This window comes from Ascaphus truei, unplaced genomic scaffold (genome assembly GCF_040206685.1).
Source record: "Ascaphus truei isolate aAscTru1 unplaced genomic scaffold, aAscTru1.hap1 HAP1_SCAFFOLD_1398, whole genome shotgun sequence".
Taxonomy (NCBI): Eukaryota; Metazoa; Chordata; class Amphibia; order Anura; family Ascaphidae; genus Ascaphus; species Ascaphus truei.
In genome coordinates this window covers 20,001-88,508 of record NW_027454278.1, presented here as the reverse complement: position 1 = coordinate 88,508, position 68,508 = coordinate 20,001, and the positions used below count along the sequence as shown (strand labels likewise).

The 68,508-nt window shown below is 48.2% G+C and overlaps 2 protein-coding genes across 2 annotated transcripts in view; one reads left to right on the top strand and one right to left on the bottom strand.

Moving 5' to 3' along the window:
- Positions 1–23,310: 23,310 nt before the first annotated feature.
- On the top strand, positions 23,311–61,738 carry LOC142475808 (mitogen-activated protein kinase 15-like; the record flags this gene model as incomplete). The annotated part of the gene is made up of 6 exons (XM_075581542.1): positions 23,311–23,481; positions 27,605–27,710; positions 29,953–30,304; positions 40,750–40,868; positions 41,151–41,315; positions 60,754–61,738. Coding segments are annotated over 6 exons (1,117 nt in total), but the record flags the coding sequence as incomplete, so codon positions are not given.
- Positions 61,739–67,972: 6,234 nt separating this feature from the next.
- The window catches only part of LOC142475809 (protein HGH1 homolog), a 19,148-nt gene continuing 18,612 nt past the window's right edge, over positions 67,973–68,508 (bottom strand). The window contains exon 3 of the mRNA XM_075581543.1: positions 67,973–68,205. Coding sequence (XP_075437658.1) covers positions 68,020–68,205 — 186 coding nt within the window. The 3' untranslated portion in view covers positions 67,973–68,019. The remainder of the gene's footprint in view (positions 68,206–68,508) is intronic.

Below are 68,508 nucleotides of genomic sequence, written 5' to 3'. Positions count from 1 at the left end.
TAATGTACGCGAGTGCTAAATGTAATATACATATATATATATAAGTATAATGTACGCGAGTGCTAAATATAATATACATATATATATATAAGTATAATGTACGCGAGTGCTAAATGTAATATACATATATATATATAAGTATAATGTACGCGAGTGCTAAATATAATATACATATATATATATAAGTATAATGTACGCGAGTGCTAAATATAATATATACAATATATATATAAGTATAATGTACGCGAGTGCTAAATATAATATACATATATATATAAGTATAATGTACGCGAGTGCTAAATATAATATACATATATATATATAAGTATAATGTACGCGAGTGCTAAATATAATATACATATATATATATAAGTATAATGTACGCGAGTGCTAAATGTAATATACATATATATATAAGTATAATGTACGCGAGTGCTAAATGTAATATACATATATATATATAAGTATAATGTACGCGAGTGCTAAATGTAATATACATATATATATATAAGTATAATGTACGCGAGTGCTAAATGTAATATACATATATATATATAAGTATAATGTACGCGAGTGCTAAATATAATATACATATATATATATAAGTATAATGTACGCGAGTGCTAAATGTAATATACATATATATATATATAAGTATAATGTACGCGAGTGCTAAATATAATATACATATATATATATAAGTATAATGTACGCGAGTGCTAAATATAATATACATATATATATATAAGTATAATGTACGCGAGTGCTAAATATAATATACATATATATATAAGTATAATGTACGCGAGTGCTAAATATAATATACATATATATATAAGTATAATGTACGCGAGTGCTAAATATAATATACATATATATATAAGTATAATGTACGCGAGTGCTAAATGTAATATACATATATATATAAGTATAATGTACGCGAGTGCTAAATGTAATATACATATATATATATAAGTATAATGTACGCGAGTGCTAAATGTAATATACATATATATATAAGTATAATGTACGCGAGTGCTAAATGTAATATACATATATATATATATATAAGTATAATGTACGCGAGTGCTAAATGTAATATACATATATATATATAAGTATAATGTACGCGAGTGCTAAATGTAATATACATATATATATATAAGTATAATGTACGCGAGTGCTAAATATAATATACATATATATATAAGTATAATGTACGCGAGTGCTAAATATAATATACATATATATATAAGTATAATGTACGCGAGTGCTAAATATAATATACATATATATATATAAGTATAATGTACGCGAGTGCTAAATATAATATACATATATATATATAAGTATAATGTACGCGAGTGCTAAATATAATATACATATATATATATAAGTATAATGTACGCGAGTGCTAAATATAATATACATATATATATATAAGTATAATGTACGCGAGTGCTAAATATAATATACATATATATATATAAGTATAATGTACGCGAGTGCTAAATATAATATACATATATATATAAGTATAATGTACGCGAGTGCTAAATATAATATACATATATATATAAGTATAATGTACGCGAGTGCTAAATATAATATACATATATATATATATATAAGTATAATGTACGCGAGTGCTAAATATAATATACATATATATATAAGTATAATGTACGCGAGTGCTAAATATAATATACATATATATATAAGTATAATGTACGCGAGTGCTAAATGTAATATACATATATATTATATAAGTATAATGTACGCGAGTGCTAAATGTAATATACATATATATATAAGTATAATGTACGCGAGTGCTAAATGTAATATACATATATATATATTAAGTATAATGTACGCGAGTGCTAAATATAATATACATATATATATATAAGTATAATGTACGCGAGTGCTAAATATAATATACATATATATATATATAAGTATAATGTACGCGAGTGCTAAATATAATATACATATATATATATATAAGTATAATGTACGCGAGTGCTAAATGTAATATACATATATATATAAGTATAATGTACGCGAGTGCTAAATGTAATATACATATATATATAAGTATAATGTACGCGAGTGCTAAATGTAATATACATATATATATAAGTATAATGTACGCGAGTGCTAAATGTAATATACATATATATATAAGTATAATGTACGCGAGTGCTAAATGTAATATACATATATATATAAGTATAATGTACGCGAGTGCTAAATGTAATATACATATATATATAAGTATAATGTACGCGAGTGCTAAATGTAATATACATATATATATAAGTATAATGTACGCGAGTGCTAAATGTAATATACATATATATATAAGTATAATGTACGCGAGTGCTAAATGTAATATACATATATATATAAGTATAATGTACGCGAGTGCTAAATGTAATATACATATATATATATAAGTATAATGTACGCGAGTGCTAAATATAATATACATATATATATATAAGTATAATGTACGCGAGTGCTAAATATAATATACATATATATATAAGTATAATGTACGCGAGTGCTAAATATAATATACATATATATATAAGTATAATGTACGCGAGTGCTAAATATAATATACATATATATATAAGTATAATGTACGCGAGTGCTAAATATAATATACATATATATATATATATAAGTATAATGTACGCGAGTGCTAAATGTAATATACATATATATATAAGTATAATGTACGCGAGTGCTAAATGTAATATACATATATATATAAGTATAATGTACGCGAGTGCTAAATGTAATATACATATATATATATAAGTATAATGTACGCGAGTGCTAAATGTAATATACATATATATATAAGTATAATGTACGCGAGTGCTAAATGTAATATACATATATATATATATAAGTATAATGTACGCGAGTGCTAAATATAATATACATATATATATATAAGTATAATGTACGCGAGTGCTAAATGTAATATACATATATATATATATAAGTATAATGTACGCGAGTGCTAAATGTAATATACATATATATATATAAGTATAATGTACGCGAGTGCTAAATGTAATATACATATATATATAAGTATAATGTACGCGAGTGCTAAATGTAATATACATATATATATAAGTATAATGTACGCGAGTGCTAAATGTAATATACATATATATATATAAGTATAATGTACGCGAGTGCTAAATGTAATATACATATATATATAAGTATAATGTACGCGAGTGCTAAATATAATATACATATATATATAAGTATAATGTACGCGAGTGCTAAATATAATATACATATATATATAAGTATAATGTACGCGAGTGCTAAATATAATATACATATATATATATAAGTATAATGTACGCGAGTGCTAAATATAATATACATATATATATATAAGTATAATGTACGCGAGTGCTAAATATAATATACATATATATATAAGTATAATGTACGCGAGTGCTAAATGTAATATACATATATATATAAGTATAATGTACGCGAGTGCTAAATGTAATATACATATATATATAAGTATAATGTACGCGAGTGCTAAATGTAATATACATATATATATATAAGTATAATGTACGCGAGTGCTAAATGTAATATACATATATATATAAGTATAATGTACGCGAGTGCTAAATGTAATATACATATATATATATAAGTATAATGTACGCGAGTGCTAAATATAATATACATATATATATATAAGTATAATGTACGCGAGTGCTAAATATAATATACATATATATATATAAGTATAATGTACGCGAGTGCTAAATATAATATACATATATATATATATATATAAGTATAATGTACGCGAGTGCTAAATATAATATACATATATATATATAAGTATAATGTACGCGAGTGCTAAATGTAATATACATATATATATAAGTATAATGTACGCGAGTGCTAAATGTAATATACATATATATATATAAGTATAATGTACGCGAGTGCTAAATATAATATACATATATATATAAGTATAATGTACGCGAGTGCTAAATATAATATACATATATATATATATATATAAGTATAATGTACGCGAGTGCTAAATGTAATATACATATATATATATAAGTATAATGTACGCGAGTGCTAAATATAATATACATATATATATATAAGTATAATGTACGCGAGTGCTAAATGTAATATACATATATATATATATAAGTATAATGTACGCGAGTGCTAAATGTAATATACATATATATATATAAGTATAATGTACGCGAGTGCTAAATATAATATACATATATATATAAGTATAATGTACGCGAGTGCTAAATATAATATACATATATATATAAGTATAATGTACGCGAGTGCTAAATATAATATACATATATATATAAGTATAATGTACGCGAGTGCTAAATATAATATACATATATATATAAGTATAATGTACGCGAGTGCCACACAACGGGGAATTTAAACAATCCCAATACTAATACAAAGAAATAAACGTGATATGTAAGTGAAACACAGACACAGACAGTGCTGCTGCTCGTGGTAAGTAATGGTGATATGTAAGTGAAACACAGACCGTGCTGCTGCTCGTGGTAAGTAATGGTGATATGTAAGTGAGACACAGACACAGACCATGCTGCTGCTCGTGGTAAGTAATGGTGATATGTAAGTGAAACACAGACCGTGCTGCTCCTCGTGGTAAGTAATGGTGATATGTAAGTGAAACACAGACCGTGCTGCTGCTCGTGGTAAGTAATGGTGATATGTAAGTGAAACACAGACCGTGCTGCTGCTCGTGGTAAGTAATGGTGATATGTAAGTGAAACACAGACCGTGCTGCTGCTCGTGGTAAGTAATGGTGATATGTAAGTGAAACACAGACCGTGCTGCTGCTCCTCGTGGTAAGTAATGGTGATATGTAAGTGAAACACAGACCGTGCTGCTGCTCGTGGTAAGTAATGGTGATATGTACTGTAAGTGAAACACAGACCGTGCTGCTGCTCGTGGTAAGTAATGGTGATATGTAAGTGAAACACAGACACAGACAGTGCTGCTGCTCGTGGTAAGTAATGGTGATATGTAAGTGAAACACAGACCGTGCTGCTGCTCGTGGTAAGTAAAGGTGATATGTAAGTGAAACACAGACACAGACAGTGCTGCTGCTCGTGGTAAGTAATGGTGATATGTAAGTGAAACACAGACCGTGCTGCTGCTCGTGGTAAGTAATGGTGATATGTAAGTGAAACACAGACCGTGCTGCTGCTCCTCGTGGTAAGTAATGGTGATATGTAAGTGAAACACAGACAGTGCTGCTGCTCGTGGTAAGTAATGGTGATATGTAAGTGAAACACAGACCGTGCTGCTGCTCGTGGTAAGTAATGGTGATATGTAAGTGAAACACAGACCGTGCTGCTGCTCGTGGTAAGTAATGGTGATATGTAAGTGAAACACAGACCGTGCTGCTGCTCGTGGTAAGTAATGGTGATATGTAAGTGAAACACAGACCGTGCTGCTGCTCGTGGTAAGTAATGGTGATATGTAAGTGAAACACAGACCGTGCTGCTGCTCGTGGTAAGTAATGGTGATATGTACAGTAAGTGAAACACAGACCGTGCTGCTGCTCGTGGTAAGTAATGGTGATATGTAAGTGAAACACAGACCGTGCTGCTGCTCGTGGTAAGTAATGGTGATATGTAAGTGAAACACAGACCGTGCTGCTGCTCGTGGTAAGTAATGGTGATATGTAAGTGAAACACAGACCGTGCTGCTGCTCGTGGTAAGTAATGGTGATATGTAAGTGAAACACAGACACAGACCGTACTGCTGCTCGTGGTAAGTAATGGTGATATGTAAGTGAAACACAGACCGTGCTGCTGCTCATGGTAAGTAATGGTGATATGTAAGTGAAACACAGACCGTGCTGCTGCTCGTGGTAAGTAATGGTGATATGTAAGTGAAACACAGACAGTGCTGCTGCTCGTGGTAAGTAATGGTGATATGTAAGTGAAACACAGACCGTGCTGCTGCTCGTGGTAAATAATGGTGATATGTAAGTGAAACACAGACCGTGCTGCTGCTCGTGGTAAGTAATGGTGATATGTAAGTGAAACACAGACCGTGCTGCTGCTCGTGGTAAGTAATGGTGATATGTAAGTGAAACACAGACCGTGCTGCTGCTCGTGGTAAGTAATGGTGATATGTAAGTGAAACACAGACCGTGCTGCTGCTCGTGGTAAGTAATGGTGATATGTAAGTGAAACACAGACCGTGCTGCTGCTCGTGGTAAGTAATGGTGATATGTAAGTGAAACACAGACCGTGCTGCTGCTCGTGGTAAGTAATGGTGATATGTAAGTGAAACACAGACACAGACCGTACTGCTGCTCGTGGTAAGTAATGGTGATATGTAAGTGAAACACAGACCGTGCTGCTGCTCGTGGTAAGTAATGGTGATATGTAAGTGAAACACAGACAGTGCTGCTGCTCGTGGTAAGTAATGGTGATATGTAAGTGAAACACAGACCGTGCTGCTGCTCGTGGTAAATAATGGTGATATGTAAGTGAAACACAGACCGTGCTGCTGCTCGTGGTAAGTAATGGTGATATGTAAGTGAAACACAGACCGTGCTGCTGCTCGTGGTAAGTAATGGTGATATGTAAGTGAAACACAGACCGTGCTGCTGCTCGTGGTAAGTAATGGTGATATGTAAGTGAAACACAGACCGTGCTGCTGCTCGTGGTAAGTAATGGTGATATGTAAGTGAAACACAGACCGTGCTGCTGCTCCTCGTGGTAAGTAATGGTGATATGTAAGTGAAACACAGACCGTGCTGCTGCTCGTGGTAAGTAATGGTGATATGTAAGTGAAACACAGACCGTGCTGCTGCTCGTGGTAAGTAATGGTGATATGTAAGTGAAACACAGACACAGACAGTGCTGCTGCTCGTGGTAAGTAATGGTGATATGTAAGTGAAACACAGACCGTGCTGCTGCTCGTGGTAAGTAATGGTGATATGTAAGTGAAACACAGACCGTGCTGCTGCTCGTGGTAAGTAATGGTGATATGTAAGTGAAACACAGACAGTGCTGCTGCTCGTGGTAAGTAATGGTGATATGTAAGTGAAACACAGACCGTGCTGCTGCTCGTGGTAAGTAATTTTGATATGTAAGTGAAACACAGACCGTGCTGCTGCTCGTGGTAAGTAATGGTGATATGTAAGTGAAACACAGACAGTGCTGCTGCTCGTGGTAAGTAATGGTGATATGTAAGTGAAACACAGACAGTGCTGCTGCTCGTGGTAAGTAATGGTGATATGTAAGTGAAACACAGACACAGACCGTGCTGCTGCTCGTGGTAAGTAATGGTGATATGTAAGTGAAACACAGACCGTGCTGCTGCTCGTGGTAAGTAATGGTGATATGTAAGTGAAACACAGACACAGACCGTGCTGCTGCTGCTCGTGGTAAGTAATGGTGATATGTAAGTGAAACACAGACCGTGCTGCTGCTCGTGGTAAGTAATGGTGATATGTAAGTGAAACACAGACAGTGCTGCTGCTCGTGGTAAGTAATGGTGATATGTAAGTGAAACACAGACACAGACCGTGCTGCTGCTCGTGGTAAGTAATGGTGATATGTAAGTGAAACACAGACCGTGCTGCTGCTCGTGGTAAGTAATGGTGATATGTAAGTGAAACACAGACACAGACAGTGCTGCTGCTCGTGGTAAGTAATGGTGATATGTAAGTGAAACACAGACCGTGCTGCTGCTCGTGGTAAGTAATGGTGATATGTAAGTGAAACACAGACCGTGCTGCTGCTCCTCGTGGTAAGTAATGGTGATATGTAAGTGAAACACAGACCGTGCTGCTGCTCGTGGTAAGTAATGGTGATATGTAAGTGAAACACAGACCGTGCTGCTGCTCGTGGTAAGTAATGGTGATATGTAAGTGAAACACAGACACAGACAGTGCTGCTGCTCGTGGTAAGTAATGGTGATATGTAAGTGAAACACAGACCGTGCTGCTGCTCGTGGTAAGTAATGGTGATTTGTAAGTGAAACACAGACAGTGCTGCTGCTCGTGGTAAGTAATGGTGATATGTAAGTGAAACACAGACCGTGCTGCTGCTCGTGGTAAGTAATGGTGATATGTAAGTGAAACACAGACCGTGCTGCTGCTCGTGGTAAGTAATGGTGATATGTAAGTGAAACACAGACCGTGCTGCTGCTCCTCGTGGTAAGTAATGGTGATATGTAAGTGAAACACAGACCGTACTGCTGCTCGTGGTAAGTAATGGTGATATGTAAGTGAAACACAGACAGTGCTGCTGCTCGTGGTAAGTAATGGTGATATGTAAGCGAAACACAGACAGTGCTGCTGCTCGTGGTAAGTAATGGTGATATGTAAGTGAAACACAGACCGTGCTGCTGCTCGTGGTAAGTAATGGTGACATGTAAGTGAAACACAGACCGTGCTGCTGCTCGTGGTAAGTAATGGTGATATGTAAGTGAAACACAGACCGTGCTGCTGCTCCTCGTGGTAAGTAATGGTGATATGTAAGTGAAATACAGACACAGACCGTGCTGCTGCTCGTGGTAAGTAATGGTGATATGTAAGTGAAACACAGACAGTGCTGCTGCTCGTGGTAAGTAATGGTGATATGTAAGTGAAACACAGACCGTGCTGCTGCTCGTGGTAAGTAATGGTGATATGTAAGTGAAACACAGACCGTGCTGCTGCTCGTGGTAAGTAATGGTGATATGTAAGTGAAACACAGACCGTGCTGCTGCTCGTGGTAAGTAATGGTGATATGTAAGTGAAACACAGACCGTGCTGCTGCTCGTGGTAAGTAATGGTGATATGTAAGTGAAACACAGACCGTGCTGCTGCTCGTGGTAAGTAATGGTGATATGTAAGTGAAACACAGACAGTGCTGCTGCTCGTGGTAAGTAATGGTGATATATAAGTGAAACACAGACCGTGCTGCTGCTCGTGGTAAGTAATGGTGATATATAAGTGAAACACAGACACAGACCGTGCTGCTGCTGCTCGTGGTAAGTAATGGTGATATGTAAGTGAAACACAGACCGTGCTGCTGCTCGTGGTAAGTAATGGTGATATGTAAGTGAAACACAGACCGTGCTGCTGCTCGTGGTAAGTAATGGTGATATGTAAGTGAAACACAGACCGTGCTGCTGCTCGTGGTAAGTAATGGTGATATGTAAGTGAAACACAGACCGTGCTGCTGCTCGTGGTAAGTAATGGTGATATGTAAGTGAAACACAGAACGTGCTGCTGCTCGTGGTAAGTAATGGTGATATGTAAGTGAAACACAGACCGTGCTGCTGCTCGTGGTAAGTAATGGTGATATGTAAGTGAAACACAGACCGTGCTGCTGCTCGTGGTAAGTAATGGTGATATGTAAATGAAACACAGACCGTGCTGCTGCTCGTGGTAAGTAATGGTGATATGTAAGTGAAACACAGACCGTGCTGCTGCTCGTGGTAAGTAATGGTGATATGTAAGTGAAACACAGACAGTGCTGCTGCTCGTGGTAAGTAATGGTGATATGTAAGTGAAACACAGACCGTGCTGCTGCTCGTGGTAAGTAATGGTGATATGTAAGTGAAACACAGACCGTGCTGCTGCTCCTCGTGGTAAGTAATGGTGATATGTAAGTGAAACACAGACCGTGCTGCTGCTCGTGGTAAGTAATGGTGATATGTAAGTGAAACACAGACCGTGCTGCTGCTCGTGGTAAGTAATGGTGATATGTAAGTGAAACACAGACACAGACCGTGCTGCTGCTCGTGGTAAGTAATGGTGATATGTAAGTGAAACACAGACCGTGCTGCTGCTCGTGGTAAGTAATGGTGATATGTAAGTGAAACAGACCGTGCTGCTGCTCGTGGTAAGTAATGGTGATATGTAAGTGAAACACAGACCGTGCTGCTGCTCGTGGTAAGTAATGGTGATATGTAAGTGAAACACAGACCGTGCTGCTGCTCCTCGTGGTAAGTAATGGTGATATGTAAGTGAAACACAGACCGTGCTGCTGCTCGTGGTAAGTAATGGTGATATGTAAGTGAAACACAGACCGTGCTGCTCCTCGTGGTAAGTAATGGTGATATGTAAGTGAAACACAGACCGTGCTGCTCCTCGTGGTAAGTAATGGTGATATGTAAGTGAAACACAGACCGTGCTGCTGCTCCTCGTGGTAAATAATGGTGATATGTAAGTGAAACACAGACAGTGCTGCTGCTCGTGGTAAGTAATGGTGATATGTAAGTGAAACACAGACCGTGCTGCTGCTCGTGGTAAGTAATGGTGATATGTAAGTGAAACACAGACCGTGCTGCTGCTCCTCGTGGTAAATAATGGTGATATGTAAGTGAAACACAGACCGTGCTGCTGCTCGTGGTAAGTAATGGTGATATGTAAGTGAAACACAGACCGTGCTGCTGCTCCTCGTGGTAAATAATGGTGATATGTAAGTGAAACACAGACAGTGCTGCTGCTCGTGGTAAGTAATGGTGATATGTAAGTGAAACACAGACCGTGCTGCTGCTCGTGGTAAGTAATGGTGATATGTAAGTGAAACACAGACCATGCTGCTGCTCGTGGTAAGTAATGGTGATATGTAAGTGAAACACAGACCGTGCTGCTGCTCGTGGTAAGTAATGGTGATATGTAAGTGAGACACAGACACAGACCGTGCTGCTGCTCGTGGTAAGTAATGGTGATATGTAAGTGAAACACAGACAGTGCTGCTGCTCGTGGTAAGTAATGGTGATATGTAAGTGAAACACAGACACAGACCGTGCTGCTGCTCGTGGTAAGTAATGGTGATATGTAAGTGAAACACAGACCGTGCTGCTGCTCGTGGTAAGTAATGGTGATATGTAAGTGAAACACAGACCGTGCTGCTGCTCGTGGTAAGTAATGGTGATATGTAAGTGAAACACAGACCGTGCTGCTGCTCGTGGTAAGTAATGGTGATATGTAAGTGAAACACAGACCGTGCTGCTGCTCCTCGTGGTAAGTAATGGTGATACCTGCGGGAGATATCACAAGCTGTCAGGTGTCTCACGGAGCAAGTCTCTCATAAACTTACATGTAACAGAACTGCAACTAAAACCCAGTACCTGGCGCTTAAACAATCTGCACAGGAGACGCAAAGTCCATAGGGTAATTACAGTCCTTAGGGTAATTACAGTCCTTAGGGTAATTACAGTCCTTAGGGTAATTACAGTCCTTAGGGTAATTACAGTCCTTAGGGTAATTACAGTCCATAGGGTAATTACAGTCCTTAGGGTAATTACAGTCCTTAGGGTAATTACAGTCCTTAGGGTAATTACAGTCCTTAGGGTAATTACAGTCCATAGGGTAATTACAGTCCATAGGGTAATTACAGTCCATAGGGTAATTACAGTCCTTAGGGTAATTACAGTCCAGAGGGTAATTACAGTCCTTAGGGTAATTACAGTCCTTAGGGTAATTACAGTCCTTAGGGTAATTACAGTCCTTAGGGTAATTACAGTCCATAGGGTAATTACAGTCCTTAGGGTAATTACAGTCCATAGGGTAATTACAGTCCTTAGGGTAATTACAGTCCATAGGGTAATTACAGTCCTTAGGGTAATTACAGTCCTTAGGGTAATTACAGTCCTTAGGGTAATTACAGTCCTTAGGGTAATTACAGTCCTTAGGGTAATTACAGTCCTTAGGGTAATTACAGTCCTTAGGGTAATTACAGTCTTTAGGGTAATTACAGTCCATAGGGTAATTACAGTCCTTGGGGTTTTTTGGGAGTTAGGGGAGTTACATGGTACACAGATTATAATGAGATGTATCACATTCTGCGTCTCTGCCCCAGCTTGCACCTTGGGGAGAGTCAGTAGGAGGAGTTGGGGGGGGAGTTACATGGGGCACAGATTATAATGAGATGTATCACATTCTGCGTCTCTGCCCCAGCATGCACCTTGGGGAGAGTCAGTAGGAGGAGTTGGGGGAGTTACATGGGGCACAGATTATAATGAGATGTATCACATTCTGCGTCTCTGCCCCAGCATGCACCTTGGGGAGAGTCAGTAGGAGGAGTTGGGGGGAGTTACATGGTGCACAGATTATAATGAGATGTATCACATTCTGCGTCTCTGTCCCAGCTTGCACCTTGGGGAGAGTCAGTAGGAGGAGTTGGGGGAGTTACATGGGGCACAGATTATAATGAGATGTATCACATTCTGCATCTCTGTCCCAGCATGCACCTTGGGGAGAGTCAGTAGGAGGAGTTGGGAGGAGTTACATGGGGCACAGATTATAATGAGATGTATCACATTCTGCGTCTCTGCCCCAGCTTGCACATTGGGGAGAGTCAGTAGGAGGAGTTGGGGGAGTTACATGGGGCACAGATTATAATGAGATGTATCACATTCTGCGTCTCTGTCCCAGCATGCACCTTGGGGAGAGTCAGTAGGAGGAGTTGGGGAGGAGTTACATGGTGCACAGATTATAATGAGATGTATCACATTCTGCGTCTGTCCCAGCATGCACCTTGGGGGGAGTCAGTAGGAGGAGTTGGGGGAGTTACATGGTGCACAGATTATAATGAGATGTATCACATTCTGCGTCTCTGCCCCAGCTTGCACCTTGGGGAGAGTCAGTAGGAGGAGTTGGGGAGGAGTTACATGGTGCACAGATTATAATGAGATGTATCACATTCTGAAACTCTGCCCCAGCTTGCACCTTGGGGAGAGTCAGTAGGAAGAGTTGGGGGAGTTACATGGTGCACAGATTATAATGAGATGTATCACATTCTGCGTCTCTGTCCCAGCATGCACCTTGGGGGGAGTCAGTAGGAGGAGTTGGGAGGAGTTACATGATGCACAGATTATAATGAGATGTATCACATTCTGCGTCTCTGTCCCAACTTGCACCTTGGGGAGAGTCAGTAGGAGGAGTTGGGGGGAGTTACATGGTGCACAGATTATAATGAGATGTATCACATTCTGCGTCTCTGCCCCCAGCTTGCACCTTGGGGAGAGTCAGTAGGAGGAGTTACATGGTGCACAGATTATAATGAGATGTATCACATTCTGCGTCTCTGCCCCAGCTTGCACCTTGGGGAGAGTCAGTAGGAGGAGTTGGGGGAGTTACATGGTGCACAGATTATAATGAGATGTATCACATTCTGCGTCTCTTCCCCAGCTTGCACCTTGGGGAGAATCAGTAGGAGGAGTTGGGGGGAGTTACATGGTGCACAGATTATAATGAGATGTATCACATTCTGCGTCTCTGTCCCAGCTTGCACCTTGGGGAGAGTCAGTAGGAGGAGTTGGGGGGAGTTACATGGGGCACAGATTATAATGAGATGTATCACATTCTGCGTCTCTGTCCCAGCTTGCACCTTGGGGGGAGTCAGTAGGAGGAGTTGGGGAGGAGTTACATGGGGCACAGATTATAATGAGATGTATCACATTCTGCGTCTCTGTCCCAGCATGCACCTTGGGGAGAGTCAGTAGGAGGAGTTGGGGGAGTTACATGGTGCACAGATTATAATGAGATGTATCACATTCTGCGTCTCTGTCCCAGCTTGCACCTTGGGGAGAGTCAGTAGGAGGAGTTGGGGGGGAGTTACATGGTGCACAGATTATAATGAGATGTATCACATTCTGCGTCTCTGTCCCAGCATGCACCTTGGGGAGAGTCAGTAGGAGGAGTTGGGGAGTTACATGGTGCACAGATTATAATGAGATGTATCACAGTCTGCGTCTGTCCCAGCATGCACCGTGGTGAGAGTCAGTAGGAGGAGTTGGGGGGAGTTACATGGTGCACAGATTATAATGAGATGTATCACATTCTGCGTCTCTGTCCCAGCATGCACCTTGGGGAGAGTCAGAAGGAGGAGTTGGGGGGAGTTACATGTGGCACAGATTATAATGAGATGTATCACATTCTGCGTCTCTGTCCCAGCATGCACCTTGGGGAGAGTCAGTAGGAGGAGTTGGGGGAGGAGTTACATGGTGCACAGATTATAATGAGATGTATCACATTCTGCGTCTCTGTCCCAGCATGCACCTTGGGGAGAGTCAGTAGGAGGAGTTGGGGAGTTACATGGTGCACAGATTATAATGAGATGTATCACAGTCTGCGTCTGTCCCAGCATGCACCGTGGGGAGAGTCAGTAGGAGGAGTTGGGGGGAGTTACATGGGGCACAGATTATGAGATGTATCACATTCTGCGTCTCTGTCCCAGCATGCACCTTGGGGGGAGTCAGTAGGAGGAGTTGGGAGGAGTTACATGATGCACAGATTATAATGAGATGTATCACATTCTGCGTCTCTGTCCCAACTTGCACCTTGGGGAGAGTCAGTAGGAGGAGTTACATGGTGCACAGATTAGAATGAGATGTATCACATTCTGCGTCTCTGCCCCAGCTTGCACCTTGGGGAGAGTCAGTAGGAGGAGTTGGGGAGGAGTTACATGGGGCACAGATTATAATGAGATGTATCACATTCTGCGTCTCTGCCCCAGCTTGCACCTTGGGGAGAGTCAGTAGGAGGAGTTACATGGTGCACAGATTATAATGAGATGTATCACATTCTGCGTCTCTGTCCCAGCTTGCACCTTGGGGGGAGTCAGTAGGAGGAGTTGGGGAGTTACATGGTGCACAGATTATAATGAGATGTATCACATTCTGCGTCTCTGCCCCAGCTTGCACCTTGGGGAGAGTCAGTAGGAGGAGTTACATGGTGCACAGATTATAATGAGATGTATCACATTCTGCGTCTCTGCCCCAGCTTGCACCTTGGGGAGAATCAGTAGGAGGAGTTGGGGGGAGTTACATGGTGCACAGATTATAATGAGATGTATCACATTCTGCGTCTCTGTCCCAGCTTGCACCTTGGGGGGAGTCAGTAGGAGGAGTTGGGGGGAGTTACATGGGGCACAGATTATAATGAGAGGTATCACATTCTGCGTCTCTTCCCCAGCTTGCACCTTGGGGAGAGTCAGTAGGAGGAGTTGGGGGGAGTTACATGGTGCACAGATTATAATGAGATGTATCACATTCTGCGTCTCTGTCCCAGCTTGCACCTTGGGGAGAATCAGTAGGAGGAGTTGGGGGGAGTTACATGGTGCACAGATTATAATGAGATGTATCACATTCTGCGTCTCTGTCCCAGCTTGCACCTTGGGGGGAGTCAGTAGGAGGAGTTTGGGGGGAGTTACATGGGGCACAGATTATAATGAGATGTATCACATTCTGCGTCTCTGTCCCAGCTTGCACCTTGGGGGGAGTCAGTAGGAGGAGTTGGGGGGAGTTACATGGGGCACAGATTATAATGAGATGTATCACATTCTGAAACTCTGTCCCAGCTTGCACCTTGGGGAGAGTCAGTAGGAGGAGTTGGGGGGGAGTTACATGGTGCACAGATTATAATGAGATGTATCACATTCTGCGTCTCTGTCCCAGCATGCACCTTGGGGGGAGTCAGTAGGAGGAGTTGGGGGGAGTTACATGGTGCACAGATTATAATGAGATGTATCACATTCTGCGTCTCTGTCCCAGCTTGCACCTTGGGGAGAGTCAGTAGGAGGAGTTGGGGGAGTTACATGGTGCACAGATTATAATGAGATGTATCACATTCTGCGTCTCTGTCCTAGCTTGCACCTTGGGGGGAGTCAGTAGGAGGAGTTGGGGAGTTACATGGTGCACAGATTATAATGAGATGTATCACATTCTGCGTCTCTGTCCCAGCATGCACCTTGGGGGGAGTCAGTAGGAGGAGTTGGGGGGAGTTACATGGTGCACAGATTATATTGAGATGTATCACATTCTGCGTCTCTGTCCTAGCTTGCACCTTGGGGAGAGTCAGTAGGAGGAGTTGGGGGAGTTACATGGTGCACAGATTATAATGAGATGTATCACATTCTGTGTCTCTGCCCCAGCATGCACCTTGGGGAGAGTCAGTAGGAGGAGTTGGGGAGGAGTTACATGGGGCACAAATTATAATGAGATGTATCACATTCTGCGTCTCTGTCCCAGCTTGCACCTTGGGGAGAGTCAGTAGGAGGAGTTGGGAGGAGTTACATGGTGCACGGATTATAATGAGATGTATCACATTCTGCGTCTCTGCCCCAGCTTGCACCTTGGGGAGAGTCAGTAGGAGGAGTTGGGGAGGAGTTACATGGTGCACAGATTATAATGAGATGTATCACATTCTGAAACTCTGCCCCAGCTTGCACCTTGGGGAGAGTCAGTAGGAGGAGTTGGGGGGAGTTACATGGTGCACAGATTATAATGAGATGTATCACATTCTGCGTCTCTGCCCCCAGCTTGCACCTTGGGGAGAGTCAGTATGAGGAGTTGGGGGGAGTTACATGGTGCACAGATTATAATGAGATGTATCACATTCTGCGTCTCTTCCCCAGCTTGCACCTTGGGGAGAGTCAGTATGAGGAGTTGGGGGGAGTTACATGGTGCACAGATTATAATGAGATGTATCACATTCTGCGTCTCTGTCCCAGCTTGCACCTTGGGGGGAGTCAGTAGGAGGAGTTGGGGGAGTTACATGGTGCACAGATTATAATGAGATGTATCACATTCTGCGTCTCTGTCCCAGCTTGCACCTTGGGGAGAGTCAGTAGGAGGAGTTGGGGGGAGTTACATGGTGCGCAGATTATAATGAGATGTATCACATTCTGCGTCTCTGCCCCAGCTTGCACCTTGGGGAGAATCAGTAGGAGGAGTTGGGGAGGAGTTACATGGGGCACAGATTATAATGAGATGTATCACATTCTGCGTCTCTGTCCCAGCTTGCACCTTGGGGAGAGTCAGTAGGAGGAGTTGGGGGGAGTTACATGGTGCACGGATTATAATGAGATGTATCACATTCTGCGTCTCTGCCCCAGCTTGCACCTTGGGGAGAGTCAGTAGGAGGAGTTGGGGAGGAGTTACATGGTGCACAGATTATAATGAGATGTATCACATTCTGCGTCTCTGTCCCAGCTTGCACCTTGGGGGGAGTCAGTAGGAGGAGTTGGGGGAGTTACATGGTGCACAGATTATAATGAGATGTATCACATTCTGCGTCTCTGTCCCAGCTTGCACCTTGGGGGGAGTCAGTAGGAGGAGTTGGGGGGAGTTACATGGGGCACAGATTATAATGAGATGTATCACATTCTGTGTCTCTGTCCCAGCTTGCACCTTGGGGGGAGTCAGTAGGAGGAGTTGGGGTAGTTACATGGTGCACAGATTATAATGAGATGTATCACATTCTGCGTCTCTGTCCCAGCTTGCACCTTGGGGAGAGTCAGTAGGAGGAGTTGGGGGAGTTACATGGTGCACAGATTATAATGAGATGTATCACATTCTGCGTCTCTGCCCCAGCATGCACCTTGGGGAGAGTCAGTAGGAGGAGTTGGGGGAGTTACATGGTGCACAGATTATGATGAGATGTATCACATTCTGCGTCTCTGTCCCAGCATGCACCTTGGGGGGAGTCAGTAGGAGGAGTTGTATTGTATTGTATGTCTTTATTTATATAGCTGTGATACAAACAAAATTATCAATAGTGGCGCTCTAGAATAACCAAATAAAATACAACCTGCCTAAACCCCCAACATACTACATGTGATAAACAGTGTGATCAACAGTGTAATACAAAATATAAAAGTGATACCAATACAAACAAATATGGATGCCGCTATAACCCAGTGGAGGATCCTTCTCACGATCCCATGTAGATAGAAGTGGTGTAAGTCATCGGGAAGCGCAAGCCATGGAAAACAGAAAAAAAGTCTGATGGTGCAGTACACGTGATAATTCGTGAGTTAATATATTAATAAAGGTCTGTGTGCAAAATACTCACAAACATATAGTGAGTGCTGTTCACAAAAAGGTATCTTTAAATCTCAGCCCACCAAGGATGATTAACACCAGGAGCTTCTGGAGACCTTATATATAAAAAGAAACGTACATAGTGCAGACTGGAAGGACAATTTATAAAAGCAGGTAAGTGGTAAGGGATACACTCACATGGTAGTAGATTTAAAAAAGCATTTAGATCCTGCGATCTGGATCTCGGCAAACGAAGCGTGTGCTCTCTGCCTCCCCTGTATATCGGCGTGCGTGTCACCGGTGCGTCTCACCGGATCCGGAAACCGGAACTGACGTCATCAGCCTGCAGGGGCTCCACTCGCTTAGGAATCTCTCTGGTCTGGTCTGGTCAGCGTCACTCTACGCGTTTCTCCGCATTCGGTTTCTTCAGGAGTGATTTGCTGACTGGTTCTAGTGGACTTATATACGCTGTGCTACAGACCCATTGGTTTATACTAATTAGATAATCGGGTGCTGGCTATAACATAGGTATATCAATTAAGAGATAATACGTATAATTAAATTCATAGTCACACATCAAGACATATGTGTGACTCCAAAAATGCAGAAGTTTATTAATACATGCAACAATATTAAAAAATATATATATATAATAAAAATATATATATAATAAAAACGTTTAATAAACACAACAAGAAATATACTAATACATTTGACTGACTAATTGTTCATCAAGATTGCTGAGGTACAAGAGGCATTCTAATAGGGAGATATAAAAGCAAAATTAGAATGGATTACATGACAGGATTACAAAAAAGGTTTAATGTCAAAATCAAGATTCAATCCTAATGGGGCAATGGTTTTCAATTCATACATCCAAAAGGATTCTCTTTTTATCAAAGATAAGTCTCTATTACCCCCTCTCCAGTGAGGCATCACCTGTTCTATAGCCTTAAAAGTAAAACTGGCGGGGTTAGAATTATGGGCTATTAAAAAATGATTGGAAACACTGTGAGTTGTGAGTTTCCTTTTTATATTACTGAGATGCTCTAATATGCGTGTTCTAAGCGGGCGAGTGGTCTTCCCAATATATTGTAGACCACATTCGCATTCTGCCAGGTAAATTACAAAGGTTGATCGACAGTTTAGGTGTTGTTTTATATTATACATTTTACCTGTTATATTTGATTTAAAACTTTGAACCACCTTAGAACTATGCTGACATGCAGTGCACATTTTACACTCATAAAAGCCTTTAGGGGGATCTAACCACGTTGGGCATCTCTTTGCAGTGTTTTTTAGAGCGCTTGGGGATAGATAGCTTTTGATGTTTCTTGCTCTTTTGTAAACCATCTTTACTCTATCGGGTAGATACTCCCCCAGAATAGGGTCGTTTTTTAAAACTGACCAATGTGCATTCAAAATAGTGTTAATTTTGCCAGCATCTTTATTATACTGCGTAATAAAGGGTACTTGTAGAGTATCGTTCTCAATATGTTTCTTAGGGGTTGGGATAAGCATAGATTCCCTGGTAGTATCATTAGCTTTAGCCAATGCTTGTCTAACAACTTCTTCTTTGTAATGTCTCTCTGCGAACTTCCTAGAAAGTACTTCTGATTGTTCTTCAAATATGTGGTTATCAGTACAGTTACGTTTTAACCTACGGTACTGTCCATACGGGATATTAGTTATCCACTTATTAAGGTGGCAACTAGATTGTAGTATGTAGTTGTTGGCATCTACATTTTTAAAATAATTTTTGGTTTTAATTAACCCGCCTTCTGAATATATAGTGAGATCTAGGAAGTTGACAGTAGAGCTGCTAATAGTGGATGTGAACTTCAAATTTAGTTCATTCATATCCAGATATTCCAAAAACATATTTAGATCTCCCAGGGTGCCTTTCCAGACGAATATAATGTCGTCTATATATCTCCGCCATGTGACCAAATTCGCGTCCAGTCCAGGCCAAGACCATATATATTGGTCCTCCCACATGGCCATCAAAAGATTAGCATAACTGGGCGCGAATTTGGTCCCCATGGCGGTCCCACAGAGTTGCAGATAATAGACATCACTGAACCAAAAGAAATTTTTACTCAAAATGAACTTTATACACTCCACAAGAAAGTCAATTTGTATTTCAGGGAATTTGTCTTCTTTTTCTAAAAAGTGTCTAACGGCTCTGCAACCATCATCATGTCTTATTGATGTGTATAGAGCCGTGACATCTGTGGTGACTAAGATGTAGGTGTCCTGCCACTGGATCTCTCTCAACATAAGGATGACGTCACTTGTGTCTTTCAGATAGGATTTTTGTTTTTTAACAATTCCCTGTAGGTAACTGTCTACGAACTCAGATAGATTGGCCGTTAATGACCCAATCCCAGAAATTATTGGGCGTCCTGGGGGATGTGTAAGATCTTTATGTATCTTTGGTAAGAAATAGAAGACGGGGAATATTGGATCCTCCACATTTAGGAATTGAAATTCATGTTCTTCCAATACTCCCCGTCTTCTTCCATCCTCCAGGAGAGTCTGTAATTCTTTTTTATACAAGGTGGAGGGGTTGGATGATAAGCATGCACCTTGGGGAGAGTCAGTAGGAGGAGTTGGGGGGAGTTACATGGGGCACAGATTATGATGAGATGTATCACATTCTGCGTCTCTGTCCCAGCATGCACCTTGGGGGGAGTCAGTAGGAGGAGTTGTATTGTATTGTATGTCTTTATTTATATAGCGCCATTAATGTACACTGGCGACACGTTTTATTGAAGCACGGCTAGCACCGCAAGCCGGGGGATGCCCCGGCGTGCTAGCCGCACTCCCTCAGCGTGATGCGCGGTCACGCGTCATCGGGTGCCTGCGCCCCCTGCACGCGCGTCCAGGGCTCCCCGAGGGAGCCCTGGTGTCCCGCGATGTGGGGGACGGCGGCAGGGGGTTCCGGGGGACCCGGCGGACCCGGCAGCGGGAGAGAGAAAGCCCCGATCGGAGGGCGCTCCTCCGCTGCTTCGGCGTGCGCCCGGCACCCTCCGGCGCGCGCCAGGTTACTGCTGCGGCCGAGAACGGGCAAATGCTCGAATAAACTCGGCCGCAGCAGTAAATAGCGCGTCACAGTAGTAATACATGTGGTAATCATATAAATAACAGATAATATAAATAACAGAGCATGGGAAGAAGTGCTTTAGACATATAAGTAACATTTCGGAAGAGGAGTCCCTGCCCCGAGGAGCTTACAGTCTAATTGGTAGGTAGGGAGACCGTACAGAGACAGTAGGAGGGAGTTCTGGTAAGTGCGTCTGCAGGGGGCCAGGCTTTATGTATCGTGTTCAGAATATCCACAGTGCTATTCATATGCTTCATTAAGCAAGTGTGTCTTAAGGTGGGTCTTAAAGGTGGATAGAGAGGGTGCTAGTCGGGTACTGAGGGGAAGGGCATTCCAGAGGTGAGGGGCAGTCAGTGATAAGGGTTTAAGGCGGGAGAGGGCTTTAGATACAAAGGGGGTAGAAAGAAGACATCCTTGAGAAGAACGCAAGAGTCGGGATGGTGCATAGCGAGAAATTAGGGCTGAGATGTAAGGAGGGGCAGAGGAGTGTAAAGCTTTAAAAGTGAGGAGAAGAATGGAGTGTGAGATGCGGGATTTGATCGGAAGCCAGGAGAGGGATTTCATGAGGGGAGATGCTGAGACAGATCTAGGAAAGAGTAGAGTGATTCTGGCAGCAGCGTTTAGGATAGATTGTAGGGGAGACAGGTGAGAGGCAGGAAGGCCGGACAGCAGGAGGTTACAGTAATCAAGACGGGAGAGAATGAGGGCCTGAGTCAGAGTTTTAGCAGTCGAGCAACAGAGGAAAGGGCGTATCTTTGTTATATTGCGGAGGAAAAAGCGACAAGTTTTAGAAATGTTTTGAATGTGAGGGGCGAATGTGAGAGAGGAGTCGAGTGTGACCCCTAGGCAGCGTGCTTGGGCTACTGGGTGAATGATCGTAGTTCCAACAGTAATGTGGAAGGAGGTAGTAGGGCCAGGTTTGGGAGGAAGTATGAGGAGCTCTGTTTTAGCCATGTTGAGTTTAAGGCGTCGGAGGGCCATCCAGGATGATATAGCAGAGAGGCATTCAGAAACTTTGGTTTGTACGGCAGGTGTAAGGTCAGGTGTTGAAAAGTATATTTGTGTGTCGTCGGCATAGAGGTGATAATTAAACCCAAAAGATGTTATTAGGTCACCTAGAGAGAGTGTGTACAGAGAAAAGAGAAGAGGTCCCAGGACAGAGCCCTGGGGTACCCCCACAGAGAGATCAATAGAGGAGGAGGAGGTGTTAGCAGAAGAGACACTGAAAGTACGATGGGAGAGGTAGGAGGAGATCCAGGATAGAGCTTTGTTCCGAATACCAAGAGTATGGAGAATGTGGAGGAGAAGAGGGTGGTCCACGGTGTCAAATGCTGCAGAGAGGTCGAGTAATATGAGCAGAGTGTAATGACCTCTGTCTTTGGCAGCATGGAGGTCGTCAGTTATTTTAGTGAGGGCTGTTTCGGTGGAGTGAGCAGTGCGGAAGCCAGATTGTACAGGGTCTAGGAGAGAATAGGTGTTGAGAAAATGGAGCAAGCGAGAGAATACAAGACGTTCAAGGAGTTTAGAGGCAAAAGGCAGGAGGGAGACAGGTCGATAGTTAGAAAGACAGGTAGGGTCAAGCTTGCTGTTTTTGAGTAATGGTATGACTGTTGCATGTTTGAAGGAGGATGGAAAGGTTCCAGAGCAGAGGGAGGAGTTAAAAATGTGTGTGAGCGTAGGGAATATAGTAGGAGCTAGAGGTTTTAGGAGATGGGAGGGAATGGGGTCAAGAGGGCAAGTGGTAGAGGGAGAAGAGGCGATCAACAGCGACACATCCTCCTCTGAGACAGCGAAAAAAGAGTCAAGGAAGGCAGGAGGAGAGTTAGGAAGAGGTGTAGGATGGGGGGAAGGAACAGAGGGGATGTTCTGCCGTATGGATTCCACCTTTTCCTTGGGGGGAGTTACATGGTGCATAGATTATAATGAGATGTATCACATTCTGCGTCTCTGCCCCAGCATGCACCTTGGGGAGTCAGTAGGAGGAGTTGGGGAGAGTTACATGGTGCATAGATTATAATGAGATGTATCACATTCTGCGTCTCTGCCCCAGCTTGCACCTTGGGGAGTCAGTAGGAGGAGTTGGGGAGAGTTACATGGTGCACAGATTATAATGAGATGTATCACATTCTGCGTCTGTCCCAGCATGCACCTTGGGGAGTCAGTAGGAGGAGTTGGGGGGAGTTACATGGGGCACAGATTATAATCAGATGTATCACAGTCTGCGTCTCTGTCCCAGCATGCACCTTGGGGAGAGTCAGTAGGAGGAGTTGAGGGGGGAATGGGGGGGAGTTACATGGTGCACAGATTATGCAATGTATGGGTATATAAAGCGGGTATAATACATGCGTGTGTCCCCTCACCAGGCAGAGACTGTCTTTGGACGACCTCCTCCCTCCCGGCTCTCCCGCAGACGCACGCGACTTACTTAAGAAACTTCTCATCTTCAATCCAGACAAGAGACTGACAGCGGAGGAGGCCTTGCAGCACCCCTATGTGAAGAGGTAACCTAACCCCTGTACTGCAGCACCCCTATGTGAAGAGGTAACCTAACCTCTGTACTGCAGCACCCCTATGTGAAGAGGTAACCTAACCCCTGTACTGCAGCACCCCTATGTGAAGAGGTAACCTAACCCCTGTTCTGCAGCACCGCTTTCTGAGTTGATGGACAGGACGGGCGACAGTGAGAGCGGCCTCTTACTGTGACCCCCGGTAATAATGGGGAGGGGAGGGGCGGCCTCTCACTGTGACCCCCTGTAATAACGGGGTGGGGAGGGGAGGGGTGGCCTCTCACTGTGACCCCCTGTAATAACGGGGAGGGGAGGGGCGGCTTCTCACTGTGACTCCCTGTAATAACGAGGTGGGGAGGGGCGGCCTCTCACTGTGACTCCCTGTAATAACGGGGAGGGGAGGGGCGGCTTCTCACTGTGACTCCCTGTAATAACGGGGTGGGGAGGGGCGGCCTCTCACTGTGACCCCCTGTAATAATGGGGAGGGGAGGGGCGGCCTCTCACTGTGACTCCCTGTAATAACGGGGAGGGGAGGGGCGGCCTCTCACTGTGACTCCCTGTAATAACGAGGTGGGGAGGGGCGGCCTCTCACTGTGACTCCCTGTAATAACGGGGAGGGGCGGCCTCTCACTGTGACTCCCTGTAATAACGGGGTGGGGAGGGGCGGCCTCTCACTGTGACCCCCTGTAATAACGGGAAGGGGAGGGGCCTCTCACTGTGACTCCCTGTAATAACGGGGAGGGGAGGGGCGGCCTCTCACTGTGACTCTCTGTAATAACGAGGTGGGGAGGGGCGGCCTCTCACTGTGACTCCCTGTAATAACGAGGTGGGGAGAGGCGTCCTCTCACTGTGACTCCCTGTAATAACGGGGAGGGGAGGGGCAGCCTCTCACTGTGACTCCCTGTAATAACGGGAAGGGGAGGGGCCTCTCACTGTGACTCCCTGTAATAACGGGGAGGGGAGGGGCGGCCTCTCACTGTGACTCCCTGTAATAACGGGGAGGGGCAGCCTCTCACTGTGACTCCCTGTAATAACGGGGTGGGGAGGGGCGGCCTCTCACTGTGACTCCCTGTAATAACGGGGAGGGGAGGGGCGGCCTCTCACTGCGACTCCCTGTAATAACGGGGTGAGGAGGGGCGGCCTCTCACTGTGACTCCCTGTAATAACGGGGAGGGGCAGCCTCTCACTGTGACTCCCTGTAATAACGGGGAGGGGCGGCCTCTCACTGTGACTCCCTGTAATAACGAGGTTGGGAGGGGCGGCCTCTCTGTGACTCCCTGTAATAACGGGGAGGGGCGGCCTCTCACTGTGACTCCCTGTAATAACGAGGTGGGGAGGGGCGGCCTCTCACTGTGACTCCCTGTAATAACGGGGAGGGGAGGGGCGGCCTCTCACTGTGACTCCCGGTAATAACGAGATGGGGAGGGGCGGCCTCTCACTGTGACTCTCTGTAATAACGAGGTGGGGAGGGGCGGCCTCTCACTGTGACTCCCTGTAATAACGGGGAGGGGCGGCCTCTCACTGTGACTCTCTGTAATAACGAGGTTGGGAGGGGCGGCCTCTCTGTGACTCCCTGTAATAACGGGGAGGGGAGAGGCGGCCTCTCACTGTGACTCTCTGTAATAACGAGGTGGGGAGGGGCGGCCTCTCACTGTGACTCCCTGTAATAACGGGGAGGGGAGAGGCGGCCTCTCACTGTGACTCTCTGTAATAACGAGGTGGGGAGGGGCGGCCTCTCACTGTGACTCTCTGTAATAACGAGGTGGGGAGGGGCGGCCTCTCTGTGACTCCCTGTAATAACGGGGCGGCCTCTCACTGCGACTCTCTGTAATAACGAGGTGGGGAGGGGCGGCCTCTCACTGTGACTCCCTGTAATAACGAGGTGGGGAGGGGCGGCCTCTCACTGTGACTCCCTGTAATAACGGGGTGGGGAGGGGCGGCCTCTCACTGTGACCCCCTGTAATAACGGGAAGGGGAGGGGCCTCTCACTGTGACTCCCTGTAATAACGGGGAGGGGAGGGGCGGCCTCTCACTGTGACTCTCTGTAATAACGAGGTGGGGAGGGGCGGCCTCTCACTGTGACTCCCTGTAATAACGAGGTGGGGAGGGGCGGCCTCTCACTGTGACTCTCTGTAATAACGAGGTGGGGAGGGGCGGCCTCTCACTGTGACTCCCTGTAATAACGAGGTTGGGAGGGGCGGCCTCTCTGTGACTCCCTGTAATAACGGGGAGGGGAGGGGCGGCCTCTCACTGTGACTCCCTGTAATAACGGGGAGGGGAGAGGCGGCCTCTCACTGTGACTCTCTGTAATAACGAGGTGGGGAGGGGCGGCCTCTCTGTTACTCCCTGTAATAATGGGGCGGCCTCTCACTGTGACTCCCTGTAATAACGGGGCGGCCTCTCACTGTGACTCCCTGTAATAACGGGGCGGCCTCTCACTGCGACTCTATGTAATAACGAGGTGGGGAGGGGCGGCCTCTCACTGTGACTCCCTGTAATAACGAGGTGGGGAGGGGCGGCCTCTCACTGTGACTCTCTGTAATAACGAGGTGGGGAGGGGCGGCCTCTCACTGTGACTCCCTGTAATAACGGGGAGGGGCGGCCTCTCACTGTGACTCTCTGTAATAACGAGGTTGGGAGGGGCGGCCTCTCTGTGACTCCCTGTAATAACGGGGAGGGGAGGGGCGGCCTCTCACTGTGACTCCCTGTAATAACGGGGAGGGGAGAGGCGGCCTCTCACTGTGACTCTCTGTAATAACGAGGTGGGGAGGGGCGGCCTCTCTGTTACTCCCTGTAATAACGGGGAGGGGAGGGGAGGGGCGGCCTCTCACTGTGACTCCCTGTAATAACGGGGAGGGGAGAGGCGGCCTCTCACTGTGACTCTCTGTAATAACGAGGTGGGGAGGGGCGGCCTCTCACTGTGACTCTCTGTAATAACGAGGTGGGGAGGGGCGGCCTCTCTGTGACTCCCTGTAATAACGGGGCGGCCTCTCACTGCGACTCTCTGTAATAACGAGGTGGGGAGGGGCGGCCTCTCACTGTGACTCCCTGTAATAACGAGGTGGGGAGGGGCGGCCTCTCACTGTGACTCCCTGTAATAACGGGGTGGGGAGGGGCGGCCTCTCACTGTGACCCCCTGTAATAACGGGAAGGGGAGGGGCCTCTCACTGTGACTCCCTGTAATAACGGGGAGGGGAGGGGCGGCCTCTCACTGTGACTCTCTGTAATAACGAGGTGGGGAGGGGCGGCCTCTCACTGTGACTCCCTGTAATAACGAGGTGGGGAGGGGCGGCCTCTCACTGTGACTCTCTGTAATAACGAGGTGGGGAGGGGCGGCCTCTCACTGTGACTCCCTGTAATAACGAGGTTGGGAGGGGCGGCCTCTCTGTGACTCCCTGTAATAACGGGGAGGGGAGGGGCGGCCTCTCACTGTGACTCCCTGTAATAACGGGGAGGGGAGAGGCGGCCTCTCACTGTGACTCTCTGTAATAACGAGGTGGGGAGGGGCGGCCTCTCTGTTACTCCCTGTAATAATGGGGCGGCCTCTCACTGTGACTCCCTGTAATAACGGGGCGGCCTCTCACTGTGACTCCCTGTAATAACGGGGCGGCCTCTCACTGCGACTCTATGTAATAACGAGGTGGGGAGGGGCGGCCTCTCACTGTGACTCCCTGTAATAACGAGGTGGGGAGGGGCGGCCTCTCACTGTGACTCTCTGTAATAACGAGGTGGGGAGGGGCGGCCTCTCACTGTGACTCCCTGTAATAACGGGGAGGGGCGGCCTCTCACTGTGACTCTCTGTAATAACGAGGTTGGGAGGGGCGGCCTCTCTGTGACTCCCTGTAATAACGGGGAGGGGAGGGGCGGCCTCTCACTGTGACTCCCTGTAATAACGGGGAGGGGAGAGGCGGCCTCTCACTGTGACTCTCTGTAATAACGAGGTGGGGAGGGGCGGCCTCTCTGTTACTCCCTGTAATAACGGGGCGGCCTCTCACTGTGACTCCCTGTAATAACGGGGCGGCCTCTCACTGTGACTCCCTGTAATAACGGGGCGGCCTCTCACTGTGACTCCCTGTAATAACGGGGCGGCCTCTCACTGCGACTCTGTCTCACTCAGATTCCACTCCCCAGCGCGGGAGACGGCGCTGGATTATGATGTCATTCTTCCTGTGGATGATGACATACAACTGTCTGTGGCTGAATATCGGAACAAACTGTACGAGGTAAGAAAACGACAGGACGCACGCGTCATGCATACACGCACGCTACACGCACACACTACACGCACATCAGAAACGCCCACACGGTACACGTGATGCATCACGTACACGCTGCATATCACACAAACATTCCTACTATACACTGTAACCAGGCGTTGCACACTGACAGTCCTTACACTCCCGCACACTTATCCCCACAGTATACAGCTGTATAACACAGGCGTTACACACTGACAGTCCTTACACTCCCCCACACTTATCCCCACAGTATACAGCTGTATAACACAGGCGTTACACACTGACAGTCCTTACACTCCCCCACACTTATCCCCACAGTATACAGCTGTATAACACAGGCGTTACACACTGACAGTCCTTACACTCCCCCACACTTATCCCCACAGTATACAGCTGTATAACACAGGCGTTACACACTGACAGTCCTTACACTCCCCCACACTTATCCCCACAGTATACAGCTGTATAACACAGGCGTTGCACACTGACAGTCCTTACACTCCCACACACTTATCCCCACAGTATACAGCTGTATAACACAGGCGTTACACACTGACAGTCCTTACACTCCCCCACACTTATCCCCACAGTATACAGCTGTGTAACACAGGCGTTGCACACTGACAGTCCTTACACTCCCCCACACTTATCCCCACAGTATACAGCTGTATAACACAGGCGTTGCACAATGACAGTCCTTACACTCCCACACACTTATCCCCACAGTATACAGCTGTATAACACAGGCGTTACACACTGACAGTCCTTACACTCCCCCACACTTATCCCCACAGTATACAGCTGTATAACACAGGCGTTGCACACTGACAGTCCTTACACTCCCACACACTTATCCCCACAGTATACAGCTGTATAACACAGGCGTTACACACTGACAGTCCTTACACTCCCCCACACTTATCCCCACAGTATACAGCTGTGTAACACAGGCGTTGCACACTGACAGTCCTTACACTCCCCCACACTTATCCCCACAGTATACAGCTGTATAACACAGGCGTTGCACACTGACAGTCCTTACACTCCCACACACTTATCCCCACAGTATACAGCTGTATAAAACAGGCGTTACACACTGACAGTCCTTACACTCCCGCACACTTATCCCCACAGTATACAGCTGTATAAAACAGGCGTTACACACTGACAGTCCTTACACTCCCCCACACTTATCCCCACAGTATACAGCTGTATAACACAGGCGTTGCACACTGACAGTCCTTACACTCCCGCACACTTATCCCCACAGTATACAGCTTAGTCATTTCTCTGAGCCGTTTCTGCCGCCGCCGGCAAAGCCTATGGCGCGACCCGCTCTTCTCGGTTCGACCCTTATCGGGGGTCCAGGATTCGGGGACCCGGTTGTGGTCGAGTGCGGGGAAGCCTAGGAACTAGGGGCAAAAATAATTTTATTCCTAGGGGCCCTAGAACTGTTTATTCCCACGCCACTTGACGTTGACCTTGACTTGTAAGTGATCAAAGCTCTCCTATTGAAAATGTATCCGCTTTGCGGTTTGCGGTCTGGACGGCAGCCAACTCGTTCTTCGAAAGTTACCTCGAGGAATCTCCATTGAAGTCAATGGGCCCATTGACTTTCAATGGGAAACCGGCGCTCTCCCTCTCGGACGCCACCTGCTGGTCACTACAGGAACCAGGACTAAAACAACAAGATTCTCCATTGGAATGCATTGAGCCCTAATGGCGGCCAATGGGGACCTGCAAAATGGTGCCTGAAAAGGCAGGAAAGAAAAGAGCTATAATCATTAAAGGACTATTAACCCTTGTGCTCCCGGATGGATTCCAGTGTGTGTGTGATGCAGACACTGATTAAACCAGACATTACAATGGAACAGGGGAACAGGGGAAAATACATTTACAGGTTACAACAAGGGATAACTCACTGTTCTGGGTCTTAGCCCAGTTAACCCTTTGACTCCCGGGTGAGGTCAGGGGATGGCCAAATGTGGTGTAACCCCTGTAATCCCGGGCCACCCCCTTTCTCCCTCTACATCCCCACATTATACAGCTGTATAACACAGGCGTTACACACTGACAGTCCTTATCCCCACAGTATACAGCTGTACAAGTGTGAGTGTAAGTGTGCAGGGAGTGTAAGGACAATCAGTGTGTAGCGCTTGTGTTATACAGCTGTATACTGTGGGGATAATACAGGCGTTACACTCTCGCCTTCTTCTGTTCCCCACAGATGATTCTTGAGAGAAAGATGAACATTCGAAGACAGAAACGAGAAGCTCAAAAAGAAAGTGTCAGCTCTGTGCCCAAACACGATACAGATCCGCCTGCGAGACATCCAGAGACTTCCACAGATCCGCCTGTAACCAGGACGCCAGCGAGACAGCCAGAGACTTCCACAGATCCGCCTGTAACCAGGACGCCAGCGAGACAGCCAGAGACTTCCAGCCATACTGGACCCCATGTAAACTCCACAACAGCCACTGGTGTCCTAACCCACGGTGCTCCCACAGGACAACTGGCAGAGCAGACCCCACAAAGCAGAGCGCCCTCTTATAACCCCATAACGCACGGCGTGCCGCAGGGTGAGTGTAACGCAGGGACATCCCATGATGCACGGCGTGCCGCAGGGTGTGTGTGTAACGCAGGGACATCCCATGATGCACGGCGTGCCGCAGGGTGAGTGTGTAACGCAGGGACATCCCATGATGCACGGCGTGCCGCAGGGTGTGTGTGTAACGCAGGGACATCCCATGATGCACGGCGTGCCGCAGGGTGTGTGTGTGTAACGCAGAGACATCCCATGATGCACGGCGTGCCGCAGGGTGAGTGTGTAACGCAGAGACATCCCATGATGCACGGCGTGCCGCAGGGTGTGTGTGTAACGCAGGGACATCCCATGATGCACGGCGTGCCGCAGGGTGTGTGTGTAACGCAGGGACATCCCATGATGCACGGCGTGCCGCAGGGTGTGAGTGTAACGCAGGGACATCCCATGATGCACGGCGTGCCGCAGGGTGTGTGTGTAACGCAGGGACATCCCATGATGCACGGCGTGCCGCAGGGTGAGTGTGTAACGCAGGGACATCCCATGATGCACGGCGTGCCGCAGGGTGTGTGTGTAACGCAGGGACATCCCATGATGCACGGCGTGCCGCAGGGTGTGTGTAACGCAGGGACATCCCATGATGCACGGCGTGCCGCAGGGTGTGTGTGTAACGCAGGGACATCCCATGATGCACGGCGTGCCGCAGGGTGTGTGTGTAACGCAGGGACATCCCATGATGCACGGCGTGCCGCAGGGTGAGTGTGTAACGCAGGGACATCCCATGATGCACGGCGTGCCGCAGGGTGTGTGTAACGCAGGGACATCCCATGATGCACGGCGTGCCGCAGGGTGTGTGTGTAACGCAGGGACATCCCATGATGCACGGCGTGCCGCAGGGTGTGTGTGTAACGCAGGGACATCCCATGATGCACGGCGTGCCGCAGGGTGTGTGTGTAACGCAGGGACATCCCATGATGCACGGCGTGCCGCAGGGTGTGTGTGTGTAACGCGGGGACATCCCATGATGCACGGCGTGCCGCAGGGTGTGTGTGTAACGCAGGGACATCCCATGATGCACGGCGTGCCGCAGGGTGTGTGTGTAACGCAGGGACATCCCATGATGCACGGCGTGCCGCAGGATGTGTGTGTAACGCAGGGACATCCCATGATGCACGGCGTGCCGCAGGGTGTGTGTGTAACGCAGAGACATCCCATGATGCACGGCGTGCCGCAGGGTGTGTGTGTAACGCAGGGACATCCCATGATGCACGGCGTGCCGCAGGGTGAGTGTGTAACGCAGGGACATCCCATGATGCACGGCGTGCCGCAGGGTGAGTGTGTAACGCAGGGACATCCCATGATGCACGGCGTGCCGCAGGGTGTGTGTGTAACGCAGGGACATCCCATGATGCACGGGCGTGCCGCAGGGTGTGTGTGTAACGCAGGGACATCCCATGATGCACGGCGTGCCGCAGGGTGAGTGTGTAACGCAGGGACATCCCATGATGCACGGCGTGCCGCAGGGTGAGTGTGTAACGCAGGGACATCCCATGATGCACGGCGTGCCGCAGGGTGTGTGTGTAACGCAGGGACATCCCATGATGCACGGCGTGCCGCAGGGTGAGTGTGTAACGCAGGGACATCCCATGATGCACGGCGTGCCGCAGGGTGTGTGTAACGCAGGGACATCCCATGATGCACGGCGTGCCGCAGGGTGTGTGTGTAACGCAGGGACATCCCATGATGCACGGCGTGCCGCAGGGTGTGTGTGTAACGCAGGGACATCCCATGATGCACGGCGTGCCGCAGGGTGTGTGTGTAACGCAGGGACATCCCATGATGCACGGCGTGCCGCAGGGTGTGTGTGTAACGCAGGGACATCCCATGATGCACGGCGTGCCGCAGGGTGTGTGTGTGTAACGCGGGGACATCCCATGATGCACGGCGTGCCGCAGGATGTGTGTGTAACGCAGGGACATCCCATGATGCACGGCGTGCCGCAGGGTGTGTGTGTAACGCAGAGACATCCCATGATGCACGGCGTGCCGCAGGGTGTGTGTGTAACGCAGGGACATCCCATGATGCACGGCGTGCCGCAGGGTGAGTGTGTAACGCAGGGACATCCCATGATGCACGGCGTGCCGCAGGGTGAGTGTGTAACGCAGGGACATCCCATGATGCACGGCGTGCCGCAGGGTGTGTGTGTAACGCAGGGACATCCCATGATGCACGGCGTGCCGCAGGGTGTGTGTGTAACGCAGGGACATCCCATGATGCACGGCGTGCCGCAGGGTGAGTGTGTAACGCAGGGACATCCCATGATGCACGGCGTGCCGCAGGGTGAGTGTGTAACGCAGGGACATCCCATGATGCACGGCGTGCCGCAGGGTGTGTGTGTAACGCAGGGACATCCCATGATGCACGGCGTGCCGCAGGGTGAGTGTGTAACGCAGGGACATCCCATGATGCACGGCGTGCCGCAGGGTGTGTGTAACGCAGGGACATCCCATGATGCACGGCGTGCCGCAGGGTGTGTGTGTAACGCAGGGACATCCCATGATGCACGGCGTGCCGCAGGGTGTGTGTGTAACGCAGGGACATCCCATGATGCACGGCGTGCCGCAGGGTGTGTGTGTAACGCAGGGACATCCCATGATGCACGGCGTGCCGCAGGGTGTGTGTGTGTAACGCAGGGGACATCCCATGATGCACGGCGTGCCGCAGGGTGTGTGTGTAACGCAGGGACATCCCATGATGCACGGCGTGCCGCAGGGTGTGTGTGTAACGCAGGGACATCCCATGATGCACGGCGTGCCGCAGGGTGTGTGTGTAACGCAGGGACATCCCATGATGCACGGCGTGCCGCAGGGTGAGTGTGTAACGCAGGGACATCCCATGATGCACGGCGTGCCGCAGGGTGAGTGTGTAACGCAGGGACATCCCATGATGCACGGCGTGCCGCAGGGTGTGTGTGTAACGCAGGGACATCCCATGATGCACGGCGTGCCGCAGGGTGTGTGTGTAACGCAGGGACATCCCATGATGCACGGCGTGCCGCAGGGTGAGTGTGTAACGCAGGGACATCCCATGATGCACGGCGTGCCGCAGGGTGAGTGTGTAACGCAGGGACATCCCATGATGCACGGCGTGCCGCAGGGTGTGTGTGTAACGCAGGGACATCCCATGATGCACGGCGTGCCGCAGGGTGTGTGTAACACAGAGACATCCCATGATGCACGGCGTGCCGCAGGGTGTGTGTGTAACGCAGGGACATCCCATGATGCACGGCGTGCCGCAGGGTGTGTGTGTAACGCAGGGACATCCCATGATGCACGGCGTGCCGCAGGGTGTGTGTGTAACGCAGGGACATCCCATGATGCACGGCGTGCCGCAGGGTGTGTGTGTAACGCAGGGACATCCCATGATGCACGGCGTGCCGCAGGGTGTGTGTGTAACGCAGGGACATCCCATGATGCACGGCGTGCCGCAGGGTGTGTGTGTAACGCAGGGACATCCCATGATGCACGGCGTGCCGCAGGGTGTGTGTGTAACGCAGGGACATCCCATGATGCACGGCGTGCCGCAGGGTGTGTGTGTAACGCAGGGACATCCCATGATGCACGGCGTGCCGCAGGGTGTGTGTGTAACGCAGGGACATCCCATGATGCACGGCGTGCCGCAGGGTGTGTGTGTAACACAGGGACATCCCATGATGCACGGCGTGCCGCAGGGTGAGTGTGTAACGCAGGGACATCCCATGATGCACTGCGTGCCGCAGGGTGTGTGTGTAACGCAGGGACATCCCATGATGCACGGCGTGCCGCAGGGTGTGTGTGTAACGCAGGGACATCCCATGATGCACGGCGTGCCGCAGGGTGAGTGTGTAACGCAGGGACATCCCATGATGCACGGCGTGCCGCAGGGTGAGTGTGTAACGCAGGGACATCCCATGATGCACGGCGTGCCGCAGGGTGAGTGTGTAACGCAGGGACATCCCATGATGCACGGCGTGCCGCAGGGTGTGTGTAACGCAGGGACATCCCATGATGCACGGCGTGCCGCAGGGTGTGTGTAACGCAGGGACATCCCATGATGCACGGCGTGCCGCAGGGTGAGTGTGTAACGCAGGGACATCCCATGATGCACGGCGTGCCGCAGGGTGTGTGTGTAACGCAGGGACATCCCATGATGCACGGCGTGCCGCAGGGTGTGTGTGTAACAAAGGGACATCCCATGATGCACGGCGTGCCGCAGGGTGTGTGTGTAACGCAGGGACATCCCATGATGCACGGCGTGCCGCAGGGTGTGTGTAACGCAGGGACATCCCATCATGCACGGCGTGCCGCAGGGTGTGTGTGTAACGCAGGGACATCCCATGATGCACGGCGTGCCGCAGGGTGAGTGTGTAACGCAGGGACATCCCATGATGCACGGCGTGCCGCAGGGTGTGTGTGTAACGCAGGGACATCCCATGATGCACGGCGTGCCGCAGGGTGAGTGTAACGCAGGGACATCCCATGATGCACGGCGTGCCGCAGGGTGAGTGTAACGCAGGGACATCCCATGATGCACGGCGTGCCGCAGGGTGTGTGTGTAACGCAGGGACATCCCATGATGCACGGCGTGCCGCAGGGTGTGTGTGTAACGCAGGGACATCCCATGATGCACGGCGTGCCGCAGGGTGTGTGTAACGCAGGGACATCCCATGATGCACGGCGTGCCGCAGGGTGTGTGTGTAATGCAGGGACATCCCATGATGCACGGCGTGCCGCAGTGTGTGTGTGTAACGCAGGGACATCCCATGATGCACGGCGTGCCGCAGGGTGTGTGTGTAACGCAGGGACATCCCATGATGCACGGCGTGCCGCAGGGTGTGTGTGTAACGCAGGGACATCCCATGATGCACGGCGTGCCGCAGGGTGTGTGTGTAACGCAGGGACATCCCATGATGCACGGCGTGCCGCAGGGTGTGTGTAACGCAGGGACATCCCATGATGCACGGCGTGCCGCAGGGTGTGTGTGTAACGCAGGGACATCCCATGATGCACGGCGTGCCGCAGGGTGTGTGTAACGCAGGGACATCCCATGATGCACGGCGTGCCGCAGAGTGTGTGTGTGTAACGCAGGGACATCCCATGATGCACGGCGTGCCGCAGGGTGTGTGTGTAACGCAGGGACATCCCATGATGCACGGCGTGCCGCAGGGTGTGTGTGTAACGCAGAGACATCCCATGATGCACGGCGTGCCGCAGGGTGTGTGTGTAACGCAGGGACATCCCATGATGCACGGCGTGCCGCAGGGTGTGTGTGTAACGCAGGGACATCCCATGATGCACGGCGTGCCGCAGGGTGTGTGTAACGCAGGGACATCCCATGATGCACGGCGTGCCGCAGGGTGTGTGTGTAACGCAGGGACATCCCATGATGCACGGCGTGCCGCAGAGTGTGTGTGTGTAACGCAGGGACATCCCATGATGCACGGCGTGCCGCAGGGTGTGTGTGTAACGCAGGGACATCCCATGATGCACGGCGTGCCGCAGGGTGTGTGTGTAACGCAGGGACATCCCATGATGCACGGCGTGCCGCAGAGTGTGTGTAACGCAGGGACATCCCATGATGCACGGCGTGCCGCAGGGTGTGTGTGTAACGCAGGGACATCCCATGATGCACGGCGTGCCGCAGGGTGTGTGTGTAACGCAGGGACATCCCATGATGCACGGCGTGCCGCAGGGTGTGTGTGTAACGCAGGGACATCCCATGATGCACGGCGTGCCGCAGGGTGTGTGTGTAACGCAGGGACATCCCATGATGCACGGCGTGCCGCAGGGTGTGTGTTAACGCAGGGACATCCCATGATGCACGGCGTGCCGCAGGGTGTGTGTGTAACGCAGGGACATCCCATGATGCACGGCGTGCCGCAGGGTGTGTGTAACGCAGGGACATCCCATGATGCACGGCGTGCCGCAGGGTGAGTGTGTAACGCAGGGACATCCCATGATGCACGGCGTGCCGCAGGGTGTGAGTGTAACGCAGGGACATCCCATGATGCACGGCGTGCCGCAGGGTGTGTGTGTAACGCAGGGACATCCCATGATGCACGGCGTGCCGCAGGGTGAGTGTGTAACGCAGGGACATCCCATGATGCACGGCGTGCCGCAGGGTGTGTGTGTAACGCAGGGACATCCCATGATGCACGGCGTGCCGCAGGGTGTGAGTGTAACGCAGGGACATCCCATGATGCACGGCGTGCCGCAGGGTGTGAGTGTAACGCAGGGACATCCCATGATGCACGGCGTGCCGCAGGGTGTGTGTGTAACGCAGGGACATCCCATGATGCACGGCGTGCCGCAGGGTGTGAGTGTAACGCAGGGACATCCCATGATGCACGGCGTGCCGCAGGGTGTGAGTGTAACGCAGGGACATCCCATGATGCACGGCGTGCCGCAGGGTGTGTGTGTAACGCAGGGACATCCCATGATGCACGGCGTGCCGCAGGGTGTGTGTGTAACACAGGGACATCCCATGATGCACGGCGTGCCGCAGGGTGTGTGTGTGTAACGCAGAGACATCCCATGATGCACGGCGTGCCGCAGGGTGAGTGTGTAACACAGGGACATCCCATGATGCACGGCGTGCCGCAGGGTGTGAGTGTAACGCAGGGACATCCCATGATGCACGGCGTGCCGCAGGGTGTGTGTGTAACGCAGGGACATCCCATGATGCACGGCGTGCCGCAGGGTGTGTGTGTAACGCAGGGACATCCCATGATACACGGCGTGCCGCAGGGTGTGTGTGTAACGCAGGGACATCCCATGATGCACGGCGTGCCGCAGGGTGTGTGTAACGCAGGGACATCCCATGATGCACGGCGTGCCGCAGGGTGTGTGTAACGCAGGGACATCCCATGATGCACGGCGTGCCGCAGGGTGTGTGTGTAACGCAGGGACATCCCATGATGCACGGCGTGCCGCAGGGTGTGTGTAACGCAGGGACATCCCATGATGCACGGCGTGCCGCAGGGTGTGTGTGTAACGCAGGGACATCCCATGATGCACGGCGTGCCGCAGGGTGTGTGTGTAACGCAGGGACATCCCATGATGCACGGCGTGCCGCAGGGTGTGTGTAACGCAGGGACATCCCATGATGCACGGCGTGCCGCAGGGTGTGTGTGTAACGCAGAGACATCCCATGATGCACGGCGTGCCGCAGGGTGTGTGTGTAACGCAGGGACATCCCATGATGCACGGCGTGCCGCAGGGTGTGTGTGTAACGCAGGGACATCCCATGATGCACGGCGTGCCGCAGGGTGTGTGTGTAACGCAGGGACATCCCATGATGCACGGCGTGCCGCAGGGTGTGTGTGTAACGCAGGGACATCCCATGATGCACGGCGTGCCGCAGGGTGTGTGTAACGCAGGGACATCCCATGATGCACGGCGTGCCGCAGGGTGTGTGTGTAACGCAGAGACATCCCATGATGCACGGCGTGCCGCAGGGTGTGTGTGTAACGCAGGGACATCCCATGATGCACGGCGTGCCGCAGTGTGTGTATGTAACGCAGGGACATCCCATGATGCACGGCGTGCCGCAGGGTGTGTGTAACGCAGGGACATCCCATGATGCACGGCGTGCCGCAGGGTGTGTGTGTAATGCAGGGACATCCCATGATGCACGGCGTGCCGCAGGGTGTGTGTGTAACGCAGGGACATCCCATGATGCACGGCGTGCCGCAGGGTGTGTGTGTAATGCAGGGACATCCCATGATGCACGGCGTGCCGCAGGGTGTGTGTGTAACGCAGGGACATCCCATGATGCACGGCGTGCCGCAGGGTGTGTGTGTAACGCAGGGACATCCCATGATGCACGGCGTGCCGCAGGGTGAGTGTGTAACGCAGGGACATCCCATGATGCACGGCGTGCCGCAGGGTGTGTGTAACGCAGGGACATCCCATGATGCACGGCGTGCCGCAGGGTGAGTGTAACGCAGGGACATCCCATGATGCACGGCGTGCCGCAGGGTGTGTGTGTAACGCAGGGACATCCCATGATGCACGGCGTGCCGCAGGGTGTGTGTGTAACGCAGGGACATCCCATGATGCACGGCGTGCCGCAGGGTGTGTGTGTAACGCAGGGACATCCCATGATGCACGGCGTGCCGCAGGGTGTGTGTGTGTAACGCAGGGACATCCCATGATGCACGGCGTGCCGCAGGGTGAGTGTGTGTAACGCAGGGACATCCCATGATGCACGGCGTGCCGCAGGGTGTGTGTGTAATGCAGGGACATCCCATGATGCACGGCGTGCCGCAGGGTGTGTGTAACGCAGGGACATCCCATGATGCACGGCGTGCCGCAGGGTGTGTGTGTAACGCAGGGACATCCCATGATGCACGGCGTGCCGCAGGGTGTGTGTAACGCAGGGACATCCCATGATGCACGGCGTGCCGCAGGGTGTGTGTGTGTAACGCAGGGACATCCCATGATGCACGGCGTGCCGCAGGGTGTGTGTAACGCAGGGACATCCCATGATGCACGGCGTGTCGCAGGGTGTGTGTGTAACGCAGGGACATCCCATGATGCACGGCGTGCCGCAGGGTGTGTGTGTAACGCAGAGACATCCCATGATGCACGGCGTGCCGCAGGGTGTGTGTGTAACGCAGGGACATCCCATGATGCACGGCGTGCCGCAGGGTGTGTGTGTAACGCAGGGACATCCCATGATGCACGGCGTGCCGCAGGGTGAGTGTGTAACGCAGGGACATCCCATGATGCACGGCGTGCCGCAGGGTGTGTGTGTAACGCAGGGACATCCCATGATGCACGGCGTGCCGCAGGGTGTGAGTGTAACGCAGGGACATCCCATGATGCACGGCGTGCCGCAGGGTGTGAGTGTAACGCAGGGACATCCCATGATGCACGGCGTGCCGCAGAGTGTGTGTGTGTAACGCAGGGACATCCCATGATGCACGGCGTGCCGCAGGGTGTGTGTGTAACGCAGGGACATCCCATGATGCACGGCGTGCCGCAGGGTGTGTGTAACGCAGGGACATCCCATGATGCACGGCGTGCCGCAGGGTGTGTGTAACGCAGGGACATCCCATGATGCACGGCGTGCCGCAGGGTGTGTGTGTAACGCAGGGACATCCCATGATGCACGGCGTGCCGCAGGGTGTGTGTGTAACGCAGGGACATCCCATGATGCACGGCGTGCCGCAGGGTGTGTGTGTGTAACGCAGGGACATCCCATGATGCACGGCGTGCCGCAGGGTGTGTGTGTAACGCAGGGACATCCCATGATGCACGGCGTTCCGCAGGGTGTGTGTGTAACGCAGGGACATCCCATGATGCACGGCGTGCCGCAGGGTGTGTGTGTGTAACGCAGGGACATCCCATGATGCACGGCGTGCCGCAGGGTGTGAGTGTAACGCAGGGACATTCCATGATGCACGGCGTGCCGCAGGGTGTGTGTGTAACGCAGGGACATCCCATGATGCACGGCGTGCCGCAGGGTGTGTGTGTAACGCAGGGACATCCCATGATGCACGGCGTGCCGCAGGGTGTGTGTAACGCAGGGACATCCCATGATGCACGGCGTGCCGCAGGGTGTGTGTGTAACGCAGGGACATCCCATGATGCACGGCGTGCCGCAGGGTGTGTGTGTAACGCAGGGACATCCCATGATGCACGGCGTGCCGCAGGGTGTGTGTGTAACGCAGGGACATCCCATGATGCACTGCGTGCCGCAGGGTGTGTGTGTAACGCAGGGACATCCCATGATGCACGGCGTGCCGCAGGGTGTGTGTAACGCAGGGACATCCCATGATGCAAGGCGTGCCGCAGGGTGTGTGTAACGCAGGGACATCCCATGATGCACGGCGTGCCGCAGGGTGTGTGTGTAACGCAGGGACATCCCATGATGCACGGCGTGCCGCAGGGTGTGTGTGTAACGCAGGGACATCCCATGATGCACGGCGTGCCGCAGGGTGTGTGTGTAACGCAGGGACATCCCATGATGCACGGCGTGCCGCAGGGTGTGTGTGTAACACAGGGACATCCCATGATGCACGGCGTGCCGCAGGGTGTGTGTGTAACGCAGGGACATCCCATGATGCACGGCGTGCCGCAGGGTGTGTGTGTAACGCAGGGACATCCCATGATGCACGGCGTGCCGCAGGGTGTGTGTGTAACGCAGGGACATCCCATGATGCACGGCGTGCCGCAGGGTGTGTGTGTAACGCAGGGACATCCCATGATGCACGGCGTGCCGCAGGGTGTGTGTGTAACGCAGGGACATCCCATGATGCACGGCGTGCCGCAGGGTGTGTGTGTGTAACGCAGGGACATCCCATGATGCACGGCGTGCCGCAGGGTGTGTGTGTAACGCAGAGACATCCCATGATGCACGGCGTGCCGCAGGGTGAGTGTGTAACGCAGGGACATCCCATGATGCACGGCGTGCCTTGTCTTTGTGTCTCACCTGTAGGGGGATCGGGGGATGGAAGGGGGGTACAGAATAGCCTGGGGCCCCCCCAGAACAGAAAGCCGGGACGTCAAAACGGCCAAGAGCAGGCGGCCCCTGCACAGCGTATCACCGCACAAGAGGTGAGTACGATGGGGGGGGGGGAGGGGGAGACTCGCCCGAGGCACCGGGGGGGAGGGGAGGGGAGACTCGCCCGAGGCACTGGGAGAGGGGGAGGAGGGAGACTCGCCCGATGCACTGGGAGAGGGGGAGACTCGCCCGAGGCACCGGGGGAGGGGGAGGAGGGAGACTCGCCCGAGGCACTGGGAGATGTGGGGGGGGGGGCTGTATATATACTACCTGTATATAACACACAGTCGCGTCAGACGCATTTATATTGGTGATTGATGATTCTCCTTTCTCAGGCAAGGAAGGGCTGGGAGCCCCGCGGCAGGTCTGCCCCAATTACCAGGGCCCGCTCCTTCTCCCTCGCCCAGCAAGCGCGAGCCGCTGCTCCTAATAATGCCCTGACACGGAAGGACGCGGCGAGCACGGGAGCAGTGAGTGTGGCTGCCGTCAGTGCCCGGCTGGTGAGTTATACTAATAACCGGACAGTTAAATACACACTACGGCACTAACCGTATACTAATAACCGGACAGTCACACACACACTGCGGCACTAACCTTATACTAATAACCGGACAGTCACACACACTGCGGCACTAACCTTATACTAATAACCGGACAGTCACACACACACACACTGCGGCACTAACCGTATACTAATAACCGGACAGTCACACACACACACACTGCGGCACTAACCGTATACTAATAACCGGACAGTCACACACACACTGCGGCACTAACCGTATACTAATAACCGGACAGTCACACACACTGCGGCACTAACCTTATACTAATAACCGGACAGTCACACACACACTGCGGCACTAACCTTATACTAATAACCGGACAGTCACACACACACTGCGGCACTAACCTTATACTAATAACCGGACAGTCACACACACTGCGGCACTAACCTTATACTAATAACCGGACAGTCACACACACTGCGGCACTAACCTTATACTAATAACCGGACAGTCACACACACACTGCGGCACTAACCTTATACTAATAACCGGACAGTCACACACACACTGCGGCACTAACCTTATACTACTAACCGGACAGTCACACACACTGCGGCACTAACCTTATACTAATAACCGGACCGTCACACACACACTGCGGCACTAACCTTATACTAATAACCGGACAGTCACACACACTGCGGCACTAACCTTATACTAATAACCGGACAGTCACACACACACTGCGGCACTAACCTTATACTAATAACCGGACAGTCACACACATACACTGCGGCACTAACCTTATACTAATAACCGGACAGTCACACACACACTGCGGCACTAACCTTATACTAATAACCGGACAGTCACACACATACACTGCGGCACTAACCGTATACTAATAACCGGACAGTCACACACACACTGCGGCACTAACCTTATACTAATAACCGGACAGTCACACACACTGCGGCACTAACCGTATACTAATAACCGGACAGTCACACACACACTGCGGCACTAACCGTATACTAATAACCGGACAGTCACACACACACTGCGGCACTAACCTTATACTAATAACCGGACAGTCACACACACTGCGGCACTAACCTTATACTAATAACCGGACAGTCACATACACTGCGGCACTAACCTTATACTAATAACCGGACAGTCACACACACACTGCGGCACTAACCTTATACTAATAACCGGACAGTCACACACACTGCGGCACTAACCTTATACTAATAACCGGACAGTCACATACACTGCGGCACTAACCTTATACTAATAACCGGACAGTCACACACACACTGCGGCACTAACCTTATACTAATAACCGGACAGTCACACACACACTGCGGCACTAACCTTATACTAATAACCGGACAGTCACACACACTGCGGCACTAACCTTATACTAATAACCGGACAGTCACATACACTGCGGCACTAACCTTATACTAATAACCGGACAGTCACACACACACTGCGGCACTAACCTTATACTAATAACCGGACAGTCACACACATACACTGCGGCACTAACCGTATACTAATAACCGGACAGTCACACACACACTGCGGCACTAACCTTATACTAATAACCGGACAGTCACACACACTGCGGCACTAACCGTATACTAATAACCGGACAGTCACACACACTGCGGCACTAACCTTATACTAATAACCGGACAGTTAAATACACACTACGGCACTAACCGTATACTAATAACCGGACAGTCACACACACACACTGCGGCACTAACCGTATACTAATAACCGGACAGTCACACACACTGCGGCACTAACCTTATACTAATAACCGGACAGTCACACACACACACTGCGGCACTAACCTTATACTAATAACCGGACAGTCACACACACACTGCGGCACTAACCGTATACTAATAACCGGACAGTCACACACACTGCGGCACTAACCTTATACTAATAACCGGACAGTCACACACACACACTGCGGCACTAACCTTATACTAATAACCGGACAGTCACACACACACTGCGGCACTAACCTTATACTAATAACCGGACAGTCACACACACACACACTGCGGCACTAACCTTATACTAATAACCGGACAGTCACACACACACTGCGGCACTAACCTTATACTAATAACCGGACAGTCTCACACACACTGCGGCACTAACCTTATACTAATAACCGGACAGTCACACACACACTGCGGCACTAACCTTATACTAATAACCGGACAGTCACACACACACTGCGGCACTAACCTTATACTAATAACCGCACAGTCACACACACACTGCGGCACTAACCTTATACTAATAACCGGACAGTCACACACACTGCGGCACTAACCTTATACTAATAACCGGACAGTCACACACACACTGCGGCACTAACCTTATACTAATAACCGGACAGTCACACACACTGCGGCACTAACCTTATACTAATAACCGGACAGTCACATACACTGCGGCACTAACCTTATACTAATAACCGGACAGTCACACACACACTGCGGCACTAACCTTATACTAATAACCGGACAGTCACACACACTGCGGCACTAACCTTATACTAATAACCGGACAGTCACACACACTGCGGCACTAACCGTGTACTAATAACCGGACAGTCACACACACACACACACTGCGGCACTAACCTTATACTAATAACCGGACAGTCACACACACACTGCGGCACTAACCTTATACTAATAACCGGACAGTCACACACACACTGCGGCACTAACCTTATACTAATAACCGGATAGTCACATACACTGCGGCACTAACCTTATACTAATAACCGGACAGTCACACACACACACTGCGGCACTAACCTTATACTAATAACCGGACAGTCACACACACACTGCGGCACTAACCTTATACTAATAACCGGACAGTCACACACACACTGCGGCACTAACCTTATACTAATAACCGCACAGTCACACACACTGCGGCACTAACCTTATACTAATAACCGCACAGTCACACACACTGCGGCACTAACCTTATACTAATAACCGGACAGTCACACACACACTGCGGCACTATCCTTATACTAATAACCGGACAGTCACATACACTGCGGCACTAACCTTATACTAATAACCGGACAGTCACACACACACTGCGGCACTAACCTTATACTAATAACCGGACAGTCACACACACACACTGCAGCACTAACCTTATACTAATAACCGGACAGTCACACACACTGCGGCACTAACCTTATACTAATAACCGGACAGTCACACACACACACTGCGGCACTAACCTTATACTAATAACCGGACAGTCACACACACTGCGGCACTAACCTTATACTAATAACCGGACAGTCACACACACTGCAGCACTAACCTTATACTACTAACCGGACAGTCACACACACACTGCGGCACTAACCTTATACTAATAACCGGACAGTCACACACACTGCGGCACTAACCTTATACTAATAACCGGACAGTCACACACACTGTGGCACTAACCTTATACTAATAACCGGACAGTCACATACACACTGCGGCACTAACCTTATACTAATAACCGGACAGTCACACACACACTGCGGCACTAACCTTATACTAATAACCGGACAGTCACACACACACTGCGGCACTAACCTTATACTAATAACCGGACAGTCACACACACACTGCGGCACTAACCTTATACTAATAACCGGACAGTCACACACACTGCGGCACTAACCTTATACTAATAACCGGACAGTCACACACACACTGCGGCACTAACCGTATACTAATAACCGGACAGTCACACACACACTGCGGCACTAACCTTATACTAATAACCGGACAGTCACACACACTGCGGCACTAACCTTTTACTAATAACCGGACAGTCACACACACTGCTGCACTAACCTTATACTAATAACCGGACAGTCACACACACACTGCGGCACTAACCTTATACTAATAACCGGACAGTCACATACACTGCGGCACTAACCTTATACTAATAACCGGACAGTCACACACACTGCGGCACTAACCTTATTCTAATAACCGGACAGTCACATACACACTGCGGCACTAACCTTATACTAATAACCGGACAGTCACACACACACTGCGGCACTAACCTTATACTAATAACCGGACAGTCACATACACTGCGGCACTAACCTTATACTAATAACCGGACAGTCACACACACACACACACTGCGGCACTAACCTTATACTAATAACCGGACAGTCACACACACACTGCGGCACTAACCTTATACTAATAACCGGACAGTCACACACACTGCGGCACTAACCTTATACTAATAACCGGACAGTCACACACTGCGGCACTAACCTTATACTAATAACCGGACAGTCACACACACTGCGGCACTAACCTTATACTAATAACCGGACAGTCACACACACTGCGGCACTAACCTTATACTAATAACCGGACAGTCACACACACTGCGGCACTAACCTTATACTAATAACCGGACAGTCACACACACACTGCGGCACTAACCTTATACTAATAACCGGACAGTCACACACACACTGCGGCACTAACCTTATACTAATAACCGGACAGTCACACACACTGCGGCACTAACCTTATACTAATAACCGGACAGTCACACACACACTGCGGCACTAACCTTATACTAATAACCGGACAGTCACACACACTGCGGCACTAACCGTATACTAATAACCGGACAGTCACACACACACTGCGGCACTAACCTTATACTAATAACCGGACAGTCACACACACACTGCGGCACTAACCTTATACTAATAACCGGACAGTCACACACACACTGCGGCACTAACCTTATACTAATAACCGGACAGTCACACACACACTGCGGCACTAACCTTATACTAATAACCGGACAGTCACATACACTGCGGCACTAACCGTATACTAATAACCGGACAGTCACACACACTGCGGCACTAACCTTATACTAATAACCGGACAGTCACACACACTGCGGCACTAACCTTATACTAATAACCGGACAGTCACACACACACTGCGGCACTAACCTTATACTAATAACCGGACATTCACACACACACTGCGGCACTAACCTTATACTAATAACCGGACAGTCACACGCACTGCGGCACTAACCTTATACTAATAACCGGACAGTCACACACACTGCGGCACTAACCTTATACTAATAACCGGACAGTCACACACACACACACTGCGGCACTAACCTTATACTAATAACCGGACAGTCACATACACACTGCAGCACTAACCTTATACTAATAACCGGACAGTCACACACACTGCGGCACTAACCTTATACTAATAACCGGACAGTTACACACACACACTGCGGCACTAACCTTATACTAATAACCGGACAGTCACACACACTGCGGCACTAACCTTATACTAATAACCGGACAGTCACATACACTGCGGCACTAACCGTATACTAATAACCGGACAGTCACACACACACTGCGGTACTAACCTTATACTAATAACCGGACAGTCACACACACACTGCGGCACTAACCTTATACTAATAACCGGACAGTCACCCACACACTGCGGCACTAACCTTATACTAATAACCGGACAGTCACACACACTGCGGCACTAACCTTATACTAATAACCGGACAGTCACACACACTGCGGCACTAACCTTATACTAATAACCGGACAGTCACACACACTGCGGCACTAACCTTATACTAATAACCGGACAGTCACACACACACTGCGGCACTAACCTTATACTAATAACCGGACAGTCACACACACTGCGGCACTAACCTTATACTAATAACCGGACAGTCACATACACTGCGGCACTAACCTTATACTAATAACCGGACAGTCACACACACTGCGGCACTAACCTTATACTAATAACCGGACAGTCACACACACACTGCGGCACTAACCTTATACTAATAACCGGACAGTTACACACACACTGCGGCACTAACCTTATACTAATAACCGGACAGTCACACACACACTGCGGCACTAACCTTATACTAATAACCGGACAGTCACACACACACTGCGGCACTAACCTTATACTAATAACCGCACAGTCACACACACTGCGGCACTAACCTTATACTAATAACCGCACAGTCACACACACTGCGGCACTAACCTTATACTAATAACCGGACAGTCACACACACACTGCGGCACTAACCTTATACTAATAACCGGACAGTCACATACACTGCGGCACTAACCTTATACTAATAACCGGACAGTCACACACACACTGCGGCACTAACCTTATACTAATAACCGGACAGTCACACACACACTGCAGCACTAACCTTATACTAATAACCGGACAGTCACACACACTGCGGCACTAACCTTATACTAATAACCGGACAGTCACACACACACACTGCGGCACTAACCTTATACTAATAACCGGACAGTCACACACACTGCGGCACTAACCTTATACTAATAACCGGACAGTCACACACACTGCAGCACTAACCTTATACTACTAACCGGACAGTCACACACACACTGCGGCACTAACCTTATACTAATAACCGGACAGTCACACACACTGCGGCACTAACCTTATACTAATAACCGGACAGTCACACACACACTGCGGCACTAACCTTATACTAATAACCGGACAGTCACACACACACTGCGGCACTAACCTTATACTAATAACCAGACAGTCACACACACACTGCGGCACTAACCTTATACTAATAACCGGACAGTCACACACACTGCGGCACTAACCTTATACTAATAACCGGACAGTCACATACACTGCGGCACTAACCTTATACTAATAACCGGACAGTCACACACACACTGCGGCACTAACCTTATACTAATAACCGGACAGTCACACACACACACTGCGGCACTAACCTTATACTAATAACCGGACAGTCACATACACACTGCAGCACTAACCTTATACTAATAACCGGACAGTCACACACACTGCGGCACTAACCTTATACTAATAACCGGACAGTCACACACACTGCGGCACTAACCTTATACTAATAACCGGACAGTCACATACACTGCGGCACTAACCTTATACTAATAACCGGACAGTCACACACACTGCGGCACTAACCTTATACTAATAACCGGACAGTCACACACACACTGCGGCACTAACCTTATACTAATAACCGGACAGTCACATACACTGCGGCACTAACCTTATACTAATAACCGGACAGTCACACACACTGCGGCACTAACCTTATACTAATAACCGGACAGTCACCCACACACTGCGGCACTAACCTTATACTAATAACCGGACAGTCACACACACTGCGGCACTAACCTTATACTAATAACCGGACAGTCACACACACTGCGGCACTAACCTTATACTAATAACCGGACAGTCACACACACACTGCGGCACTAACCTTATACTAATAACCGGACAGTCACACACACACTGCGGCACTAACCTTATACTAATAACCGGACAGTCACACACACACTGCGGCACTAACCTTATACTAATAACCGGACAGTCACACACACACTGCGGCTCTAACCTTATACTAATAACCGGACAGTCACACACACACTGCGGCACTAACCTTATACTAATAACCGGACAGTCACACACACTGCGGCACTAACCGTATACTAATAACCGGACAGTCACACACACTGCGGCACTAACCTTATACTAATAACCGGACAGTCACACACACTGCGGCACTAACCTTATACTAATAACCGGACAGTCACACACACACTGCGGCACTAACCTTATACTAATAACCGGACATTCACACACACACTGCGGCACTAACCTTATACTAATAACCGGACAGTCACACACACACTGCGGCACTAACCTTATACTAATAACCGGACAGTCACACACACACTGCGGCACTAACCTTATACTAATAACCGGACAGTCACACACACTGCGGCACTAACCTTATACTAATAACCGGACAGTCACATACACTGCGGCACTAACCTTATACTAATAACCGGACAGTCACACACACACTGCGGCACTAACCTTATACTAATAACCGGACAGTCACACGCACTGCGGCACTAACCTTATACTAATAACCGGACAGTCACACACACTGCGGCACTAACCTTATACTAATAACCGGACAGTCACACACACACACTGCGGCACTAACCTTATACTAATTACCGGACAGTCACATACACACTGCAGCACTAACCTTATACTAATAACCGGACAGTCACACACACTGCGGCACTAACCTTATACTAATAACCGGACAGTCACACACACACACTGCGGCACTAACCTTATACTAATAACCGGACAGTCACACACACTGCGGCACTAACCTTATACTAATAACCGGACAGTCACACACACACTGCGGTACTAACCTTATACTAATAACCGGACAGTCACACACACACTGCGGCACTAACCTTATACTAATAACCGGACAGTCACACACACACTGCGGCACTAACCTTATACTAATAACCGGACAGTCACACACACTGCGGCACTAACCTTATACTAATAACCGGACAGTCACACACACACTGCGGCACTAACCTTATACTAATAACCGGACAGTCACATACACTGCGGCACTAACCTTATACTAATAACCGGACAGTCACACACACACACTGCGGCACTAACCTTATACTAATAACCGGACAGTCACACACACACTGCGGCACTAACCTTATACTAATAACCGGACAGTCACACACACACTGCGGCACTAACCTTATACTAATAACCGCACAGTCACACACACTGCGGCACTAACCTTATACTAATAACCGGACAGTCACACACACACTGCGGCACTAACCTTATACTAATAACCGGACAGTCACATACACTGCGGCACTAACCTTATACTAATAACCGGACAGTCACACACACACTGCGGCACTAACCTTATACTAATAACCGGACAGTCACACACACACACTGCAGCACTAACCTTATACTAATAACCGGACAGTCACACACACTGCGGCACTAACCTTATACTAATAACCGGACAGTCACACACACACACTGCGGCACTAACCTTATACTAATAACCGGACAGTCACACACACTGCGGCACTAACCTTATACTAATAACCGGACAGTCACACACACTGCAGCACTAACCTTATACTACTAACCGGACAGTCACACACACACTGCGGCACTAACCTTATACTAATAACCGGACAGTCACACACACTGCGGCACTAACCTTATACTAATAACCGGACAGTCACACACACTGTGGCACTAACCTTATACTAATAACCGGACAGTCACATACACACTGCGGCACTAACCTTATACTAATAACCGGACAGTCACACACACACTGCGGCACTAACCTTATACTAATAACCGGACAGTCACACACACACTGCGGCACTAACCTTATACTAATAACCGGACAGTCACACACACACTGCGGCACTAACCTTATACTAATAACCGGACAGTCACACACACTGCGGCACTAACCTTATACTAATAACCGGACAGTCACACACACACTGCGGCACTAACCGTATACTAATAACCGGACAGTCACACACACACTGCGGCACTAACCTTATACTAATAACCGGACAGTCACACACACTGCGGCACTAACCTTTTACTAATAACCGGACAGTCACACACACTGCTGCACTAACCTTATACTAATAACCGGACAGTCACACACACACTGCGGCACTAACCTTATACTAATAACCGGACAGTCACATACACTGCGGCACTAACCTTATACTAATAACCGGACAGTCACACACACTGCGGCACTAACCTTATTCTAATAACCGGACAGTCACATACACACTGCGGCACTAACCTTATACTAATAACCGGACAGTCACACACACACTGCGGCACTAACCTTATACTAATAACCGGACAGTCACATACACTGCGGCACTAACCTTATACTAATAACCGGACAGTCACACACACACACACACTGCGGCACTAACCTTATACTAATAACCGGACAGTCACACACACACTGCGGCACTAACCTTATACTAATAACCGGACAGTCACACACACTGCGGCACTAACCTTATACTAATAACCGGACAGTCACACACTGCGGCACTAACCTTATACTAATAACCGGACAGTCACACACACTGCGGCACTAACCTTATACTAATAACCGGACAGTCACACACACTGCGGCACTAACCTTATACTAATAACCGGACAGTCACACACACTGCGGCACTAACCTTATACTAATAACCGGACAGTCACACACACTGCGGCACTAACCTTATACTAATAACCGGACAGTCACACACACACTGCGGCACTAACCTTATACTAATAACCGGACAGTCACACACACTGCGGCACTAACCTTATACTAATAACCGGACAGTCACACACACTGCGGCACTAACCGTATACTAATAACCGGACAGTCACACACACACTGCGGCACTAACCTTATACTAATAACCGGACAGTCACACACACACTGCGGCACTAACCTTATACTAATAACCGGACAGTCACACACACTGCGGCACTAACCTTATACTAATAACCGGACAGTCACCCACACACTGCGGCACTAACCTTATACTAATAACCGGACAGTCACACACACTGCGGCACTAACCTTATACTAATAACCGGACAGTCACACACACTGCGGCACTAACCTTATACTAATAACCGGACAGTCACACACACACTGCGGCACTAACCTTATACTAATAACCGGACAGTCACACACACACTGCGGCACTAACCTTATACTAATAACCGGACAGTCACACACACACTGCGGCACTAACCTTATACTAATAACCGGACAGTCACACACACACTGCGGCTCTAACCTTATACTAATAACCGGACAGTCACACACACACTGCGGCACTAACCTTATACTAATAACCGGACAGTCACACACACTGCGGCACTAACCTTATACTAATAACCGGACAGTCACATACACTGCGGCACTAACCGTATACTAATAACCGGACAGTCACACACACTGCGGCACTAACCTTATACTAATAACCGGACAGTCACACACACTGCGGCACTAACCTTATACTAATAACCGGACAGTCACACACACACTGCGGTACTAACCTTATACTAATAACCGGACAGTCACACACACACTGCGGCACTAACCTTATACTAATAACCGGACAGTCACACACACACTGCGGCACTAACCTTATACTAATAACCGGACAGTCACACACACACTGCGGCACTAACCTTATACTAATAACCGGACAGTCACATACACTGCGGCACTAACCTTATACTAATAACCGGACAGTCACACACACACACTGCGGCACTAACCTTATACTAATAACCGGACAGTCACACACACACTGCGGCACTAACCTTATACTAATAACCGGACAGTCACACACACACTGCGGCACTAACCTTATACTAATAACCGCACAGTCACACACACTGCGGCACTAACCTTATACTAATAACCGCACAGTCACACACACTGCGGCACTAACCTTATACTAATAACCGGACAGTCACACACACACTGCGGCACTAACCTTATACTAATAACCGGACAGTCACATACACTGCGGCACTAACCTTATACTAATAACCGGACAGTCACACACACACTGCGGCACTAACCTTATACTAATAACCGGACAGTCACACACACACACTGCAGCACTAACCTTATACTAATAACCGGACAGTCACACACACTGCGGCACTAACCTTATACTAATAACCGGACAGTCACACACACACACTGCGGCACTAACCTTATACTAATAACCGGACAGTCACACACACTGCGGCACTAACCTTATACTAATAACCGGACAGTCACACACACTGCAGCACTAACCTTATACTACTAACCGGACAGTCACACACACACTGCGGCACTAACCTTATACTAATAACCGGACAGTCACACACACTGCGGCACTAACCTTATACTAATAACCGGACAGTCACACACACTGTGGCACTAACCTTATACTAATAACCGGACAGTCACATACACACTGCGGCACTAACCTTATACTAATAACCGGACAGTCACACACACACTGCGGCACTAACCTTATACTAATAACCGGACAGTCACACACACACTGCGGCACTAACCTTATACTAATAACCGGACAGTCACACACACACTGCGGCACTAACCTTATACTAATAACCGGACAGTCACACACACTGCGGCACTAACCTTATACTAATAACCGGACAGTCACACACACACTGCGGCACTAACCGTATACTAATAACCGGACAGTCACACACACACTGCGGCACTAACCTTATACTAATAACCGGACAGTCACACACACTGCGGCACTAACCTTTTACTAATAACCGGACAGTCACACACACTGCTGCACTAACCTTATACTAATAACCGGACAGTCACACACACACTGCGGCACTAACCTTATACTAATAACCGGACAGTCACATACACTGCGGCACTAACCTTATACTAATAACCGGACAGTCACACACACTGCGGCACTAACCTTATTCTAATAACCGGACAGTCACATACACACTGCGGCACTAACCTTATACTAATAGCCGGACAGTCACACACACACTGCGGCACTAACCTTATACTAATAACCGGACAGTCACATACACTGCGGCACTAACCTTATACTAATAACCGGACAGTCACACACACACACACACTGCGGCACTAACCTTATACTAATAACCGGACAGTCACACACACACTGCGGCACTAACCTTATACTAATAACCGGACAGTCACACACACTGCGGCACTAACCTTATACTAATAACCGGACAGTCACACACTGCGGCACTAACCTTATACTAATAACCGGACAGTCACACACACTGCGGCACTAACCTTATACTAATAACCGGACAGTCACCCACACACTGCGGCACTAACCTTATACTAATAACCGGACAGTCACACACACTGCGGCACTAACCTTATACTAATAACCGGACAGTCACACACACTGCGGCACTAACCTTATACTAATAACCGAACAGTCACACACACACTGCGGCACTAACCTTATACTAATAACCGGACAGTCACACACACACTGCGGCACTAACCTTATACTAATAACCGGACAGTCCCACACACACTGCGGCACTAACCTTATACTAATAACCGGACAGTCACACACACACTGCGGCTCTAACCTTATACTAATAACCGGACAGTCACACACACACTGCGGCACTAACCTTATACTAATAACCGGACAGTCACACACACTGCGGCACTAACCTTATACTAATAACCGGACAGTCACATACACTGCGGCACTAACCGTATACTAATAACCGGACAGTCACACACACACTGCGGCACTAACCTTATACTAATAACCGGACATTCACACACACACTGCGGCACTAACCTTATACTAATAACCGGACAGTCACACACACACTGCGGCACTAACCTTATACTAATAACCGGACAGTCACACACACACTGCGGCACTAACCTTATACTAATAACCGGACAGTCACACACACTGCGGCACTAACCTTATACTAATAACCGGACAGTCACATACACTGCGGCACTAACCTTATACTAATAACCGGACAGTCACACACACACTGCGGCACTAACCTTATACTAATAACCGGACAGTCACACGCACTGCGGCACTAACCTTATACTAATAACCGGACAGTCACACACACTGCGGCACTAACCTTATACTAATAACCGGACAGTCACACACACACACTGCGGCACTAACCTTATACTAATTACCGGACAGTCACATACACACTGCAGCACTAACCTTATACTAATAACCGGACAGTCACACACACTGCGGCACTAACCTTATACTAATAACCGGACAGTCACACACACACACTGCGGCACTAACCTTATACTAATAACCGGACAGTCACACACACTGCGGCACTAACCTTATACTAATAACCGGACAGTCACACACACACTGCGGTACTAACCTTATACTAATAACCGGACAGTCACACACACACTGCGGCACTAACCTTATACTAATAACCGGACAGTCACACACACACTGCGGCACTAACCTTATACTAATAACCGGACAGTCACACACACACTGCGGCACTAACCTTATACTAATAACCGGACAGTCACATACACTGCGGCACTAACCTTATACTAATAACCGGACAGTCACACACACACACTGCGGCACTAACCTTATACTAATAACCGGACAGTCACACACACACTGCGGCACTAACCTTATACTAATAACCGGACAGTCACACACACACTGCGGCACTAACCTTATACTAATAACCGCACAGTCACACACACTGCGGCACTAACCTTATACTAATAACCGCACAGTCACACACACTGCGGCACTAACCTTATACTAATAACCGGACAGTCACACACACACTGCGGCACTAACCTTATACTAATAACCGGACAGTCACATACACTGCGGCACTAACCTTATACTAATAACCGGACAGTCACACTCACACTGCGGCACTAACCTTATACTAATAACCGGACAGTCACACACACACACTGCAGCACTAACCTTATACTAATAACCGGACAGTCACACACACTGCGGCACTAACCTTATACTAATAACCGGACAGTCACACACACACACTGCGGCACTAACCTTATACTAATAACCGGACAGTCACACACACTGCGGCACTAACCTTATACTAATAACCGGACAGTCACACACACTGCAGCACTAACCTTATACTACTAACCGGACAGTCACACACACACTGCGGCACTAACCTTATACTTTTAACCGGACAGTCACACACACTGCGGCACTAACCTTATACTAATAACCGGACAGTCACACACACTGTGGCACTAACCTTATACTAATAACCGGACAGTCACATACACACTGCGGCACTAACCTTATACTAATAACCGGACAGTCACACACACACTGCGGCACTAACCTTATACTAATAACCGGACAGTCACACACACACTGCGGCACTAACCTTATACTAATAACCGGACAGTCACACACACACTGCGGCACTAACCTTATACTAATAACCGGACAGTCACACACACTGCGGCACTAACCTTATACTAATAACCGGACAGTCACACACACACTGCGGCACTAACCGTATACTAATAACCGGACAGTCACACACACACTGCGGCACTAACCTTATACTAATAACCGGACAGTCACACACACTGCGGCACTAACCTTTTACTAATAACCGGACAGTCACACACACTGCTGCACTAACCTTATACTAATAACCGGACAGTCACACACACACTGCGGCACTAACCTTATACTAATAACCGGACAGTCACATACACTGCGGCACTAACCTTATACTAATAACCGGACAGTCACACACACTGCGGCACTAACCTTATACTAATAACCGGACAGTCACACACACTGCGGCACTAACCTTATACTAATAACCGGACAGTCACACACACTGCGGCACTAACCTTATACTAATAACCGGACAGTCACACACACTGCGGCACTAACCTTATACTAATAACCGGACAGTCACACACACACTGCGGCACTAACCTTATACTAATAACCGGACAGTCACACACACTGCGGCACTAACCTTATACTAATAACCGGACAGTCACACACACTGCGGCACTAACCGTATACTAATAACCGGACAGTCACACACACACTGCGGCACTAACCTTATACTAATAACCGGACAGTCACACACACACTGCGGCACTAACCTTATACTAATAACCGGACAGTCACACACACTGCGGCACTAACCTTATACTAATAACCGGACAGTCACACACACTGCGGCACTAACCGTATACTAATAACCGGACAGTCACACACACACTGCGGCACTAACCTTATACTAATAACCGGACAGTCACACACACACTGCGGCACTAACCTTATACTAATAACCGGACAGTCACACACACACTGCGGCACTAACCTTATACTAATAACCGGACAGTCACACACACACTGCGGCACTAACCTTATACTAATAACCGGACAGTCACATACACTGCGGCACTAACCGTATACTAATAACCGGACAGTCACACACACTGCGGCACTAACCTTATACTAATAACCGGACAGTCACACACACTGCGGCACTAACCTTATACTAATAACCGGACAGTCACACACACACTGCGGCACTAACCTTATACTAATAACCGGACATTCACACACACACTGCGGCACTAACCTTATACTAATAACCGGACAGTCACACGCACTGCGGCACTAACCTTATACTAATAACCGGACAGTCACACACACTGCGGCACTAACCTTATACTAATAACCGGACAGTCACACACACACACTGCGGCACTAACCTTATACTAATAACCGGACAGTCACATACACACTGCAGCACTAACCTTATACTAATAACCGGACAGTCACACACACTGCGGCACTAACCTTATACTAATAACCGGACAGTTACACACACACACTGCGGCACTAACCTTATACTAATAACCGGACAGTCACACACACTGCGGCACTAACCTTATACTAATAACCGGACAGTCACATACACTGCGGCACTAACCGTATACTAATAACCGGACAGTCACACACACACTGCGGTACTAACCTTATACTAATAACCGGACAGTCACACACACACTGCGGCACTAACCTTATACTAATAACCGGACAGTCACCCACACACTGCGGCACTAACCTTATACTAATAACCGGACAGTCACACACACTGCGGCACTAACCTTATACTAATAACCGGACAGTCACACACACTGCGGCACTAACCTTATACTAATAACCGGACAGTCACACACACTGCGGCACTAACCTTATACTAATAACCGGACAGTCACACACACACTGCGGCACTAACCTTATACTAATAACCGGACAGTCACACACACTGCGGCACTAACCTTATACTAATAACCGGACAGTCACATACACTGCGGCACTAACCTTATACTAATAACCGGACAGTCACACACACTGCGGCACTAACCTTATACTAATAACCGGACAGTCACACACACACTGCGGCACTAACCTTATACTAATAACCGGACAGTCACACACACACTGCGGCACTAACCTTATACTAATAACCGGACAGTCACACACACACTGCGGCACTAACCTTATACTAATAACCGGACAGTCACACACACACTGCGGCACTAACCTTATACTAATAACCGGACATTCACACACACACTGCGGCACTAACCTTATACTAATAACCGGACAGTCACACACACACTGCGGCACTAACCTTATACTAATAACCGGACAGTCACACACACACTGCGGCACTAACCTTATACTAATAACCGGACAGTCACACACACTGCGGCACTAACCTTATACTAATAACCGGACAGTCACATACACTGCGGCACTAACCTTATACTAATAACCGGACAGTCACACACACACTGCGGCACTAACCTTATACTAATAACCGGACAGTCACACACACACACTGCGGCACTAACCTTATACTAATAACCGGACAGTCACATACACACTGCAGCACTAACCTAATACTAATAACCGGACAGTCACACACACTGCGGCACTAACCTTATACTAATAACCGGACAGTCACATACACTGCGGCACTAACCTTATACTAATAACCGGACAGTCACACACACTGCGGCACTAACCTTATACTAATAACCGGACAGTCACACACACACTGCGGCACTAACCTTATACTAATAACCGGACAGTCACACACACTGCGGCACTAACCTTATACTAATAACCGGACAGTCACACACACTGCGGCACTAACCTTATACTAATAACCGGACAGTCACATACACTGCGGCACTAACCTTATACTAATAACCGGACAGTCACACACACTGCGGCACTAACCTTATACTAATAACCGGACAGTCACACACACACTGCGGCACTAACCTTATACTAATAACCGGACAGTCACATACACTGCGGCACTAACCTTATACTAATAACCGGACAGTCACACACACTGCGGCACTAACCTTATACTAATATCCGGACAGTCACACACACTGCGGCACTAACCTTATACTAATAACCGGACAGTCACACACACACTGCGGCACTAACCTTATACTAATAACCGGACAGTCACATACACACACACTGCGGCACTAACCTTATACTAATAACCGGACAGTCACACACACTGCGGCACTAACCTTATACTAATAACCGGACAGTCACATACACACACACTACGGCACTAACCTTATACTAATAACCGGACAGTCACACACACTGCGGCACTAACCTTATACTAATAACCGGACAGTCACACACACTGCGGCACTAACCTTATACTAATAACCGGACAGTCACACACACACACACTGCGGCACTAACCTTATACTAATAACCGGACAGTCACACACACTGCGGCACTAACCTTATACTAATAACCGGACAGTCACACACACACTGCGGCACTAACCTTATACTAATATCCGGACAGTCACACACACTGCGGCACTAACCTTATACTAATAACCGGACAGTCACACACACACTGCGGCACTAACCTTATACTAATAACCGGACAGTCACACACACACTGCGGCTCTAACCTTATACTAATAACCGGACAGTCACACACACACTGCGGCACTAACCTTATACTAATAACCGGACAGTCACACACACACACTGCGGCACTAACCTTATACTAATAACCGGACAGTCACACACACACTGCGGCACTAACCTTATACTAATAACCGGACAGTCACACACACTGCGGCACTAACCTTATACTAATAACCGGACAGTCACACACACACTGCGGCACTAACCTTATACTAATAACCGGACAGTCACACACATACTGCGGCACTAACCTTATACTAATAACCGCACAGTCACACACACTGCGGCACTAACCTTATACTAATAACCGGACAGTCACACACACACTGCGGCACTAACCTTATACTAATAACCGGACAGTCACACACACTGCGGCACTAACCTTATACTAATAACCGGACAGTCACACACACTGCGGCACTAACCTTATACTAATAACCGGACAGTCACACACACTGCGGCACTAACCTTATACTAATAACCGGACAGTCACACACACACTACGGCACTGACCTTCTAATAATAACCGGACAGAGGCCGTAGTGTGTAAGGTTAGTCACACACACACACTACGGCCTCTAACTATATAATAAGCGGACGGTCACATATGCACTATGACCGATAATTGGTAGAGAGATGGAGGAAGGGTAACACTGACCCTTTAGGTGTTTACAGGGAGTTGCTTCTTATGTCCTTTCCCTCGCCCCACAGAACCAGCGCACCCCTCTGCCCCAGCCCCGCGACCCGCGCTCTGCTCAGAAGTTCAGCAAGAAGATGTTCCAGGGCACAGCCAACGTTGGAGCGGCTGGGGACCCCAAAGCGTCGCTGCAGAGTTATACGCAGGCGTACGGAACCATTACCAAGTCTGCGCTGCAGAGTCTGCCGCTACACAGCAGCACGCACGGGGGCAACTGAATCAGGACCCCACTGGGGGCAACTGAATCAGGACACACTGCGGGCAACTGAATCAGGACACACTGCGGGCAACTGAATCAGGACCCCACTGGGGGCAACTGAATCAGCATTCATGGGGTGCATCTGAACTAGGACGCCATGAGGTACAACTGAACAAGGACACCACAGAGGCCAGAGACGGCACCAAAACATGGAGGTTTAGGGAGGTGGCAAGGAACTGAGAAGCTTCTGTAACTGACTTTTCCAACAGGAACCCCCCCACCCCTGTGTCTCACGCTCACTACAAGCTGTGAGGGTTTCTGTCCTCCATTCTGCAGCCTCAGTGCCTGGAATCTGCAGGTCCAGCTCCTGGTACAGAGCTCAGCGCCCAGCCTGGGTGGGGTATCTCCCATGCTGCGGAGAAGCCCCTGTAACCTCATGGCCATACACCCGGCCCAATGGGCAGCTCTGGTTCCATGTCATGTATAAGGGATCTCCTCCTGTATGGCAGCCTTGTCTCGGTGCCATGACCCTTTACATGTAACATGTAACGTGTGCCGTCTCACTGTCCCTGGTCATGTTTTATATATGTAATCCCATTTACATGTAACATGTAACGTGTGCCGTCTCACTGTCCCTGGTCATGTGTTATATATGTAATCACACGGTGCCTGTCTGTTTCCTCCCTATCAGGTGGCATCGCTTCTATGAGCTTTCGCGAGGAAGCCACATGCCTTCGCCATAACACCTGCGTGTCCCTCATTACCGGTCTCCTGGCAATAAAACCTTTGATGTCCGTTAATCTTTTTACCTATCATTTTGTAATTTATACAGGTTCTGTTTAATTATAACGGTGTCCCACTGATTACACAGATTTCCCAAAGACTGCCCCTTTCACCCATTCATGAGGCGGTGACTCACTCTTGTTTCCTGTGAGTTATTGCGATGCTTTCCGCTTTGTTTTGCTGCTGTTGACCCAGACACACCTGTGTGTCACCAGGACCAGGGAGGCTGGGAGGGACCCCACTGTGTGTCACCAGGACCAGGGAGGCTGGGAGGGACCCCACTGTGTGTCACCAGGACCAGGGAGGCTGCGAGGGACCCCACTGTGTGTCACCAGGATAGCTGGTTTGTGACTTACAAAGAACAGGCATCTTGGAGTCGGGGGGTTTCTCCCCTCGTGCGGGTACTCGTCTGCTCCCTTTGGACAGCAGGACAAGTCTCAGCACAGATTCAGTTACAGGGGAGCAGATACAGGTCCCAGCAGAGGAGCAGTTACAGGGGAGCAGATACAGTCAAATAACTGTCCATACAGCTCAGCACCGCGCATGCACCCCCAATTCTGTTCTTTTAAGAAAAATGGCAGAACATGGTAGCGCTAAGCACCTTTGGGGATATGCGTTAGGGATATCAATACATAAAACTGACACATGAAACATTACAAAATGTGCAAACTTCTGAGGATCCATCCCCATAAAATCTATATATAGGACTTACAGTGAGGGCCTCAGGTGAAACTCCAAAGAACCTGCTTCTGCAAAGGGTGGGACTATTTATACCCTCCATACTGACATCACAGATCTTCAGGTAGCTAGCGGGAAGGGCAGAAACTGATAAGCCCTCACAGTTCACCCCTTATCCTAATAAACCCCTTCAAGAAATCAGTAGCCAACCAACTTTTATTTGCAAAGTCACAATGCGAGTTTATGGAGAACATCTGATTCGGTTATCCTCACGGAAAGGGCGTTCAAGCTTGGAGCAGCGACCAATGTCGCCTCTTTCTTAATAAGTTTCAGCGGATAAAGACCTTCCGCCTTCGCAGATTGAGGCATTGATAGCAACGTTCGTAAATCAGTGAAAATGTCAGGAAATGTAGGATCCAGTTCGTCACGCGGGAAGTCGGGAAGTCATTTGCTGTTATTTTTTTCGACAAATTAATTACACTACCTATTATATAAATTTAAAAAAAAAGTTTAATATAAAGTAAGGCTATATAAAATTAAAAGCAATATACTATTGGAATAAAAGATAATAAAAAATGCACAAATGCACAAAAACAATTGTAAAACCATAGTGGTATCTTTAAGGTGAGATGGTAGTGAAGTGACCATTGGTTGTAGAAAAAAATCACTATAGGTGGATAAATTAGAAGTGAGGGAATTAATCCCGGAAATAATGGGACGTCCGGGTGGGGAAGTGAGAGATTTGTGTATCTTGGGGATATAATAAAATATTGGAACAGTGGGTGTCTCTGTGAACAAATATTGATATTCCAACTTAGAAATAATACCAAGTTCCAGAGCTTCATACAAATGCGTTTTAATGAGACTCAAAAATTCCTTTGTGGGGTCCCTCTTTAATGTGACATATGAGATGGGGTCCTGTAAAAGGCGATGAGCTTCCTTAAAATAGTCCTCAGTATTCAAGAGGACTATTCCGCCTCCCTTATCAGCTGACCTTAATACAATGTCAGGATTGGACTTTAGTTGTTTAATACTTTTTTGTTCATCCCAAGTTAAATTGGAATATAATCCTAATTGTTTTTTCTTACACATATCTCTGAAATCCTGTTCAACCAGTTTTCCAAATAATTCTATATTGTGTCCTCTTGAGGAATAATGATTTTAATTTAAAATTTAGTGGTGAAAATAGCTCTGTAAGTATTCATTATCTCGATTTAGAGATTTACATTGAGGCCAAAACTGTACATACTAAAACGCATTTTAAGGCTACAAATGTAAATTCATATTTAGACCCATTTAGTTGTCACGATAAGAGATGGGTCCAAAATATTCCCTTTAATCAATTTCTCAGGTTGAAGAGAAATGATTCTAAGGCTGTGGATTATGAAGAACAATCTTTCTTTTTAAAGAAAAGATTCCTAGACAAAGAATATGATAGCGATTTAGTAAACTCTTCGCTCTAAAAACTAGAAAGGATTCCTAGGAAATCTCTGATGAAATATCATCATAAAAAGAGTGAGAAGAGACAAAATCAAATCCCAGCATTTATTACTCAATTTAGTGATACCCATTACAATGTTAGAAAATTCTGCAAAAACATTGGGGGATATTAAAAGCTGATCCCATTTTGGGTCCCCAACTAAAGTCCAAACCAGGGATAGTGTTCAGACGAGCACCTAACCTTAAACACATTCTGGCTCCAAGTCAAGTCTCCAGAGAGTCTATCGTATCTGGAGATATCAAAACTCGCCTAGGAGTTAAAGGCACGTACAAATGCGGAAAGTGTAAAGCGTGTAACCATATCTGTCAAGGGAAAACAGTTACATCAGGAGTTACTAACAAGGTCTACAATATTACAAGTTTCATTAATTGTCAGACAACGCATGTGGTCTGTGCCTTACAGTGTAGCTGTAATTTACAGTACATTGGGAAGACAAAAAGACCGTTTAAAATGCGCATGTTAGAGCACCTGAGAAATGTTAAAAACATACCAAAAATAATAGCAAAGGGTAAGCCATTAACTCCGCTTTTGAAACACTTTAAAGAAGTGCATAACAGTGAACCTGGTTGTATTAAATTTAAGGGACTTGAAAGTGTATCACTAGGTAGTAGACAGGGAAATAGAGATAATCATTTATTGAAACGGGAGCAATTTTGGATTTATGAGATGCATACCAGACATCCCTATGGTTTCAATGAATTAATTGAATTGACTCCTTTTTTAAGATAAGGTATTCCGTTTTTAATAAAATGAATTTATTAACATTTATTTGCATTAACATTTATGTATGTTTTTATATTTATTTGTTTTTATTTAATCATTTTTTCTTTTATTCATATACAGGTTTCAGCATGATTTGTTTACATAGTATATCATTTATGTTGTTAGAGGTATTTTTCCTGTATTTTTTCATAGGGGTGAGTGCAATGATTAATTTATACTCGCACACATCCCCCACATGAGTTGCCATACACCCTGTTGCCTAGTAACCTCATTTCAAGGTGTTTTAATCAGCGTAGCAATTAGGCAAAGTAAGGGTGTTTCTCTGAGGGGGCTGGTTTATTCAATCAGTTGCCGCCTATATATACGCGCGGATGACGCTGTACGTGACCTCCTGACGAAGTAGTTGGTACGAAATGCGTAGAGGTCACGACAGGTCATCCTGCGCGTGTATGCTGGTAAGCTGAGACGGAGCCTGCAGGAGACAGCAGCGGTTTTATCCATCTCCGCGGTGCTGAGATCCGGATCCTGTTCAGCCACCGCGAGTGTGCTGACTGTCTCAGTGTGAGTGTCCGTTTCCCTTTGCCAGTGCCCAACCCTATGGCGGTTTCTATACAAATCTGTTGATAGGTTGTTTTCATGTTTGTTTTTTTCTTTCATGTGTTTTTATATAAATGTTACTGTATTTGTATACTGTGCTGCTTAGGGTTTAATCACCATCAGGTGTTCTCCTGGGTAGTACTTAGCCGTCCAGCTGCACAGCTGTTCTGAGGTGGGGTTGGATCCCCTCAGAGTTTGTGTGTATTTTTAATAAATTACCTTCCACTAATCCCTGGTGCGCATTTGTGCATTTTTTATTATCTGGTATTTCAGGGTGCCCTCCCCCCTTTTCAAGGGGGGTTCACCTAGATTTGAGAGTTTCTGGGGAGACGCTTTATGTACATGCTGCAAAGGGATCATCCACACCATCATACAGCACGAGCGCTGAATATCCTGTTTATTCTACTATTGGAATAATGTAATAAAAAAATCTATATTTTAAAAGAGTGATAAGTAATGTTTGCTGTGTTTAATTAAAACTACGAATTTAAAATTATATTTTGGGCCACAGTATAACAGGGCAGTGAGGGGGCAGCAGGGTGTTGAGGTGTATAGGGAGGGGTATAACAGGGCAGGGAGGCATGTCATGGGAGAGGGGGTTTGGCCCGGTATTAAAGGGGTTACACCCCATTTGGCCACCCCCTGCTCTCACTTGGGGAGCTAGGGGTTAACGGGACTGCGGTCCAGTAATGTGTTTTTACCCTGCTTCAGCAACCAAAGGTATATTCCCCTGTAAATGTGTATTGTTCCCATTCCAAGGTTTGCACCACCACATACCCTGGGATTGATGCGGGAGGGAAAGGGTTAACTCAGTGTTTGTAGCCCTTTGTTCCATTTTCCCACCTTTTCTGGCTCCATTTTGCAGCTCTCCATAGGTTGCCATTGCAGCCCCATGCAACCTTATGGAGATTCCGGCGATTTGGGCCTGTTTTCGTAGAAGACCTGCAGGTGGCGCCCGAGAGAAGGAGCGGCGGTTCCCCATTGTAAGTCAATGGAGCCATCCATTTCAATGGGGATTCCTCGATGCCGACCTCCAGGAACGGGTTGGCAACCATCCAAACCGCAGACCGCAGAAGCGGATACAATGTCTTTAAAAAGAGCTTTTAATCACTACTAGTTCAAGGTCAACTACAATTGGCGTGGGAACCTTAGGTTCTAGGGCACCCAGAAATAAAATTCTTTTTGCCCTAGCCCCTAGGAACCCCCACACACGACCACCACCGGGTCCGAGAATGAGGGACCCCCGTAAAGGGTCGAGCTCAGCAGGAGGGTCGCGCCATTGACTCTAATGGCGGAGCGGAGGCCCCATTGAATCCAATGGCGGCACCAGGCCCATGCATTTCCTACGGCGGCGCCGGCCATTGATTCCAATGGGGGAAAAGCCACGTGGCGTTAAAACGGCTAAGTCCAAAACTGTAAAATGTGTAAGTCCATATCTCCGGTTCTGTGAGGACCAGAGGGCTGGGATTTGGGTCGCATGTAGTCACGGTTCCGGCATGACTGCATGGCCATTTCCAGCCCTCTCCGAACAACCAAACGGAGTATGGGCAAATGTAAAGAATTGTGGTTTTCCTATAGACTTCAATGGCGGAGTTGCTCCATTGAAAGCCTATAGCAGCGGAGCCCGTTGATTTCAATGGGAAAGAGTGAAAAGCAGAGATTCATTTTTAGAGCGGAGAATCCTGCATTAAAGTAATAAGAATTTTAACTTGTTTTTTTGTATCTCTGGTTCTGGGGGTCGCAGAGAGCTGAAACTTGGCCACCATGGAGAGTCACCTCCGGCATGAGGGACTGGTCAGTTTCAGCCCACTGGGCCCAGCAGAACAGATTATTTTAATATGTGAAGATATTAAAGAGTGAATTGTATTTTGGGTCTGGTATAAAAACTCAGAGCCCATATGGTATGGTAATGCTCAGGATGGGAGACAAGTGGTCTATCATAAACTCCTGATCAAAGACTCCCCCACCCTGCTTGTGTATGCGAGCACAAAGGAATGCAGGACATGGGTACTTGATAGTAAGTGTTGTACTTCACACCTTGGACAAAGGGTATCCTGGCAAAGCCAGACTTTAAGACGCCAAGCTTGTGGGCGGGGGGCTAGGGAAATAAGCCCCTGATTAGAATACTATCCACCCAGTGGGCGGGTGTTAAGGTGCCCCTCAAATGAGGTGGCAAAGAGAGATTGGGTGCAGGTGATTGTTCTCCAATGGCCTGCACTCAATAATAAGGTATAGGACTGGAATTGCATATAAACCAGTGTCAATCCTATACTCAGTGGTTCGTGTCTTCGTGTCTGTTCGTGATGTCTTCATCTGAACCGGTATTGTGGGTTAGGGTTATTGCCAATCCTGTATCCTGATTGATTTCTTGTCCAACCCCTTAAGTAAGTGTCTATATTTTTCCTGTTATTTGTATATCTTGTGTGTTCACCTTCTTTAAGGAATAAACTCTAATTTATTATATCTAAGCCGTGTTCAATTCAACCCAGATATTTTGTCGTGTATTATTATAACCTATCACTAGCTACCGTGACAGGCTCTATAATAAACTGGTGGCAGCGGCAGGACTGAACTGAACCTGTATTACAGTTCACTGCGGGACTCTGTAACACAGTTGGAAGTTGGAAGCCCTGGGATAAGATTCACAGCACCTAATACTGTCCTCCATACAGAAGAATAATGGTCGTTAGGATCGACGCTCTCGCTGGACGTCTCCCAGAACACTCTACAAAGGAAAGAGAGAGTCACACGGTCACATGAACAGGAGCTGTCTCTTTATGACATCACATCTTTCCGTCTCTACTCCTTGGAATGTCTTTTGGCTGTCTCTTCCTCTGGCTGCCCCTGTGCTGTCTCTTGCTGCAGGTCTCTCAGAGCTGTCTCTTCCTCCTCATCCAGACGTTGCAGTTTCTCTTCCACCTCAAGAGGGACGATCACTTCCAAGAGATTCTCCAACCCAGGCTCCGGCTCATCCCCAATCAGAACCTGAGAGAGACATTCCCAATCACAACCTGAGAGACATCCCCAATCACAACCTGAGAGAGAGACATCCCCAATCACAACCTGAGAGAGACATCCCCAATCACAACCTGAGAGAGACATCCCCAATCACAACCTGCTCCTCACTAACAGCCACCAAGCTACCAACTGCTCCTCACCAACAGCCACCAGGCTACCAACTGCTCCTCACTAACAGCAACCAAGCTACCTACCTGCTCCTCACCAACAGCCACCCAGCTACCTACCTGCTCCTCACTAAAAGCAACCAAGCTACCTACCTGCTCCTCA